At 39.9% G+C, this 70,542-nt stretch overlaps 5 protein-coding genes, 2 long non-coding RNA genes and 1 pseudogene across 10 annotated transcripts in view; 6 read left to right on the forward strand and 2 right to left on the reverse strand.

The window, feature by feature from the left end:
- Positions 1-663: 663 nt before the first annotated feature.
- LOC129351652 (uncharacterized) lies at positions 664-13,322 on the reverse strand. The gene is made up of 3 exons (XM_055020601.1): positions 13,130-13,322; positions 12,527-12,628; positions 664-4,325 (listed from the first exon to the last, which is right to left on the reverse strand). The coding sequence occupies exons 2-3, from the start codon at positions 12,618-12,620 to the stop codon at positions 664-666; spliced, it is 3,756 nt and encodes a 1,251-aa protein (XP_054876576.1). The 5' UTR covers positions 12,621-12,628; positions 13,130-13,322.
- A 2,951-nt stretch (positions 13,323-16,273) lies between these two features.
- LOC129351785 (uncharacterized) lies at positions 16,274-20,031 on the forward strand. The gene is made up of 4 exons (XR_008604781.1): positions 16,274-16,332; positions 16,405-16,463; positions 17,099-17,151; positions 19,945-20,031. It is a non-coding gene; the product is annotated as an uncharacterized LOC129351785 (long non-coding RNA).
- An 18-nt stretch (positions 20,032-20,049) lies between these two features.
- On the forward strand, positions 20,050-22,235 carry LOC129351774 (uncharacterized; annotated as a pseudogene).
- A 9,186-nt stretch (positions 22,236-31,421) lies between these two features.
- On the forward strand, positions 31,422-33,277 carry LOC129351782 (uncharacterized). The gene is made up of 3 exons (XR_008604778.1): positions 31,422-31,480; positions 31,711-31,769; positions 32,759-33,277. It is a non-coding gene; the product is annotated as an uncharacterized LOC129351782 (long non-coding RNA).
- Positions 33,278-36,812: 3,535 nt separating this feature from the next.
- Positions 36,813-39,794, forward strand: LOC129351653 (uncharacterized). Its single transcript, XM_055020602.1, has 2 exons — positions 36,813-37,291; positions 38,159-39,794. Exon 2 carries the CDS (start codon positions 38,187-38,189, stop codon positions 39,792-39,794), a length of 1,608 nt encoding a protein of 535 aa, XP_054876577.1. The 5' UTR covers positions 36,813-37,291; positions 38,159-38,186.
- A 15,069-nt stretch (positions 39,795-54,863) lies between these two features.
- On the reverse strand, positions 54,864-59,316 carry LOC129351746 (interleukin-20 receptor subunit beta-like). 2 transcript variants are annotated; one of them, XM_055020658.1, is made up of 6 exons: positions 59,195-59,316; positions 58,305-58,489; positions 57,919-58,043; positions 57,652-57,763; positions 56,738-56,907; positions 54,864-56,012 (listed from the first exon to the last, which is right to left on the reverse strand). In XM_055020658.1, exons 1-6 carry the CDS (start codon positions 59,284-59,286, stop codon positions 55,926-55,928), a joined length of 771 nt encoding a protein of 256 aa, XP_054876633.1. In that variant the 5' UTR covers positions 59,287-59,316; the 3' UTR covers positions 54,864-55,925. The 2 variants fall into 2 exon arrangements, with proteins under 2 accessions (XP_054876633.1, XP_054876634.1); XM_055020659.1 differs by having other exon boundaries at positions 57,618-57,763.
- A 4,489-nt stretch (positions 59,317-63,805) lies between these two features.
- Positions 63,806-67,195, forward strand: LOC129351749 (claudin-15-like). The gene is made up of 5 exons (XM_055020661.1): positions 63,806-64,260; positions 65,829-65,993; positions 66,392-66,473; positions 66,579-66,692; positions 66,792-67,195. Exons 1-5 carry the CDS (start codon positions 64,044-64,046, stop codon positions 66,862-66,864), a joined length of 651 nt encoding a protein of 216 aa, XP_054876636.1. The 5' UTR covers positions 63,806-64,043; the 3' UTR covers positions 66,865-67,195.
- Positions 67,196-68,541: 1,346 nt separating this feature from the next.
- Positions 68,542-70,542, forward strand: part of LOC129351726 (S-arrestin-like) — a 6,450-nt gene continuing 4,449 nt past the window's right edge. For 2 of the 3 annotated variants that reach the window (XM_055020644.1, XM_055020645.1), the window contains exons 1-4: positions 68,543-68,585; positions 69,359-69,432; positions 70,135-70,195; positions 70,291-70,335. In XM_055020644.1, coding sequence (XP_054876619.1) covers positions 69,385-69,432; positions 70,135-70,195; positions 70,291-70,335 — 154 coding nt within the window. In that variant the 5' untranslated portion in view covers positions 68,543-68,585; positions 69,359-69,384. Of the gene's footprint in view, positions 68,586-69,358; positions 69,433-70,134; positions 70,196-70,290; positions 70,336-70,542 lie in introns of all 3 variants that reach the window. The other variant, XM_055020643.1, reaches the window with a different exon arrangement.

Consider the following 70,542-nt stretch of genomic DNA (forward strand, 5'->3'; position numbering starts at 1 on the left):
AAATTATATTGCATTGCAGACTTTTATTTTCTTTTAAATAAAATGACACTCAAATTAAGCCAAAAATTAACAGCTGATGTATGCATTTTATACAACAGTTTAGCAACTTTTACCTAAATTTTATAGTAAACATCCAGATGCAGGTTGACAAGTGATCAGTACTAAATATTATGTTGTAGGTATTATAATAAAGAAGCTAATTACTGATTAAGAAAAAAAAGCATAACTGATCCCAAAATTATTGAAAAAAATCAAATTAAAAAGAGAACTTCAAACAAAAGCATCAAGCTAGATATAATCAGCCACCTGCAGACCCCATCAGCTTTAACACAATGACTTGCATAAACTACAGAAAGTAAGAAATTCATTACATTATTGGTTACAATTTCTGGATAATAGTGGATGTTTAAAATGTTTATTAGAATTACATTAACAATATTGTCATTTGTGTGTTTCAGGGATTGTTGATATAGACTCAGACTTTTTTCTCCCTCTTCATTTAATGATGTCAGAGTCAGAACCAACATCATATACTTAACATTTTGAGCACAATTTAAAAAGTGCAAAACAACAAAAAATGTACTTCTGTCTTGGGAACAATTGTACTTGAAACTATTTTCTGCTAAAATCTGTTCTAACAAATCCAGAGATCTGTTGACATTATTATGGAAATCCAAAGAAATTTAAAAATCTCTTCATTAAGCCTTTGTTTTCCTTCGTCTTTTGTCTGTCAACAGAAACGTTCCGTGGTGACATTTTAGACACGAGTAGGGCTTTTTCCTTCATTTCTTCCAAAGACTTGATTCGGGCCTTGTAACCATGTTTGGCCTCTGCTTTCTCTCCTTCAATCATCATATCGATGAAATCTGGAGCAGTCAGAGGGTTTGGCCTGAGGGCAATCTCTTGAAGACGAGTGATAGAGTTGGCTGACTGATCCATGAGAGAAAGCATTATTTCTTGCAGGTGAGCGATCTCTTCCTCTTGCCTCTCAATCAGTTGCTCAGTAGTCAGCTTTTGCTTTGCAGCATTTTCGTACTTGCTTTTCAGTTCTTGGACTGTTGTCTTCTCCTTTACTTGGATGTACTCCCACCTGTATTTTTGATTGAAATGCACATTCCAAATACATTTTCCAGGACATACAGTGCACTTTCCACTGTTATCCATTGCTGAACAGCCATGCTTCTCGTTGTCTTTTGCTATCATACATGGGTAGTGACATGTTGTTGAACACTTTGTACAGTTGGTAATGTACTCTCCCTTCTCTGTGATCACTTTTTGGATTGGCTTAATGACGTCCACTTCAATCTCAAAGTTTTCATTTGAACTTATGATGGCTTCATGCTCCTTTATCTTTTCCTTGGTTGTCTTAATTTCTTCAAGTTTGGCTAATCCAGCTTTGACTTGTGGTTGCAAACCTTCAATGGCTGTCTCAAGTTGCTTTCGCTCTTTTAAAACTTCCTTGGTCAAGAGCAGGCTTTTAGATGTCATTTTCCCCAAAGAAGTGAAGAACTTCTCCATGCTTTTGATCCCCATCTTCCAAAACATTTTGTCAAAACTCTCCTCCTCTTCATCAGAATTCTCATCATGAGGTGAGGTGCTGTTTTCTTGGCATTTATTATGTGCAAACAGTGCAGAGTTGTTGAACTTGAAATGAACTGGAAATCCTAAGTCATTTTTGGGACATGGTACCCCAGAGACATTTATTGCTTCAAGAACTGGTGGCTGCTTGCCATCTGCAAAAGTGACCAGCATGGTAATATTCTCTGCTACATCTTTGCCAAAGATGGAGAGAACTGAGTCAAACACATATTTCTGTGTTGCTGTTAAGCGTGCCAGAGAAGCCTGAGTAACAAAGCATATGGCATCAATCTCTGTGACGCCATCAGCAGAGGTAAAAATCCTTCGAATTTGCTCTGTGATCTCCTGGTCTCGTTTTATTCCCCTGGTGTCTCCAAAGCCTGGAGTATCAATAACAGTCAGAGAGTACGGGATTTTAAACCCATCCTGGTGGTTGATTTGATACACAGTGACTTCTGAAGTCTGACTTTGAGCTTGGGATCTTGATGAATCCTCGTTGATCAGTTTAAATCTGAAGTTGTCATTCCACTCAACACCAACAATAAAGTTGATCATTCCATTGATGAGAGTGGACTTTCCTGATCCGGTTGCTCCAAGGAGCATGATGGTACGGTTGGGTCTTAGACTTTCCTTACCAAGTATGTACCTTCGGCAGCCATCGATGTCCAGATCATCCTTTCTCAGTGGGAGTTCATAGACTGATTGGAAGCTTGAGTTTGTTTTCTTGCTAATGTTTTTTAGATATTCAGCAAGTCGTGCAAATTCTCGCTTTGTTGTACAAATTTGAACAATCTTGCTTTCCTTGCTCCTACCAGCCCCACCACAGTCACATGTGATCCTGAATGCATATTGTGTTTCTGACTGAAGTCCTGAAATGATGGCCGTTTCACCTTTTGACCTTGTGTGATCATCTTCTACCTTTGAATATTCCACAATGTAGCTCAGGATGTGAACATCTGGTCCGAGCTCTGCAGGTTTCTCCCAACTCACTGATATCTCAGAAGAGTTTGGTTCACCTTGCGGTTCTCCAGGAGGGCTGCAGGGTAAAGTTTTAATGGGATCATTGATGACATTGGCCGGTCCAACACCTGCTGAGGTCACTGCTCTGCATCTGAACATGTACTCTGTGTTTGGCTGCAGTTGGGTCACTGTGATTTCTGAAGATTTTGGTTCAGTCTGTTGTTTCCATTCATCTTGTCCACGGACACAGAACTCAACAGAGTAGGATGTGACGCTCTCTGCTCCAAAGCTGGGAGGAGAAACCTTCAGAGTCACACTGCTGTGGTTTATGTCAGCAGCTGTCACAGTTTCAGGCTTAGAAGGAGGCTCAAAGTTTTCACTGATGAGGAATCCGTCTTTATAAAGGTAGATGGTTGAACCTTCATGTTTCTCATCTGTTAGACCTACTGCCAGGAATGCTGAGCTCTTGGTCTCAGTGTTGGCCTCTGCGAAGTCTTTGAAGAGTTTTACTTTTGTTCTCATTTCATCTGCCAAGTTGTTTGAGAGATACCATTGTTCCTTCTCGATATCATAACTGTGTGAATCATCCGAGTTGGTTTTGCTTTTGAGGTAGTTCAGCAAAGCAGAGAGGAACGGTTCATCTCTTTCCAGTGAGCTGAAGACAAAACACACAGCATGCTCTGCATTGAGAACTTCTTCATTAAGGATAGTTTGAGATGGGATGATTTTGGTGTTCTTCATCATCCTGGTGTAGGATTTCAGGGTATGTATTTCTCTCTCTTTGCAGTCAATCCAGTCCTTGAGGTTTTTGCTGTTGAAAGGTGAGGATTGAATCTCCTTCAAGACATTTGCAAGCTCAGACTCTTCTTCTCCTCCTCCTCGGATTGATGGGAGTTTCTTTGCTAAAGTTTGTTGAAATTCAAGCCTGAACTCAGAACACAAACTTTTAAAATGATTAAGTTTTTTGATAATCTGTGGAAACTGCTGTGCTGTAGGGTTTTTCATTGCATCATTGCACCTTATTTCCAGGTCACTGAGCTCCTCCAGGACACTTTGTACTTCTTGAACTAACCTAATACTTACTTCACGGACAAGTTTAGCTGCAGAAGAATCTAAGTTGGTCAGAGGCAGCATCCAGACCTTGATTGGTACGGCATTTTCTCCACTGGCCCCCAGCAGCTTGGGCAGGCTTTGGTAAACTGCTACTGCATCCTGGAAGGTTGTTGGAGTTTTCTCAAGTAGGAAGTCTCCATAAAACTTACAGGAGAACTTCTGCATTAATTCCTTGTCCTTATCTTCCATGTGTAAGGAACCTTCACCTTCAATAGTTAGGGTTGGAATCTTGTCAATCAAAACTTTCAAGTTGCCATGAATGTCTTGGTGATTTTCTGTCTCAGATTTTTCTCGGTCAAAGACAAAAAATGCTTGAGCTCCATACAGAATGCCTGTGACCACATGTGTTGCTATTTTGTTCTCAAAAACATATGGATGCTTCATGTTTCCTCTTCCAAGATGATTCATTGATAATTCTTGGAACTTTGTGGTAGCTTTGTACTTCAGTGTTACTCTGGCTTGATTTTTGGACGTCATCTTGTCATTGAGGTATTTGGCTGATCCTTCAACTTTAACTAGGCCGCCTAAAAAACTTGCTTTCAAAGATGCTTCAACATCCAGGGCTGAAGATTTGTCCTCAATTGATTCAGAAGCAACTATCTCAAAGTCACTGTTTGGTTTTGTGGTTTCTCTTTTATCTTTTTCCAAGTCATCACGATCCCAGAGTGTCAATCCTGTAGAAACAGAGAGAAGACGTTTATGTGGGAATTTCAGAGGCAATTTTCAGAGTGGAAAAAATTTAACACCATTAATCAGTTCTACTCAAGTTTAAGATCATAGCTCAGATTTTATGTGATTTAGTGTTTAATACCAATAAGATCATTATAGTGAAGAGCTAAATCATTCATGTTGCCACTAAGGTTGATGGCCTAAATGTAGCCTCTAATGCTTTCTTAGACTGAATTATCTTTACTCAAAGAATTCACTCTTACATTTGTCATCATATTTTAGACTTTGTTCATACAGCATTAAATTGAAACAAACAGCAGTACTTCCCATAACCATGTGCTATCTGATCATTTTAGGAACCTTTGGCTTTTTGTTAATGGAGTTTTCCAAACGATCCTCATCAGACCATGCTGTTAAAACCTTTTCTCAGAATCACAAAGAATCACAGCAGAAGGCAACTGCTGGCAAGGCATCTGTAGCCTTTTTCAGATTGATGTTTTTTCATGGTGTTACTTGGTAATTGATTGTGGCATTACACAGTGTTGCCCCTTGAAAAGGAAAGTCATTATCTCTAGAAGGTTGGCTCCTCAGTTTAATTCAGAGCTGCAAACTTTACAGACAGGAATGAGACTTTAGAGAAGATGGTCCTCTACATATCTAGAGCAGTTCTACTTGGAAATACAGTCAACTGTTGTACAAAAATACAATTCACCAAGCTAGAACATCATACTTTTAATGAACTGACAAAAGTGGATATATACTGAGTATATAAAAAGTGTTAATATGCAGATGACATGGTGGCATTGGGCTTATGCTGTGATCACATTGATGAACTCACATTGTTCTTACACCATTCAAATGATTTGGTCAATGAAATCAAGGCTAAAGAACTATTAGTTGGTCGCCAAATGTTTCAATGGTTATTACCTGAAACATTGACAATGTTCAAGCTTTATTTGCCACTGTTAAGTTTGTGAGGTTTGTGTGTTGGGGATGTCTGTGTTCGTGTGCATCACAACAGAATACAGACGGCAATGTTAGCTAGCTTGGTTTGCTAGCAATGTTGTGAAAACTGGTATGAGGAGGTGAGATTTTCCAGGTTCACGCAGAAAACAGATCATAATGAGCCTGAGAGACTGAAGTAATCTTGCATACTGATTTAATGTTGATTATGCAAAGATATATTATGTCGAAGCATTAATGTAAATTCTGAAGTTGATTGTTGATGATTATATGAACAATCAACTAAATGACGAATCATAAGCTGATTAAAAATAATGAGTATTAAGAAGTTATGATTGAAGAAATGTATTAAAAAGTGATTGTGTTGATGAGTTATAAGTTTGCATAACATATAAAGGATTGAAATCAAACAATAAAAAGTATACGGACAGTCTTTGGGTGCAGAGGCAAGCCTGGACATGTCTTAAGGATGGGTGTGGACAGGCCTGGTTCGGACGCTAAAAAAGGAAATCTGGGCGATGAGACGGGGGGCCTGGTGCAAGCAAAAGGATGAAGTAATCAGAGGGCCTGGTGTAAGTAAGCAGGCCTGGTATGAAATAATCAAATACTTGGGAAATCATGTAAACTGTTCCCCATACACAACAGCAAGGGAAAAAGAGTACAAATAAGCGGAGAAACAGAGAGCTGGGGTTCTCCATCTTCAGCAAGTGGACCAGGCAACAGCAGGCCAAGAAATCAACGAGGAGCCTCGCCCCGGACCCAGAGGGAAGACAAGACTCAACTCCGCTGGAAGAAAGACGGGACCAACAACTCTGGCTCTGCACTCAACCCGAAAGATCTCAAGCATTGCTGCAACGGACTTGGGGATCGGACAAAGATCACAAAAGTGATGAAGATTTGGGACGATTGAAAGATAACTACCAGTCTGCTTTGTTCCTGTTTAAAGGAGGATTTGTCAGGCCAAGACAAGACTCTGTCCAAGGAGATTTATGCCTTGTGTTGCCGAGATCCTCTATCATCTGGGTATGAGTTGCCTGCACCCCCAAAAAAATGCCTTACTTAGTAAATTTATGGCACAGTTTAGGGTGTCAAGAAAATCCGAGATCATCCCACTTCCCCATGCTGGAGATTTTAGTTAACAGTAACAACAAATAAAGTTACCTTTAAAATAAATCACACCAATCACATCTAGATCCAACAGTAGACCCAGAGTCCAATAAAATAAACCTTGTTGTGTGTGTTGGTTTTGTCTCCTGCAAACTTAGCTTTAATTATACTTATTTTTCTATCTAATCATTAGAAATCATAGTTAGAGAGAGAAATGAGACAGGAAGAGCAGGTTTCCTGGAAAAAGAGGAAGTAAGTTTCCAGCTTGCAGATGTATAAAAATAGCTGAGACCAGTCCTTGTTTAAAAGCATAAAAGTTTTAAAGGATGAAATCTAAACATTTTGAGTAATTAGATAAGATTTAAAGTAAAGTACTTATATTAATATTGGTTTACCTATAACAATATTTACTTACACTTGTGGAAAAACGTACAAGTAAAACAAGTAACTGTAACTTTGGTATCAAATAATAAAAGAGTAATAAGTTGTGGTTATAAAATTATAAATTAATGCTAAATCAAAAGAAACTGAAAGGTTTATGATATTGAACTTGAAATGATGTAAACATGTAACTATTAAAGATCACTGATGATGTGCTGTAGTAGGTGATAGTAGGTGAAAGGTCAGGGGTCAAATGGGGACTAACAGGAGAGCAGAGATGACCAAGACCTTATTAGGACATAGATTGTTGAACAACTTAAACATGTCAGAGACACGGGAGGAACGTTGAGCAACCCTGAGACATTAGCCAAGACCTCAGGACAAAATGTCTCTAAGACAGTGATGGATATGAGTTCATCTGTCCAAACAGTTACCCAATAAAGCACAGCAACAGTGTTAGCCAATGAAAATGCACTGAAAGCGGGTATAACCCTATATAAGAGGAGAGCAAAGAGGAATCTTTGGTTGGATCCTCCAGGCAGCTTCGAGTCAAGACCAAGATGGACAAAGAACTCTGCAGCTGAAGAAGAGCCGGAGACACAGAGCCGAAGACTGTCCTGTTCACGGGGACAACCCATCAGCCCTGCAACATGTGGCTTCAAATCGCACTTCTCTCATCGGCTGGGTTCAGACCACAAAGACAAAGATAAAGACAAAGATGAAGATCAAGGCAAACTAATCTAGCGGTTAACAAGTGCTGGTTATTCTTAGAGAGGGGGCTACCGTTAACAGGAGTGGTTGTTGGGGTTATGCAGTTGCGAGGCCTACTCAACTGATTTCTTCGTAACTGAAAAGGGTCATAACTTCTGGATAGTAGGTAGTTAGAGCTAGACGAGTCTTTCTATGCCAGCTTGGACAGATTGTTCCTCTCAGTCCTGCTACAGGGTAATACCCAGGTTTTAGAGACTTTCCGGACCCGTTAGACAGAGAGCTGGTCACTCGTCAGCCCAGAGGAGTTGTGAGGTTTAGGGCGGGGCTGGCTATTGCGTAATAACTGACAACAAGTTTCAATAAATGTGCTCTTTCTAACGCGCCCTGCCCACACACTCACACACATAATGGACACTAATATTGTTTCAACATTGCTGTTGTCATTTTGTTTTCAAAATGTTCTACAATTTCTTCTAAAAATGCTTAAAGTGAAAAAAGTATTATTTCAAACGTGAAATAATACTTGTGTGAAATAAAACACATCAGAAAGGTTCATACTAAACATTATTTGGAATCAAAATGATTAAAGTAGCATAAAAACACATTGATTTAAACACAAGTCCAAAAAGACGCACTCATGGAAGATCGTTTAGTCAATATGTCATAAATCAGAGGGTTAAAATTGTGAGCAAAAAATACAAATGATCTGTTTTGTACAAAGCCCACATATGTGTGCGTCTTTGGGGGTGGACACATGTACGTCCTAAACCTGAATGTTATTGATTAGTTCACTTTTGTTTATTTGGCAGCTTGGCTTTCTTTCTGAGTTAAATGTGACAATGCCATGAAGCTTGTTAAAAATGAATAAACTGACTTTTAACCCTGACGCAGCTCTGAAAGGTCTTACACTGACCCCAACTGAGCTTTTGGTCCTGCATGTGCCTGGTCTATGTGCGCTGTTGAAAATTGGACTTATTTAACTGTGTGTATGTCACTTTAAGAGCTCAGGGAGCCATCTGAATAAGCTTCACTCTGATTGGTTCATTGTTGTTATCTCAAGCTACAGTTAGTTGTTGGAAAAGCACATGTTCAGTTTTCGTTGGAAAAGTAATGATTGGAAGCCGTCCAGAGCTGTTGTTTCAGAGATTGGGAGTGCGTAATGAATAAAAGTAAGTTGAATCATTATTTAATCAAGATTTGTTTATCTGTGCACCTTAAACATATACAGTATGTCAGTTTAAAGAGTTAGTTATGATAATGTGATTTGTAGTTTGTTGTCTTTTGCTGCCATCTACTGGACAAATTGGTAATAGCCGTTTGTGGTGAGCGAAAATAATAGCTTCTGTTTGTTTGTCCTTTTTTTTGTAGACCACTCTCATCTCTGTTAAAGGAAATCAAGACCTGAAAACGTTTTTATCATTCTTGACCGAATGTTCGTGGTGGCTGTCCCATTTAAAGAACATCAAGTAAAGGGAGCACAACGGCGCTTTTACAAATTAAGTTTTTCTGTGGTTTTGGAAACTGAACCACTGATGGGACACCCCATTGATTCTCCATTGACAGACATGACATCTTCCAAGCACTCCCTCAGCGTCATGCTAAACTGGGAGAGTTGAACACTTAAATCTCGTCAAAATGTCACAATTGGTAGAAAAGAAGCAAACATTGCTTTGACAACAAAGATGCCTGCAGCTCATAGTGATTGTCTGTTCTGTGTTCACAGCTGAGGGAGGAAGGCAGAGAGTACTGGCAGCAGAGGAGGTGGCATTCTGGGATGGTGGCACCTATGAGGGGGTGTCAGGATGGACTGTGGAGAGGTGGAGACCCCAAGTTCCCCTAGCCTGGAGCTCGGTGACCTCAGGTCTGCACTACAGGAGAGATGTTGGGCCTGTCCTGAAAGCGGCGCATTGTTGGATAATGTTTGGACAAAAAAAACAGTGCCATAAGGTCCAGCAGTGAACAAGCATTTATGTCTTATTTTGTGTGGAAACATTGAAAAAATTAAATGAAATAAAGAAAAAGAAAGTTCTGTGCCTCATTAATATTCCTCAAATATGAACATGTTGCATATATGCAATATCATTTGAAGGTATTTTAATGCAGTATATATTTTTATATAGATTTTAATACAGCATTAAAAATATTGATTGGGGCGGGGTTTATTTATAAAGACGTGTGGAGTCCAATGGGGACACATCAACCAACCAGTCACATGTTGGTGATAAATTGTGATGTCATTGATTTCATCTGATGTCTGAGAATCCACGTTGGTCTGCTGAAGCACCTTTGCATATGCTAGGCTATTCGTATGCTAAGTAGAGTTGTTAACAGTGTTGTATAAAGTACTGAAATCTCAGAGTCAAGTAAAAGTATAGGTACCACTCCAAAATATGACTTTGGTAAAAGTGAAAGTCACTGATTGAAATGTTACTTGAGTTAAAGTCTTAAAGTATCTGAAATGTCTTGTACTTAAGTATGGAAATTACTGTAACAATGGATGAACTCAAGTAATGTAATGAAAAGTACAAGTAAAAAGTAAAACAAATGCAGTTTGAATGACATTTTTTATATTTTGGTAAACTTGTTAAATACACTTAAAATAATGTACACAACCAAGTGCAGGCAAAATGAAACCTGCTAATAGATAAACCTGCAGCATCATTTAGTTAAGAACTTTAGGTACTTTACCTACTTAACCTGCTTTAGGTTAATTTAACCTGCTTTACAACTGAACCAGCTTTTTAGTAAACCCTCCAGGACAGAAATACAAAGTTTCTATAAGCCTCAAGTTTTCCCTTTCAGTAAGGTCAGTGCTGAAAATGAGAAAAATAAATAGTCAGTATAGAAAATGCGGCCAACATGAAGAGAAAAAGCCGTTAGGATTCCTCTACTTCACACACTATAGGTGCAACAACTGGTCATTATGCAAAAGAAAAAGAATTGGGAGGGAAATGCAGCTTATTGACATCTGAAGAGGAGAGCTTTTAGTTAACTTGGTGTTTAATGGGAGAAGGAAACAGACCTCAGTGAAGCTGAACCCCATCTACTCAAATAATCCAGCAAATACTCTGATTGGTTAGTGCTCCGTTTGTGCCGTTAAAATGTTCGTTTGTGCAGCTTTGGTTTCCGAGATATTAAAAATGATTTTTTTATGCCATCCAAAATATATACTTTTTAAGATTACAATTACTGTAAATTTTGAATTTTGTGTCAGTTGGTCACAAGGCAAGAAATCTATTTCCATTAGTTTCTCAGGAGAGTTTGGATGTAAAATTTGTTGACTCTCCCTGAGTGAAACTCTGACACCTTGAGGAAGGGGAGACCTAGAGACCGGCTGGCCCAAATTAGCGTTCATGAATCGGATCAACCTCGAGTTAGGCGCCGCTCACACCGGATATTGGAATAGCCAAAATCCAAATTGAAAACAACTTTGCTGCGTTTGTTTTAACGGCACAAACCTGCACAAACTGAGCACTAACCAATCAGACTGTTTGCTGGACTTTCTGACGTGGTGGGGAGGTGAAACCTGTGCATCCTATTGGTGGTGATGAACAAGCCCAGGCAAACAGGCTTTGTTGCAGTCGGTCAGTAGGTGGGATTAAAACAGTTGTGTTTCTCTCTCGCTTTTTTGTAACGAGTAACTAAACCACACATTGAAAACGTATCGGAGTAAAAGTATGTAATTAAGTTCGGAAATGTAGTGAAGTAAAAGTGAAAGTTATCAAAAATTTTAATACTCGAGGAAAGTATGAAGTACTCCAAAATATACTTAAGTAAAGTAGTGAAGTATTTTTACTTCATTACTATGCAACACTGGTCTTTAAAACCTCCATTCCCCTTTGTATGACTCTACAATGGACCTTAACAAGCTCCGCCCACAACCATCCTAGAAAATCCCACGTGGCTGCAAGTCTCACAAACACAGCTTCACATGGGGTCTTCCACTTGGACTGATGCCCCATCAGTGATGGGGCATTTCTGAGTCCATTATTGCTGGGTTTTAGGAACTAACAAGTTCATGGCATCTTTTTTGGATGACATCAAGGTGTTTGAGCCGCGATGCTTCCAGCATGCAAAGCAAAATGTTTTCGGTCGATGAGGAAAACATAACATCATTATAGCTGTGGACAAGATCACTGATGCCTTGCAGGGCTGGGTAAGTCGGGCTTCATCGTTTTGTAGGTTACTTTTGAAATCAGTGGGTGACTCTTGTTGTTTGTTGGCAAATGTTTGTGCGTTGTGTTAGCTGTGCTCAGTGCTAGCATGGATAACACAAGTAACAGTTTAGTCCAAAGCCTTTTCTGCTAAAATAAAATATTTACTGTATGTCAGATGCAGATATATTGGTCTGTTTAGCTAATATAAGGCTGTGTCACAGACAGATGTCAATGTGTAGAATTAGTAAACTTAAAATATGCTGTACTGAGCTAACAGGTGTTCATGATGGAGGTGTTTATTATTGATTTCCTATTTTTCAGACCAAAAGAAAGCAGATCAATAATATGTACACCAGCACACACTCCTTTGTTCTTGTTGATCCTATGAAGGTTGAGCTGCTCATGTGGTTTTGCACAAGCTTTGATCATATCAAGGCTTTCTGCTCATGATTTTGGAAATCTGTGAATTTTACTACCACAAATACGATCAGGATTCCTGACATCACCAGTACAGATTCCCTACTGGCAATAGAGAACCATTCAGTTTCCATTGCTGATGCGAAAACTTTCTGCCGATCTGCAATGTAGCCGGCAGAAAGTATAACACATGCTCTCTGCATGCATTAACACATGCATTTACTAATGCATGTACATTAGCTTGTGTTGATGAGACGTCTACACACAAGATGATAATGTGTATTATACATCTTAATTTATAAACCACTGAACATCTACAAGTTTGGATTGAATACAGTAGCAAAGTTTAAACTTCAGCTTCTATTAATTTTTAGCTGTTATTTGTTTATACAAGTCATTTTGTTTCTTTTTTTTGTAATGTCAATTTTCAATTATAAATCAAATTTGAAAAAATAAATATAAATCCTTACCAGGTATGACTTCGTCCTGGCGGCAGTCGTACAGCATCCCAAGGCTGAATGGCCTGCCAAGCGTCGCCACCTTGATCATCTTCTCAGACTCCATCTTGTTTTCTGAATCACAAACAGGATGGAGTAGTAACACTATTGTTCAGAAAAACCTGAAAACTCTGAGGACGATCTGACCAAAGGTTCTCCAAAATCTGACAACTATAAAACTCTTGAAAAGACATGAAAGGTGACACACGATCAAAACGATAGAAAAAGGACGACAGATTCAACATTATCCAAAACGAGATGAATAGTCTGATCAGTTACTGTGATGCTTGTGGAAATCCTGGCAGTAACATTGACAAAAACAGGCAAAATTAAGGACTGACTGCAGAAGAACAAAGCAAAGTAGAAAAATAAAATATTTAAAATGCCTCAAAAACTGGAGTTAAATTCAGTGAAAAAATTACATGTTTACACTATATGCACACTTTTTATGTTAAAAATGAGACATTTAAGCTCAATGAAAACAGATATTCTTAAAGAATTTTTAAAATCTTAAGGATTGTTGTTTTTATGTTTCTTCTGATTAAAGCAAAGCCCAAAGAGAAAAAGAATACTTACTGCAGAAATGTGCCTGTGTTGTCTTGAGTCACAAGCTTCCTTTTCAGCCTTTTATTCTCTGGGGTGGAGACACTCCCCTTAATGTTTATGCATTACTGAGAGGCAGAACTGGAGGGAAACAGGCTCATTTCCCAGAAATGGTGTGACCAGCCGCATAGACAGAATCCCTCCAGTGGAGCAACAGCAGCACTACATCTTGTTATTGGATATTTTCAAGTTATTTATCACATTTATTGTGCAGGACTGATATACATATGAGTTAACTGTATGAGAGATCTGGATAAACTAAACATCACATGTATAATCTATTATTTCATAAGAAAAGCCACCTGTTTTTTGTATCTGTCAGAAACGGCTCCACAAAGTTAAATATCTCGGGTTAATTTTCCATTAGATGATCAGTGGCACATTATAATAGGCAGGCAGCATGTAAAAAAACAAACAGCATATAGATAAGAAAAGGCAGTACCATTTAAATATACAGGCAACATTTTGTGGGTCACCTATGAATGTTTGAGTTACATTTATAAAATGTGTAATTATTTTATAATATGTAGAGCATGTTGAACTGCAATAACATTTCAAGTACAATATTTTTTATAACCTACCTTTGGCCTTCATCTATAAGATAATACAGAGCTTTGTCTTTCACTTTCAGGTTTACTGTGATGGAGTGTCGGTCTCTGATTCTGTGCCCTTTGTGCGGATGGGAGCGTCATCCTGAAATACATTTATCAGCCAGAATAGTTCTGTCAGTTTCACTTTGAGTAAACAGGCCCATTAAAACACAGACTGAACAAACTGCTCAATAATTCCCTTCAATTCAGAAGCAAAACTCTTACAGGGATCTTGACAAGTCTTAAAAGCCATAGAATTTTTCAATCTAAAAATAAGGCCTTAATTAGCCTTAAAATGTCTGAAATTAATTTAAGACATTCATTTATATGGACTCGTTTATATGACTGATCACTTTCTTTCATGGTTCAAAATTAGCCTGATCTTCAGTAGCAATTTAATCATCTTCATGCAGGACGATGCACCATCTCATGCTGCAAGGAATGCCTTTGTGTCACTGGCTGCTATGGGCATAAAGGGGAGAAACTCATGGTGTGTCACCAACCTCCTCTGACCTCTGACCCTATTGGGAACCTTTGGAGTTTCCTCCATCAGAAGATCTGAGGGTTTATCGCAGGTCATATCAAACAGCAGCTCTGGGAAGATTTTCTGACATCCTGCAGAGAAATTCATGAAGAAACTTTCCACAAACTCAAAAGTTCAATGGATCAAGAATTGTGCAGGTGAAACCAAAGAATGGCTCCAATGTTAGTTAGCATGTAACTCTGTCAAGATGCCTTTGATAAAAACAGCTTTTTATTTTAGTGCTTATGACCATTTAATGCTGCACATTCAAAGAATGACCATTTCCATTTCTTTTTAATCCATTAAATGTTTACAAAATCTCCTGTGCATAATAATAATAATAATAATTTGGAACATTGCATTTTGAGATTTTTATTTTTGAAACAAATACTGTTCTCATGTATTTTTGTACTTTGTTCAGTAAAATCTGGTTTATACTGTAATAATTCATGACTTGAAAATTATACTAACTATCATTTTCACTTTTTCTTCATCTTTGGAAAGTGCTTCAAAAATTAAAACTTTTACACTGGACCAAAACAGTATGATTTATTTATTTTTGTTGTTGTTTTTATTTTGTTAGTTTTTTTTTTGTTAAACCTTTGGGTAAAATTGTCAATATTTTATTTCTATTTGTGTGTTGTGAAGTTGGTCTTAAATTTAATTTCAGGTGGTTGTAAAAAAAAAAGGTCTTAAATCTTAAATTTAACTTGCCTTAAGCTGGAGTAGCCCTACAGCTAAGCAGAGTTTTAGGTTTTTGTGTTTTCCAAACTTGAGAACTGTCAGATAAATCTGTTAAAAAAATAAAACCTTTTCTACATAGTCACTATGTAGAAATAGTCATTTTTCTACATTACTATGTAAACGCTTTTATGGAGAGAGTAGATATATGTCCTTAAAGGTTACCTGAATCTTACTAAAATTAAAAAGTGAATCAAAACACATGTTGGTGAGAATTCTTACTTTTTGATGTATTTAATTCAAATCAGTTCAATTTCTTCATATACAGCAAATTTACAAAATGTCACCTTGGAGAACTTTACCAAAAAGTTAATTCAATCCAGTCATGCAGATAAATTCACAGGCAACTTAAAAACATTCTAAATTGATCCTGGTTATCCAACAGTGGGGTCAAGTTTGGTTTAGCATTTAAATTAAATCTTTTTCTATCAAATGAAAATGTATTTTTTGCTAGTTTCATGTTTTATTTTTATTTAGCTTATAGACATTGTGAGGAATAGGTTTACTGCATCCGTGTTTCCATTCTGATGATCTGCCAGAGATGGTTTTCTGCAGAAAATCCAACTGATTGCATTGAGTCACTGACTTTAAAGCATTCACTCTTCTTGAATCTTTGGTTTTGATCAACCAGGAAGACTGATCAATTCTGATTTCTGACTGATAAATTGGTACATTTTAATTCGTTACTCTAAAACAAATCAGACGTATAAAAACATTAGCAGGTAGGGCAGAAATTGGTCTTTCTCTTTCAGCTTTACTCAGGGGCCTCTCACTTAATATACTGTGCGATTTGTGAACCAGAATACAATGGATCTTTTCATATCAGTTTCATTTGAGTATCAGTTGTCCTTGCAAAGGACAATTGGTGCTGAGGGCAGGACCCGCGGCGCCGACGAAGGGTCTCGGGAGAGGCACAAAGAGGTGGGGACTCAGGAAAGGCACTAGGGGACAACAAAGGAAAAGGGGAGGCACTAGGAGACTGGGGAGGAAAAACTGGGAGGCGAGGACTTGGGGAAATTAAAAAATGTCTTTTTTTAAGCAACAACTTCAAATCTAAAATGTAAAAGATATGACAACAGTGCACTGGATGATTCCAGTTAATTTGCCAGTTATATTGTAACAATCCAACTTGAGCAAATGTACTTTAACCCAGAAACTGTCTAACTGGTAGTAGAGCTATAACAGGGTGTGTCTGCATTTTATCAGGACCTGGATGGTTTCAGTTTCATTTTGAGTGGGTCTAAGGATGTGCATAAAAGAAGAGAAAATCCAGCCAGTTCTTCCATTCCTCCCTCACTTTCTGCTGCACTTCGACCTGACAGGTATGTATCTTCACTGTGTTCAACATGTTTATAGTTTTCTGTTTCTAATGCTTTCTTTGTTGATATTTTTAGTCAATGAATAAAAGCAGCAGTGTTTAACTGCAGGACCAAGCAGAGAGAAGCCAACAAAGGTTTGTTCTACTTTCTCTGTCTTCCTCACTTTTGTTTGGAAAAAATATATTTCTAAATTATTAGCACTGTCTTTGGTGTGAAAACACCAGCATATATTTTTTTCTGTTACTGTCCTGGTGATGAAACATCTCTTATTTTAAAAGTATTAAAACTCATCCAGTTGTGATGTTCAGGTTTTTACAGCCTCCATCTTGGATTCTCTCTAATATAAAAAGATTTAAAATGATCTGACAACAAACCATTACTGACACAAACCCTCCAGCTAGATCTCACATCCCAATATGATGAACATCATTCAGATGTTGATTTTAATTGAATCTTTTTTAGTCTGAAAAGGGTTTTACTACCTCAGATGCTTTGTGATTTATGTTAAATATATAAATTTTAATGCTTAGTGAAAAACTGTTTTCTGCGCAGCTCTCATGCAACAGAAGCTGAGTGCAGTGAAACGCTGACCAACATTTTGATGTGTATTGATGAAACTTGACAGTGTAATGTTTACTGGTTTTCTGTGTGGTGTCTATTATGACTCTTTTCTTTATGATGTCAAGCACTTTGAACTGTCTATATTCTGAAATCTGCTGTACTAATAAACTTTATTTATTGATTATAACCTCCAAAAATTATTCTGCAGACTGTCACAATTGCCGGTTTGGGTTAAAACATTTGAAGGCATCCATCCTACAGGTAAGAAACAACATAAAACATTTTCACCATAATTAATTATGAGTAGAAATATGACAACTGCAAAATGTTATGTAATATGTAAGGAAGTATAAATGTGTGAGCTATTATACTTGTTCATTAGATGTGAATGACAGTTTTAAAACTCCTAATTGTTATCTTCTATGTGGGAGTTGTATGGTCACACAAAGTCTTTGCCAAATAAAACCAAATGCTTTAGCACATTTATTTAAGCTATAATGTTGCAGTTTTTGCAGCATTAAACTATCTAAACAATAAAAGCCAGAAAAGATCAACTTCTCCTCAGCTACTTTGACAAGAACTTTTCTGTTCTTGTCAAACGGATGTTCTTCACTGCTTCTGAGTTGGCCTGAATGCTAAACATTTCTGCCTGAGAAACCAGTAAAATGATCAGTGCTTTCACCAGTCAGAAGGAATGATGCAGAAAAGCTAAATGTTGCTATAAATGATCAGAGTGCTGATCTCGCTGAAATTCAGGGCTCCAGGCCTGCAAAACAAAATAAACCAGCCATATGGTAATTGCATAAATTTTTAATTTAATTATTTTTTTCTAAAAAGCATGTGGCGTACCAGGAAATGCTGGAACATTTTTATAATCAACAAACTTATCAGATCTTTTTTTATTTTCTTTTTATCATTTTTTTTCTCTGAAGAGTTTTTGCGGCGCTTGTGGCTCGTATTTTTGTCAGTAGGCAGACAAGAAAGAGGAGAAGACATGCAGCAAAATTCGCCAGGACCAGGAGTCGAACCCGCGATATTCACATGCGAATATCGTCGAGGACTAGGGCCTCCAAACGTGGGGCGTGCTGACCCCCTGTGCCACCACATCACGCCCCCAAAATTACCAGAATCTTGGCTGGAATTCATATAAAAGAAAATAAAATCATATCCCTATTATCTAGGGACAAGTATTGTGAAGAACAATGAATTTTGGCTATTAACTCCTGAAAAAATAAGTTTCACACAACAACTTTAAAAATCAACTTAATGGTTAAATGACTGAGTGACGCAGGCCACACCCATTTCCACCTACTTATATCTTTGCTGTGTTTCACCAAAGATAAAACCTAGTTTTGATTACTCCACCTGCATAAGCTGGAAAAACATGAAACTTGGTTTTTAAAATCTCTTGACTGAGACAATAAAGCAAAATGGAAAAAATCTGAACATTTTTGAAAATGATGTAATGAAGCAAGGTCAAACATTTCAGTGCTAGAAAGCTTTAGGGTTAACTGGGTTTATGTCCACCAAGTTTCATTACAACAGAAATTTAGATTCAGATCCTAATAAGGGATGAGATATTGTCGAGGTGTATTAACTTATTCATAGTTTTGGAGATGAGGTGCGTTACACAGGCCACAATGTTTGTCTGCCTAATGACTTGACAGATTTTCACCAAACTTTTCAGAGATGTTCAAACCCATCCTGAGGCCATATTTCTCACAAATTAGACATGCAAAATTGCGTTCCCTAAAATTGGTAAAAAGCCTCTACGTGGTGTTATAAGAAACACGTTTTAATGATTTTCTCCACAATTGCTAGATGTGGACTACATCACTATATCTATATACCAGCTATCAACCACTCACCATCACTGCCTGAAGAATATAATGTAAATGGCCCAAGCACTGTTTCAGTCACTTCTTAGTTTTCACCCAAGACAACATACAAACAACCCAGAAAGTCGCCACCCATCAGTTCTCTTTAAAGATCCAAGTTTCTTTCTTTTTTAAATAAAACGGGGGAAGTTGGGTGAGAGACAGCGGGGAGGGGCTGGAGGCTAGGAGGCTAGGAGGGGCTGGATGCTAGGAGGTAGCGAGACGTTATATGCCTGCGCTACATGCTGTAAGATTAACAACGGACCAAACCAAACCCGTGTTTTAAATCGAGCTTTAAGATAATGTATCAAACCTCAGGCGCAAAATGAAATGTACTACAAAAATATGAAAGCATTAAACTCACCTTTGGGTTAGCGTTCGCCTCCATCATCGCCAGCCTCCGTGAAGCTGGTATTTCTTCTATATGACGTGGCGTCTTGTGATTGGCTGGGTGTTGGAATCTGACGTCCATTGCGCATGTCTGTGACCTGAAGTAACCTTTCCATTTTTTAACAGCGAATTTTTAGACGTTGAATTTTGTACAGCGAATTTTTAGACGTTGAATTTGAGACAGCAAATTTTTTATCACTGAATTTTTTTACGTTGAAAATTCAGAGGCATTTTTTATTCAAATCCTGATGGCACATATTTACTTCCATAGGTTTGTTTCATTGATGGATTCAGTCATCTCTGCAATGTGCTGCGAGTAAAGTTGAAAATATCTGCGCATCTAGTAATCAGGATGTAATTTGTAATCTGTCAAAATAACGAATGACAGTTGTGGTGGTGGAGCAGGAGTTAAGCACAGCCCACATAAGGAGGCCTCAGTCCTCGACGCGGCTGTCGCAGGTTCGATTCCCGATGACCTTATCTTCCCCTCTTTCCTGTCTCAGTACTCAGACCTTTAAAAAACACATATGACTTTAGATTTTTCTGATAGTAAAAAATAAATAAAAATATTTTGTTACTCTGAATACTGTTTTTATTCTACTTTGTCATTCAGAATATTCTTGACCCAATGAAAATTGGAGATAAACTTGACTAGTACTTGTTAATCAGAGCAAATTTACCTTCCAATTAAAAGTGTCTTCAAAAGTAACATATCTTAGCAATAACCTGATATGAAAGACAGTTCTTAAACATTTTAATTGTGTACATTTCTGATTTCTTCTTACAGATTTGGCTGTGATTAAGGATCTGAAGCTCCTCGCTGCAGCGTCTATTTTTCTATCACCTGACTAAAAATTTTGTTTTCCAAAGATAACAAGTATGAATTTCTTTAAATCAAAGCCAAACAGACTTTCTGATGCTGTTAAAGCTAAGAGCACAAAGGTGCAGCCACAGATTGGACCACTTCCTGTTTATAAAGTTCCTCTGATGGAGGAGAAGATCAGAATAAATGGATGCAGGTTCTACAAGTTTGGAGAACTCAGCAAAGTTTCTGCCAAACAAAGTCGCACCATCATGGTTCTTGGAGCTACAGGTGCTGGGAAGTCAACTCTCATCAACGGGATGATAAATTACATTCTAGGTGTTCAATGGTCAGACTCGTATCGGTTCATCTTAGTGGACGATGGTCAAACAAAATCCCAAGCTCACAGTCAGACCTCTGAGGTCACTGTGTACAAACTCAACCACAGAGAGGGATTTCAGGTTCCCTTCTCTCTGACCATCATAGACACTCCAGGCTTTGGAGACACCAGAGGAATAGAGAGAGACAGGGAGATCACAGAGCAGCTCTGTAACCTCTTCACTAGTAAAGACGGGGTCAGTGAGATTGATGCTGTGTGTTTCGTAGCTCAGGCTGCTTTAGCTCGTCTCACACCAACACAGAAATATGTCTTTGATTCCATTCTCTCCATCTTTGGCAAAGATATAGCAGAAAACATCAGGATCCTGGTGACATTTGCAGATGGTCAGAAGCCTCCAGTTTCTAGAAGCCATCAACGCTTCAGGCGTACCAAGTCCGAAAGGGAAAGATGGTCTTCCAGTTCACTTCAAATTTAACAACTCTGCTCTGTTTGCTGACAATAAATCCTCTGCAGCAGACACTCAGAGTGATGATGACGATGGAAACTTTGATCAGATGTTTTGGAACATGGGAACAAAAAGCATGAAAAGGTTTTTTGCTGCTCTAAATCAGATAGAAACCAAAAGTTTGACTCTGACCAAAGAGGTCCTGAGAGAAAGACAACAGCTCGAGGTTTCAGTGGAAAATCTGCAGCATCAGGTTAAACTTGGTTTGGCCAAACTGGAGGAGATCAGAGAGACAAGAGAAAAAAATCAAAGAGAATGAAGCCGAGATCAGTAGAAATGAGAACTTTGAGTTTGAGGTCACTGTGAAAAGACCGATACAAGTTGATATCTCAGGTTCTGGGAACTACATTACCAACTGTCAGACATGCCACGTCACCTGTCATTACCCTTGTGCAATACCAAATGATGCTGATAAAAGAGGATGTGCGGCGATGGACAATGGATACTGCACTGTATGTCCAGGGAAATGTTTCTGGAACGTTCATTTCAACCAAAAGTACAGGTGGGAATATAAAGATGTTATAGAGAAACGGACAGCTGCAGACCTGAAAGCAAATTATGAAAAGGCCACAGGGCAGAAGATGACTGTAGAGGGACTAATGAGAGAACTACAGGCTGAATACAATATCATGCAGAAAGAGGTGAATAAATTAATAGATAAGTCAGCAAAGTGTCTGAACAGACTGAAGGAGATAGCACTGAAGCCCAATCCTCTCACCACTCCAGAGTACATTGATCTGCTGATTGAAGGAGAGAAACAGGAAGCAAAACCAGGCTGGAAACAACGGATTCAGTCACTGATGGAGATGAAACAAAAAGCAGAAGTCATGGCTAAAGTGGAGAAAGGAGAAAAACCTCTCCGACGACAAGAGTCGCTTGATCAGAGGTCTTAAATCTGCAGATTGTCCCAAAGTCTTCTAGATTTTAATCCTGCAGTAAAGGTTCTCTCTTAGCATTTGTTCAAAACAATTCATTCTGTCTGAAGCTGCCCTGATCCGTAACTATAATTTGGACACTTTTTGAAACACCAGGACACACAAAATGTAATATTTCTGAATTGTTTTCTGTATCCATAAAGTTTCAATCAGTTTATGATGAACAGTATCATAAACTGAATGAGAATATTGTTTAAGAAAGTCAAGCCATTGCCAGAGTGATTTCTAATCTCAGTTATATATTCTCATGTCAGAGTTGTGAAACCTCATTTTTATCAGACCTGCAGTAAGAATACAAGAGGCTGAAATACCTAGTGGACTTCCACCTTCAAGCTTCGTGGATGCCATTGTACAAAGTGTCTGAATGCTCAGCTCTTATTTGTTTCTTGTTCTATTTTTAATGTTTTGATGTAATATTTTAATTTCTATTATCATGTAAGCATTGCCTGCAAGTGGAAAATCTTAAGTATCACAAATAAAGGCTTTATAACCTCCATTTCTGTGTAATTAATATATATAATGTGTTTTGCTTAGTGAAATAAATGAGCTTTTCGGAAAGACTTTAATTTATTTAATAGGTCTGTATATGGAAATTACAATCTGCTGGAAACAGTAGAGGATGTGCATCACATCATGAATCATATTTAAAGAAAGCAGATAAAATGGGCACGAAATTTACAATTGAAAATAAGTGAAAGTTTTGTAGGTAAAATAGAGATAATTCAGTCAGCTAGTGTCAGTTTACCTAATTAGTTTAAGCATTATTAGTAATGTATATCAGTTATTTTACTTTCTTCCTGTTAGTTTCCTGTCACTGAACCTGTCCTGTTAGTGGCAGTAATGTACCTGCTATTTATCAGTGTTTGAACAGTTTGTTAAAGGGTAATTTTATCGATCTATTCTTCCACAACTAATCTTTTGAAGACAATAATGATAATACAGTCATGGCCAAAAGTATTGAGAATGACACAAATGTTAGATTTTCACATGATCTGCTGCCCTCTGGTTTTCATGTGTGTATGTCAGATGTTGTCATCACATACAGAAATACAATTGCAATCATATTATGAGTAACAAAAGCTTTTATTGACAGAATAAGTTAATGCAGCAAGTCAATATTTGCAGTGTTGACCCCTCTTCTTCAGGACCTCGGCAAAAGCGGCAAGAGAGCCGACCGGCGTGCGTGCTAGGCTACAAGCTAACCCTCACAGACCGGCCCTCCCCAGCCTCTTCCTCGCCAACGCCAGGTCCCTCGCCAACAAAATCGACGAGGTGCGACTCCGAATTATCTCTCGCCGGATGGACAGCTGTGTGACTGTTGCAACAGAGACCTGGCTGGATGAAAACATCCCAGACTCAGCGGTGGAGATAACGGGGCGCGCTCTGTTCCGGGCGGATAGGACGGCAGCTTCGGGTAAGAGTAGAGGCGGAGGTTTGGCATTGTATGTACACAATGCCTGGTGTACAGCCACACACTCTGTCGGCACATTCTGCTCTCCTGACTTGGAATATCTGGCGGTGAAATGCAGACCCTTCAAGTTGGTGAGAGAACTCTCGTCCATTGTGATCGTGGCCGTCTACATACCACCGCGGGCTAATGCTAAGTTAGCATTAGAGGAGCTATACTGCCTGATCAGCGGGCAGATGAACTCCAACCCGGAGGCGGCCATGATTGTGGCGGGGGACTTTAACCACGTGGAACTGAAGGCTGTGTTTCCCAAATTCCACAAGTTCATAAACTTTCCCACCAGAGACAATAACATTTTGGATCAGAGCCAGTCAGGCCGCAGTCAGACGGTCAGGTCGAGCGTTTCAATGCCACCCTCCAGAAGATCCTGGCCACTACAGCAGCACGTTGTCATTGGGATTGGGATCTGATGATCCCTTACGCTGTTATGGCGTACCGGTCAACCAAACATAGTGTTACAGGTTTCTCTCCAAACTTTATGATGTTGGGCCGAGAAGTAAGTGAACCAGTGGACCTCGTTGCAGGTTTGCCCCCTGATTCGGAACACCAACCCACCGCTCCAGAGTATGTGCAGCAGATGCGGGAACGGTTGGAGCTGGCCCACCAAATCGCGAGAGAAGCCCTGGGGGACTCAGTCACACGTGCAAAGAGACAGTACGACAAAAACTGCTACCACACACAGTATAAAGTTGGAGACCCTGTGTGGTATCTAATTAAAGGAACACAAAATGTCAAGAATAAAGTCAAAAAGTTTCTTCCATCATATGAGGGCCCATTCTTTGTTCTAGGCCAATTGGATGACCTAGTTTACCGGATACAGAAGAACCCAAAGTCCAAGGTGAAAGTGGTCCACCATGACCAGCTAAAGCATTACCGCAGCCGGGAGCCTCTGAACAACGCATGGGTCCTGGACAAAAGTCAACACTGGGAACCTACCGAGGTTCCAACACCAACCTTAGAGGAGGACTCTGCAGACTGTGACCTGGATTTGCAGGGTTTGTTCTCTGATGCAACCAGTGCGGGCACTGGCTGTTCCCTGCTGCTTACCTCAACTGAAAAAGATCCCAATCCAGGTGTGTTTGTCCCATCCTCCCCTTCCTATCTCAACCATGAGGATGGTGGGGTTGCGGTGGGATATTCACTCCCTCCGGGTCCGCCGGTTCGACGATCTAGGCGCCGGCGTAGAGCACCAGATCGGTACGGCACATGGATAGTTCCAAGTGGGGACATGGACTGAGTTTAAGGTTCCAGAAGTTATTTAAACTGTTCAACAGTTGTTCAAACTGCAAAGTAAATTTAACGGTGGAACAAATGGTTTGTCTGTAAGGACATGCTTTGATTTATGTTTTTTTTTAGACCTGATGGAGTTCAGTTAGTGTCCCGACCAGTCGTCATAGATACCACTAATTTCTTTCCTCCTGTATTCCATGTAAGGCTTAATTTTGCACATGAGGTACACCTTAAATGAGCTAATTATATCACCAGGATATGTGGTTTTATGTTATGCCGCACCTCTATGTAGGAATGATTGACACAGTTATCTCTTGTTAGCAATAGGGATTGTGAATCAGTTTCATGCATTGTAATGCTGGAGTGGAATTATTGCTCAATTGCCATCCAGAGTGGGGGTAGTGTTGTGGAAAGTGCCTCCACTGTAAGTGATAACAGCTCAGTGAGTGATGTGTGTGAGCCGTCCTCCGGTCAGCAGAGGGGGGCGCTGCGTGCTGAAAGAACCTGCATGTTGTTGGGAGGAGCGAGAGAGAGAGACATGAGTGAGAGTGGAGACGACGACGGGAGCAGCGGCTAACAAAACTCTGTGCAGCTTTCAATTGTTAACTGGCGCTATTAAAGTTGACTTCCAAGTACCCCTGTGCCACCTTGTGGTTCATGTTCGAGGCGTATGAGGGAGTTAACCCCGAAGTAACTTTGCTTCGGCCCTGGAGGAAAATCTCCCCTGTGTCTTCCGACTACGGTCAGCAGTCTGAGCAGGAACGGTTAACACAGCATTAGACGATCCCAACACATCAAGAGTGTTAACGCTGTCAGTCACGATGCTTTTCATCTTCTTGAACTCTGTCACAACAAATCTCTCAGTTGCTGTGATTGTCACCCTTTGCTTAAATTGGCTGGACATCATCACGCTGTCTGATGCATTCACATATGCAAGGAGCCTCTCAGAGTTGGTCATCTCTGTATTAGACGATCCTAAAATATCAAGCATGGTGACATTGACAGTCACAGTGCTTTTTATCTTCTCAAGCTCCCTCACATCTACTCTCTTGGTAGTTGTGTCTGTAATGTTTAGTTTGCATTGGTTGGACATCGTTACACTGCCAGCTTATGTCCCATCAGCATTAGACAATCCTAAAGTATCAAGAGCAATCGCAGCGACTATTGCAGCGTTTCTCACTCTGTCGAACCCACTGATAATTGTGTTGGCTGCTTTTAATTTTGTACTTTGGTTTGATTGGCTGGAAATCTCCACACTGACTGAAATGTTCACGCTGTGTTCAGAATTATTCATGTCATTCATTAATGAATGTAATGATGCAAACACCTGCACTGATTCAAAGTCAGAAGGAAAGGACCTGAGAAGTAAAGGTGTGACGTTTGAGGATGTCAGGGAGGGAATGCGAGTCAAACTTGGTTTACCGAAGCGTAACATCAGCAGGAAGACGACACAAGTTAAAGTTAGCTTAGTCAAGACTGACATCAGGGAGGAGATGCGTGTTAAACTTGGCTTCACCAAGCTTCAAATCAGGGAGACAGTTGAAGACAAGAAGGATGAATAACTCAGACCATGCAGCAGAGATCAGAAAGAATAAAAACTTTGGTTTCATGTCCTCATGGAAAAAAGCAGGTTTATGTTTGTCACGCTGTGTATTTCACCACCAACTGAATGCAGTGAATCAAATCAAATCAAATTTTATTTGTGTTGCACATTTCAGCAGCAAGGCATTTCAAAGTTCTTTACATTATAAACACAAAAACATGAAGTCATGCAACATATAATAGACAATATATTGTTACATATTACATTTCAAATTTTTTAGTTTTTAGTCGAGATTTAAAGGAAGTCAGTGTTTCTGCTGTTTTACAGTTTTCTGGAAATTTGTTCCAAATTTTTGGTGCATAGATGCTGAAAGCTGCTTCTCCTCTCTTGGTTCTGGTTCTGGGGATGCAGAGCAGAACCAGAACCAGAACCTGAGAGTCTGGAAGGTTGATACAACAACAGCAGATCTTTGATGTATTGTGGTGCTAAACCGTTCAGTGATTTATAAACTAACAACAGTATTTTAAAGTCTATTCTTTGAGCTACAGGGAGCCAGTGGAGGGACTTTAAAACTGCTGTTATGTCTCTATCTTCCTGGTTCTAGTGAGAACAGGAGCAGCAGCTTCTGGATCAGCTGCAGCTGGAGGATTGATTTGTTGGACAGGCCTGTGAAGACGCTGTTTGCAATAATCAATGCGACTAAAGATAAACGCATGAATGAGTTTCTCTAGATCTGGCTGAGACATTAGTCCTCTAATCCTGGAGATGTTCTTCAGGTGATAGAAGGCCGACTTTGTAACTGTCTTTATGTGGCTCGCAAGGTTCAGGTCAGAGTCCATCACTACTCCCAGGTTTCGGGCCTGATCGCTAGTTTTTAGTTGTAATAACTGAAGCTGTGCATTGACTCTAGATCTATAACTCTAGATCTATAGCTCTAGATCTATAGCTCTAGAACTATAGCTCTAGATCTATAGATCTATACCTCTAGATCGTTCCTCTTTAGGTCCTAAAATAATGACTTCAGTTTTGTTTTTGTTCAGCTGGAGAAAGTTTTGGCACATCCACACATTTATCTGCTCTAAACATTTATTCAGTGATTGGATGGTCAAAGGTCACCTGGTGACATCGTAATGTAGAGCTGTGTGTCATCCGCATAGTTGTGGTAGCTAATATTATTTCCTGTTATGACCTGAGCTAGTGGGAGAATAAATATTTGAATAAGAGGGGTCCTAGGATTGAACCTTGGGGTACCCCACATGTGACCTTTGACCTCTTTGATGAGAAGTTTCCAATTGAAACAAAGAAATCCCTGTTCTTTATGTAGGATTCAAACCAGTCGAGCACCGAACCAGAGAGTCCGACCCAACTCTCCAGTCGATTCAGTAATATGTCAAAAGCTGCACTGAGGTCCAACAGAACCAGAACCAGCACTGTGGTTCTCCCACAGTCCGTATTTATATGGATGTCATTGAATACTTTGACTAGGCCAGTCTCCGTGCTGTGGTGAGCACGAAAACCAGACTGGAAAGAGTCAAAGCAGTTGGTCATCATGAGGAAACTATTTCATTGTTTACACAGTTTTTTCAATAACTTTGCTGATGAATGGGAGGTCAGAGGTCAGAGGTCAGAGGTCGGCCTGTAATTCTGCAATAGTGATTTGTCCAGATTGTTCTTTTTTAACAGTGGTTTAATAACTGCTGTTTTCAAAGCCTGGGGAAAAACGCCTGATGTAAGCGATGAGTTACTATTAGGATCAGATCAGTAGCAATAACAGGCAGGACTTTCTTAAAGAAATGTTCTAGAGTTATAGATCTAGAACATCCAGACAGCAGGAGCTTGAACTTAACTGACTTATAATTTCTTCTAGGGTTTTAGAATGAAGTAGTTGAAAATGGGTCATTTTTCCTGTATTTGTTCTGTTTGGGTTCAGCAATGGTTCTGGCTTTAGAGTTGATGTGCAGATTAATCCTCTGATTTTTTTAATTTTCTCTGAAAAGTAGCTGGAAAACTTGTTCCATCAGCATTAGATTGGATTCAGGTGGTAAAGTCATAGGAGGGTTTGTGAGCCTGTCAACTGTTGCAAATAAAGCTCCAGCATTGTTCATGTTTTTGTTTATGACATCTGCAAAGAAAGCCTCCCTTGCATGTTTTAGTGTTGAGTGATAGTTACATAGTCTTTCTTTATAGATGTCATTATGAACGTGAAGTTTGAGTTTTACTCCATTTTGGTTCTGCTCTGTGACAAACAGTTATGTACTCACAACTGTTTGTGCTTTTCTCCATGGAGATTTCTTTCTACCAGTCAAAACCTTTCGTTTAATTGGGCCAATAGAATCAATGATATATGAAACTTTAGCCTGAAAATCATCTACCAACTGATCTACATCATTACAGCTTAAGGGTGAGGAGGAAGAGTAGATTTGATTAAATGTTTCTGCTGTTTTTCTGTGAAAGAACGTTTTGTGACAGTAGCTGTTTGTCCAAGTGGGTCAAAGAATAAAGAACCTTCAAAGATAACAGCAAAGTGATCCGACAGGGCGACATCAGTTTACAGAGACATTGGAAATATTCACACCCTTACTGATAACCAGGTCCAGTGTGTGTCCTTGAGTGTGTGTTGCTTGTTTAATATGTTGTGTAAACCAAAATTTTCTAAAATATTAAAAGCTTTTTTGCCCCTCTGTCTTGGGGTTTGTCCACATGAATGTTGAAATCACCAACAATTATTAAACAATCATAATCAATGCATATGAGAGATAGATCATTCAAGTCAGTAAAGCAATTTTCCACATATGCTGGAGTTTTGTATAAAGTTAGTGTCAAAGTTCGTTTGAAGCCTTTAACCTGAATTCCAAGATACTCAAAAGATGTGAAATGACCCAAAGAGATTTTACTACAATTTATGGTTTTCTTAAATCTCGAAGCCACGCCTCCTCCTTTTTTATGTTTTCTATTCTCACTTAAAAAATTGTAGTCAAGAGGCGCTGATTCAATTAGTACAAGCTCTTAGTTTATTTGACTGACCTCTCGTTCACCAGATTTATTCTTAGGTCTTTTCAAAGTGAAACTGTTATTTTTAGCTCAATGGTTTTCATCAGTTCATGAACAAATTTAAGCAAATTTCCTAGAGTTTCCTCTCTAGATAATTTTAAATCCAGTCAATCCAAATGTCAGCATGATTTTGTTTTAAGGTTGAATTGGGCGTTTTCCCAAACTCAACCAGGTTTTTGTTTCCCACCTCAAATGTTTTGTTCACCTGGAGAATCATGTAGTTTTGGTTTGACTTCATAGGACAATAGATTCAAAATGCACCATATCTGTTATATTTTGCTTTTCTTTCAGTTGTAATTCGTTTTATGGTTTGTCATTGTTGTGAATTAAAATGCTTTATTTCGCTCAGATTTACATCTTTTCTGTATTTGTGGTTCCTGATGTTTCTTGGTACTGAGTTTGGGGGAAAAATCTTTAAAAATGTTATATATGCTTTAAAACATCAGATTTGTTTCTTGTTGGATTCTTCCCAGGGTTTTGCTGTAACTCCATGTTTCATGTCCTGTTTTTATTGCTGAACTTTTCTCATTAAAAAACTTATAAAACGTATCATTTGAGTCTGTGCCTTGACTTTGACCACATTGACAGATATAAAAACATCACAGGATGTTGTAATAATTCAAAGTAGAAAAAGGAAAATAAAATCCTTGCCATGCAGATTTTAGAGTGAAGTAATAGTATTATGACTCCTGTAAGATCAGACTTATTGGTTTCGTCGAGAAAATATAATTAGCTTACAAAGAAGAGCAAAAACCCGTTGGACAGAAATATGTTGCTTACTGCCAAGAGATTAGTTGTCAGTTTGTCCTTTATTCTTGGACAGACCTGGAGATGACGGCTGAGACTCGCTCACAGACGGAGAGAAAAATGGCCGGAGGATTATTCTCCCAGTTTGTAGCAAACTGGTTTTGTTGGTCTGTAAGGCCAGAGTTTCCAGAGATTTAAGGAGGGAATATTCAGGATTGATCATCTTCCAGCTCTAAAACAATACACTGATAGATCCATAATCACAATATCAATTCATTTTGTGGAGATCATCTCCCCTGCTCTAAGGAGTCTTCGTCATGGCCAGGAAATCTGGCTGATTCCTAGAAACATGTTCCTTCCTGATTCTCCCATCAATTCCAATTCATCCGTCCTGATCAATTCTGTTCCTTTATTTCTGAATTAGAAATAATGGTTTTGACATTTCAGTGACATTTTACACTGAAATGTACAATGTCTTTTATCTTGGCGTGTATTTCAGCCAAATGATTTTAAAGTATAGTTTTTCTCAGAGTTGTTTGTGGTCGTTAATGTCTGCCTAGTAAATGCTCCAAACTTGTTGTGTTCCAAAGGACATCAGGTGGTAATATTTTTAAATTTGGTGAATATATTTAAATTAATGCTTCCAAAGATGTGTGACCTGTTTGTCTCTAAATGTTGATTGAAGATATGCAACAGGAATGGTAGACGGTAATAAAGATACATTTAGGAATTAGTGGAGAGAAAAATATCATATATCAGTAGAAACTGAAACGACTCCAGGAACATGAAAGCTTTTTCCCCAAACTCACTGAGCCACATGCCACAAATCTGGCATGAATCATTTTACCTCAACAGAAGTTTCCTGGTTGAACATTTGAAATGGGATCATTTAAATATATGGCCGTTTTTGTCCTCCCAGTGGAATAATGGACCAGATCTTGACTCTCACAGATCTGCTGATGATTCTCTGGTTTTCGTGTTTTATGGATCTTCATACCAACGTCTAACCCTGTGGCAATTTGTGGAGCTGAAACTATGACAGCTTGCAGTGACATTGGAAAGAGATTTGGCTTTGAATGGTAAAACCTGTAAAATCAAACTGGCCTTGAAAAGCAAAGCAGTGAGATGTAAGAGCTGATGAAACTTTCTGATGAGAAGTTTTCAATGGCATCATTTTGGTGTTGTTGGCTAAACAGCAAGTTCCTTCAATGCCTTTTCGGTATTTTGTCTTTCAGTGTGATTTTACAGTATTTTATTTTTGACGTCAGTGTAAATTTCCATTGGACTCTGCTGAAGACTCTACTGGTCACTGATAAAAAACGTGAAGATTTTCTCTTTCATACTATTTTATTTTTACTTCCTGTTGTTCAGAAAACTTCCTATTGCAAAGCAAAGATATTTTCTTCCTGCTACAGCAAGTGACACAAGGAAAAGTCAAAGATGAAGAGTTTTTAATCATTTGAAGGTGGAGCAGATTTGCTTTCTGATAATCTCCATACAAGGAAGTACAGAAAAATGTGACTTGCTTGGGGAAAGTAAAGGCTTCAGATGTTTCAAGTTGAATGTGAGCCAGAATGGATGTGATGGTTTTTGTTTCACTCTGAGTAAAACTAGGTGTGTTTCAGAAGTATTTGTATACAAGCAGGAGCAACACTGAAAGATCACAGATCTCACTCTCATCACCTCTAAAGAACAGCTGGAGGTAAGTCTGAACGATGCTGAATTCATTTAGTGAACTGCTCTGATGTGTTTCTGCCAGCAGAACCAATGATTGGGCCCCAGAACCTGAGTTCATACTGAGGAGGAAACCATTTCTAAATGTTTGTCCAGGGACACATCAGTGCTTTAGGTTCAACAGTCTTAGCTAATCTAGTTTCCTTAAACAAATCTCACTATGTCACTAATTCTCCATGTTTCTGTGAATTAACTCAGATTAGCAAAACTCAACACCTGCAGACCCTGAGCTACAGAGGACAGAACAGTCGGCAAAGGTTTGCATCATTTATTTTAATCTTTGACAGAAATGTGATTTAGTCCAACCCAACTGCTTTGATTTCCTCCCACAATCAAATTTTCATGGGTTTTGAAAACATGCATGACCATTTTTACATTTTTATTGAGTTGGAGACATTTGAGGAAATATTTACTCCATTCTTCTTTGAATGATCGTTTCTGTCTCTTCTGATGGAAACTGACTTTGCTATTCTCACTATTGTTGGCATTCAATGTTTTAGTTATCAGTTGTATTTATTTTGCTTGCAAACATTTACATAAATACGTCCAGTCATATAAAGTTTGTGTTGACATCAAACATCTGGAGTCTTTTTATCGACATGCAGTTGATGCTTGAGGTTCTGAACCTCTAATATTTATAAGTTTGTAACGTTCAGAAAAACCTTTTAGCTCCTTGAAAGGGTTTTCTCTCTGCAGCAGAACTACATCAATAAACAGTTTTTCATTCACACAATTTTACTGATATTCATAAATATTTTATTGTTTTTCATCAGAACAAGAAAATGTAAATATGTTCTGTGTTTATTTCAGGAATTTGTCAGACTGGAAATCTAAACACTTTGAGATCTTCTGAATTAAAAAAATAAAAAACTCCCATTAATTTCAGACATGATTCTGAAAAATGTGTGTAAACCTGCCTGTCAGAAATATACATGATTTTCACCCAAACGTGTGAATCTTTCAAAGACATCCGCCTTTCATCAGAGTTTCATTTTCATTAACAGAAACTATTAAAACAAATGATTTAATCTGATCACATTATTCTGACAACAAAATGCCACATTAGGAAATATAAGAGATTTACGATAAAAGTTAGTTGTGATCTTTTTAACAGATGTTTTCCAAGAAACCCCATAATTATGTTGGAAGTTTCATTTTCTGTGAGGAATAATTTTGATTTTCCTGCTTTAATAGCTCGTGTTAATTAGATATTAAATCCAGTATTTTCTCTGTCTTCTGATTGCAGGCAGATCGACACCAATCGTGACGATCATGATGGGCCTGTTGTTCACCCTTCGCCTCCTCATTGCTGGAGTCGTGTTGGTTTTGTTGCTTTTATTACTCTGGCAGAAAATCATCACTGACAGACTTAGTCCACGTAGGAAAGCAAGTTTCAGATGTAGTAATGCCAGCGTTAAAAGATCCAGCGATATCATTTACTGTTTCGCTAAAGGTTAGCTCTTGAGAAACTGGATGCTGAGCGCAGCAGCTCAGTGGAAACATGTGGAGGAAACATAAAGACGAAACATTGGCTTGCTTGTTACAAGAGGACAAACTTCCAGTCACCCAAACTGTAGTAACTTTATTAAACGTTTGAATGTATTTTATTTCTTATTTTCATGCTTCTTTTTTTCAGTTTCTGAAATTTAATTTGTAGTGTTTTTATGTTTAATTTTACTTCCATGCAGATATTAATATTTCAACTTACTGTGTTGGGGTGTCAACAAAAGGTTTAATGCAGTAATAAAATGTTTTTTATTTCAGACATCACATTGTTTTTGCTCTGCTCTACAGTCCTATCGGTGGCTGTTTCCCAAATCAAAAGTAGTTTTGCTTAAATTATGGATTCATTGAGTAAAACAGACGCTGTCACTTTGGGTGTTGATTATTGCTGTTAAGGTGTTGCCATATAGGTTCATTCCTGTTTAGTTTCATAGTTTATTTTTGTTTTTTGTATTTGTTGTGTCGACCATTTTGTTCATCTTTATATTTGTCTTTGACAAAGAAGGACTTACTGACCTTCTCACATTAAAATATTGCAACACAGTTAAATAATTAGCAACAACAAAATCTCAGTCAGATTATTTATATTTCTGTGTAATTTAGCAATAATAATTTGGTAATTTTATGTGACCTAAAACAAGTGACTCTTGGTCTGAGGAGAAAAGGTTTGTGTCTTTCCTGTGGCGTATGTAAACTTCTGGTTTTAGTTGTGGAGGCTCTGCTGCCCTCTGACCTTTGACCCGATCTGACCCTGGGCGTGTTGGAAAGGCTCCAGTCTGCATCTGAACTGGGCAGCAAATGAAGAAGTGAGAAGCTGCTTTCAGTTTCAGATTGACACGGGGGATTTTCCAAAAAGTTTGGCTTCTTTCAAAAGAGTCCGGACAGCAAGAGCAGATTTTATTCTGGCTTTTGTCTTAATATCAGCAAATGTCAGCGTAAGTCACCCTGTCCTGCTTTTCCTGCTTCATTACACATATTCTGCAGAAAAACATCTAAATTCATTCAAGCTGCATAAAAAGAAACAATTTATTTTTCCACTGTGACTAAACTTCCCTTATGTTGGTTGGGATCAACACAATTATATTCTTGTACCAAAAAAAGAGAAAAGTTTTTTTCATGACTTTCGTGATACATTTTGTTAGTATTGCCCATTTTAAACTGTAAGCTTTGGTTAAAAACATTAAAATAATATTTTTTTCTCATTCCTCCAAACAGAACTGGTGAAATTTGGCCAAATGTTGTGACTTTCCTTCAATAATCTAATAAAGAAACGTCTGTCAGTGTGGAAGTGGCTTGTTGAGGCTCCGCCCACTGACAGGACGCCGCAGCATCCTGTCCACATCAGATTCTCTCGTTAGGAGGGTTGAAAACCACAGACTCATTCACAGAAATGACAGAATCAGCAGGATATCAGAACACAGAGAGAAAAGCAGCAGAAGCATTGAAATAAACGTATTTCATGGGTGTGGGTGTTTGATTGTTGGCTGGAGGTTTATAATCCTGTGAGATTATAATTTCTAAGACAACCTTCCAGCCTCGGTACCTGCTGAGGTTCAGGTTCTGAAGATCAGAGTCTCTTTCAGATCGGAGCAGAACTGATTTCACTTCATGTTGATGCAGAGAAACTGAATTCGTCTCAAACGTCATTTTCAGGTTTTCCACAGAGCCTGAAGTTAGGAGAGTCATTTAATCATTAATGTTCAGTGACAACCAGCCTGGGAAAACATTTCTATGATGATTGGTTGATGCCATTTTATGAATTTATTCACATTTTTATTTTTAATACTTAGTACGAGGAAAGGGATGAATTTCTGTGTCTGTATTTGTTGATTATGTTCATAATATTAATTCTCAGGACCAACAACCATGCAAGCACTGAATCCTGTGTGGTTTAGGATTGATATTATATGTTAATTAACTAAAACCTGATTAACTCTGCACTGTTCGCCAAAGAGTTGGCATTTCTAAGAAATGGAAATGAAAGCCCATCATTTCTGAGAAATCCTTTAAAACTCGTCGACACATGCAGGTTTTTTCTCTCTGACAAAAAATGTCACAAGCTTTTTTACTTTGCTTTTGAAAGTGTGTGTGTGTGGGTGGGTGTGTGTGTGTGTGTGTGTGTGCGTGTGTGTGTGTGTGTGTGTGTGTGTGTGTGTGTGTGTGTGTTTTATCGGTTTCACTTCTGTTTTGAGCTGAATTGTGAGGTTATAATGCAGCTGCAGGAAATAAACGCAGAACTCTTCCTCCGGTTCTGACAAAATGCTGGTAAGTTTATAAATTCTCACATCTTCACTTTTTTTCTTCACATTTTTAAAGTTTTATGTTTAACTTGTTTTGCAGATTTTTTGTGACATGCAGTGAATAAATTGTTTGTGTCTTTTGTGAATAAATGCAGTTTATTAGCAGCAGAACAGAGATACAAAAGATTAGTTTCTATTTAACTTTTCTGAAGTAACATTTTTAAGCCAATATATAATCATGTATCCTTGGCAAAAATAAAACACACTATCAGTTTGATTGATTGAAACATAATCAGTTTGTTTATAAAACAAATATTAGTCCAATAGAAAAGTTAGAGAAAACAATTATGCCCCTAGAAATGTAGACAATAAATGGATTTAAAATGTGGCTAATGCTTTAACTTACTGCAACTTAATGCTCATTAATATTAAGAATGGATGTTTTGAAAATATGGCACAAAAAAGCATAACTAATAAGTTCATGTGAAACTCCTATTTGATTCTCTCTTTTCTGTTTGAGGTAATAAAAGCTCTTTATCAATCAGTTCTTCATCAATAAATCAATAAAGTGATCAGGTCCCACAAATAAATAACAGAATTAAAAGAAAATTAAACTAAACTGACACAAGATGAAAGCAGAAACAGACTGAAAGCTGCAGATCTTCAGAAGTGATTTGATCATTTCTCATGTTTTCACATGTAACATGTGAAACAGCTGCAGGGGGATGAAATGTCCCAACATGCAGCTCAGATCTGCTTCATTTTTTATGGCCCTGATTTGGGTGTTTTTGTCTTTTGCTCCATGTTGAACTTTTACAGTAATAAACTGACGAGTTCAGAATTTTTTCTTCCAGATTTTGTCTCAAAAGTTGAATTAAAGTTGTTTCTAAGTTTCTAAATTCTTTTCTGCATCAAGTCAAATAAACTTTTGACTAAAACAATTAAACCTGAATATGTGAGCTGTAAAGGGTTAAAGTGCAAACATTTGTTTTCAGTGCAGTTCTGCAGAGCCAAACTGTGTGTTTACTGCTTCATGTTAGTTTACAAATGATCAAACTCATTCAGTCAAACTGAATATGATGTTTTAAATTTATCAATTAACATTGAATCACAGAAATAACCATTATTAACTACAGGTTACTAAATGTTAATTATTCTGATAATTGTGTTAAATATGATGGTTAAATCTATTATGAAAGAGAAACTTCTGTGTTTTTCATGTTTCCATTTATAAATATTATTACATAATTTAGTCAGACCTGATAATTAATGTTCTTTTTATTGCATTTCAGGTTATTGAGAGATGCTGACTGGAAGCAGCTAAAGCAGGTTTGTTGTGACTCGTGTTTAACTGAAAATGATCCATGAGTGAAAGAGATGAACGATCTGCTCTACAAAATGATTAGTTTTGTAGAGGTTTCACATTCCAGGCTCACTTTTTTGTCTCACTGCTGAATAAATGATCTCAGATCCAGTTTTGCTGGTAGACATGATGTCTGTTCAAAACCTCAGACTAGTTCCTGCTTCTCTAATTGCTCTGTCACAACACCATATAGATCTGGATACATAACAAAATTCAGGCCATATTCACTGCTAAGGTGAGAATATTCAGTATGGGATTAATGGGAATATTCACATTATTGACAGAGGAAAGTTTATTTCTCCTTTCCTTCTTTGTCCTCCATCTCTTCTTCTTCTTCTTCTTCTTCTTTTTGAATCCACATCCCGTTCTGTTCCTATTAGACCAAGTCTGTTCCGGGTGTCTGGCAGAAGACACACAATCTGGGAAATCAAATGATTAAATCAGATTATTGGAGAAATGGTTGTAGAAGTCAGTCCTGCACTTGAGGTTGCCAGTTCGATCTCTGTTCTGTCCCCCTCTGTCGTTGTGTCTTTGAGCAAGACACTGCCCCCACATTTCCTGCTGGTGGTGGCCAGAGGGCCCAGCAGGGGGCGCCAGTCCACAGCAGCCTCACCTCTGTCAGAACGCCTCAGGGCAGCTTGGAATGGGACAACAGCAACATACAAAATCTGCAGTAGGTAACTTTTATAATATAAATGTCACAATAACATTACAGTGTAACATCTGTGAAAAAATGGGGTTCACAAGGATGATTGACAGCAGTATGACCGTCCTCCTGGCTCTGATTGGCTGTTCTGATGGAGCAGCAGTCTCTTTCTGCTGATGGCTGATGGTTTTTTTTAACAGATTATCGGTGTCGTAGTGAAAGTTTCAAAACATTTGTGAAATAGACAATTTTTTAAAAGCTGTTTTGTGCAACTTTAAAGTTAAATATAACAGTGAGTTGAGGTGAGTCAACATTAGTCAGCATGCGCGTGATAGCCACATACTGTTGACTACATTTTAGCTAACCTTAGCAATATAGCTAATTTTAGCTGATACACTATTGTTTTCATGCTGAATGGCGTGTTAGCTGATAGTCCACATGCTAATGATGGCAACAAAGCTAAAATGAGCATTTAGGTAATGGTAGCTTATGTAGGACTGCTTGCATACTGGATGGAAGATGTTACTGGAGGTCAACATGCTAGCAATAGCCTTCATGCTAATCATCATGTTAGCTAATTTTGCTATAAAGACTTCATGATGGAGAAAGCCAATGTTAGTCAACATGGTAGTGATAGCTCACATGACAAGACTAGCCTTGTGGCTAAAAATAGCATTTTAGTACTTTTTGATATAACAGCTTACCTTTAGATACTAAATAGACTAGGTCAGTGTTAGCATTAGTCATGCTAATATTTTAGGCTAGCATGTCGAATAACATCCTACCCTAAAGTATCTGCTGCTTAACTGATTAGATGGTGCAATAATAAAACATGTTACTGTTTCATAGGATGACATTTTATTTTTGCTGCTGTTTCCATTTGTTTGACTCCAGGCAGATTGACAACAAAGAAGAATCTACAATGGCTCTCAAGACGTGGCTGTTGCTGATCAGAACTCTGATCAGCGCTGTTGTTTTAATGGTGATACTCCACTGGCTGAACATCATCACACTGAGTGATGCATTCACTTCTGAAAGGAACCTATCAAAGTTGGTCATCGCAGCATTAAACGATCCTAAGATATCAGGGGCTTTAACACTAACAGTCACTGTGTTCTTCATCATGTCAAACTCCCTCACAACAACTCTCCTGGTATTTGTGTCTGCAATATTTAGCATGCATTGGTTGAACATGGTTCAACTGGCAGGTTTCCTCCCATCTGCATTAGATGATCCTAAAATATCAGGAGTAGTAACTGTGTCAATGATAGTGTCTCTCACTCTGTCAACCTCATTAACCACAATTATCTTGGCTACTCTGAATGTTGTACTTTGGTTTAATTGGCTGAACTTCATCACTCTAACTGACGTATTCACATCTGAGAAGACTTTCATAGAGTTAGTCTTCACAGCATTAGATGATCCTAAGTGTTGTGGAGTGTTAGCACTGACAGCCACTGTGTTTTTCATCAAGTCAAACTCCCGCAGAACAATTCTGTTGGTTGTTGTGTCTGCAGTATTTAGTCTGCATTGGTTGAATGTTGTTCCACTGCCAGGTTTCCTCCCAGCAGCATTAGATGATCCTAAGATTTCAGAAGCGATGACAATGATGATCACAGTGTTTTTCACTCTATCAAACCCAGTGACTACAACTGTCTTAGCTGCTGTGAATGTTGTTCTTTGGTTTAATTGGCTTGAATTCATCTCACTGAAGAATGTATTCACATCTGAGATCAGCCTTTCCGAGTTCGTCTTCACAGTATTAGAAGATCCCAAGATGTTGGGAGTGTTAACACCAGGAATCACTGTGTTTTTCATGTCCAACTTATGGGTAATAACACTCTCACTTACTGTGTATGCAATCTTGCATCGCTATAACATCATTACACTGACAGATTTCTTCCCATCATGGTTAAAGAATCCCAAAATATTAGGAGTGTTTATGGTGACAATCGCAGTGCTTCTCACCGTGTCAACCTCACTGATAACAGCTCTCTCAGTTGTTGTGAACATCATACTTTGGTCCAATTGGCTGAAAATCATCACTCTGATGGATGTTTCCTTATCTGGAAGGAACCTTTTAAAGTTGGTCATTCTGGCATTAGACGATCCAAAGATATCAGGAGTGTTAACCCTGACGATCTCCATCTTCTTCTTTATGTCAAACATGCTGGTAATAACTATCTCAGTTATTGTGTCTTTAGTATTTAGTTTGCATCGGTTTAACATCATTTCACTGACACGTATCTTCCCTTCAGGGTTTAAGAACCCTAAAATATTAGGAGTGTTAATTGTAACAGTCACTGTGTTCCTGACCTTTTCAACCTCTTTGATAACAACTCTCTCAGTTGCTGTGAATATCACCCTTTGGTTCAACTGGCTGGACATCATCACAGTGACAGACTTGGTCAAACTGGGTTCAGATGTATTCATATTGTCCAACAGTGGGTCAAGCTACTCAAACACCCGCACTGAGTCAAGCCCAGGAGAGAACGATTGGCTGATGTTGTCAAAGAGAAAAGCACTCTAATAATGTCACACACCAGCCGTACCCCGGTTTACAGACTAACTCTAGAAGAGAAACAGATCAACATTAAAGGTTGCAAGAGTTTCACTTTTGGAGAGAAATCCATAAATTGTAACAGAAACATCATGGTTCTTGGAGCTGCAGGTGCTGGAAAGTCCACTGTCATCAATGCGATGATAAACTACGTTCTAGGCGTTAGATGGGAAGACTCGTTTCGGTTTAAGTTAGTGGATGAAGGTCAGTCAGACTCACAGGTTCACAGTCAGACATCAGGAATCACGGTGTACAAACTTTACCACCAGGAGGGATTCAGGGTGAACTACTCCCTCACCATCATAGACACTCCAGGCTTTGGGGGAATCGGCAGCGTAGACAGAGACAAGGAGATCACAGAGCAGCTGCGAAACCTCTTTGCTAACCAAGAAGGTGTTGGTGAAATTGATACTGTGTGTTTCGTAGTTCAGGCAGGTCTAACTGAACTGACAGCAACACAAAGATATGTGTTTGATTCAGCACTCTCAATCTTTGGCAAAGATGTGGCAGAAAACATCAGGATCCTGGTGACGTTTGCAGATGAGCAGCAGCAACCAGTTATGGAGGCCATTAAAGTGTCCGGTGTCCCATGTCCTAAAGGTGCAGACGGGCTGCCGGTTCACTTCAAATTCAATAACTCAGTGCTGTTTGCTAACAACAAATCCTGGTTATTAAGACGCTTGATTTGGCCCTATAAAGACAAAACCTTTGAGTATTGGAACATGGGAACACAGAACATGGCTGGTTTCTTTGCTAGTCTAGCTAACATCAAAACCATAAGATTGACAATGACCAACGAGGTCCTGAAAGAAAGAAAGCACCTGGAAAGTACAGTGGAGGAGCTGCAGAAGCAGGTTAAACTTGGCCTAGCCAAGTTAGAGGATATCAGGGAGACAAATGACAAACTCAAAGAGCATGAAGCAGAGATCAGAAACAATGAGAACTTTGTGTTTCACATCATTGGGAGAAAGAACAGACAAATTGACATTTCTCACACTAGGCAATATATTACCAACTGCATGCAGTGCTGTGTTACCTGTCACTACCCTTGTGGGATACCGAATGACGATGGTAAGAAAGGATGTTCTGCAATGAACAAAGATGGATACTGTACAAGGTGTCCAGGAAATGTTTCTGGAATGTGCATTCCAACCAGAGCTTCAGGTGGGAATATCAGGAAATTCATGAGACGAGAACAGTGAAAGAGCTGAAAGAAAAATACGAGAAAGCCTTTGGACAGAAGTTAACCTTAGAGGAGCTGATGAGGAATCTGATGTCGGAGTATCGATCTATGCAGGTTGATGTGGTGAAACTGATTGCACAGGCTGCAAAGTGTCTGAACAGAATGAAAGAGATAGTCCTGAACCCAAATCCCCTCACCACTCCAGAGTACATTGACATGCTCATTAAAGGAGAGGAACAGGAGGCCAAGCCAGGCTGGAAGGAGAGAGTTCAGGCTCTGATGAAGATGAAGGGAAAGGCAGAGATCATAGCTAAAGTAGAGAAGGAAGTTTTGGGTCATTAGAAATCTGATGCCTTCACAGCAAATCTAAAAACAATCAGCCAGCGACCAACACTGGCTGGGATGTTTTCTGTTTCATTAATTTTTGCTTTTTTAAATAGCTTTGATAATAATTGTATTTTATTTTGTGGGTATTGCTGAGAATCCAAACAAGTTGTTTTACTTTGACATTTTAACTGGTTTCCACCAATATTTGCTGGGATGAGGGACCACAACTGCTAACAAACATAAAAACCTGAATATCTAAGATCCCACCCAAAAACTCAATTTTTACAGTTCAAACACTAAATATCCCTTAATATTCATTAATACATCCAGTGGGAACAGTTTTGGCGTTATCCACAGTCTTCCTTTTCATCGTTCCTCTGGGTTCAGCCAATCAGTGCCAGGGAAAATGAAAGGTGCTGCTGGATTGGTTGCTTTGCAAATATCAGCCAATCGTGTATCAAATGTTTCAAGTGGAATTACAGCAAAATATTTCAGATTTCTAAAGTGCATGTTTTAACAAATATTTTTGATTTTCTTTAAATACTTTGCAGTTATGTTCCCCATAAAAATCAGCAAATTGGTGAATCTGTGAACACTGAACCGTGATCAGACGGGCGTCTGCTGTGTGTCTTTGGGCTGTTAATGATTCTGTGTAACTGCTTTTCACTTTGGGTAGAAATTTAGATTTTTATTTTATTTTATTTTGCTGACTTCAAGGAAAAATCTGTCCTTTTTTTGTGCAGAGATTTTTTTCTCATTGCATTATTTTTATTGTTTGTTTTTTGCAAGGTTTCACAATAAGGATTTTTAAAGTTTGTGTGAATGTTGATTTCTGTTGGGAAAGATAAATGGTAATGGCAGCAAACAGAAGAGCCACTGACATAATGATCACCTCCACACAGAGCTTTGTCTGGCTCTGCTTCTGCTGGAGGTTTCTTCTTGTGAAATCACAGTTTTTTGTTTTGTTTTTCTATTTGAATGTTTAGTAGGAGAGATTCTTGTAAAGTTAACAACTCAGTATCAGATTTACTGTCAGGAGGAGCAAATGCTGTAAATCAACAAGTCAATGCAATCTGCTTGGCGAGGTAAAAACTAAAAGTTTTTAAACTAATTTAAATAAACTGAACTCAACTACACTGCTTTATAACTAGAATTGGGTTGGAATCCATGTAATCTGGATAATTAGTTTGAATTCACTTTTTTTGTAAAGTCCCTGAAACTATGTTGTTATGAACTGGCATTTTGTGAATAAACTGAATTTAATTGAGAGAATGAAATCAACGTTTTCTCCAAAAATACCATTGAATTTCTAAATAGAGTAATTTGAACCATTTGTGTATTTTTGATAATGTTGAAGCTGCTTTTCAGAAAATGATGTTACATGACTGCTGACAAAAGTTTTTTTGAAACGTGAGTTTCTCTGTTTGTGTCAAATTACTGACATAAATCAATGTAATTAAAATAGCAGAAGAAATTCTCATGTTTACTTGTAATAAACTCCAATAACAAACCATGTAGTTCAGCTCAGCTTTCATTCACAACACTGAGTTATGTTCAGTTCCTCTTTTGTCCACTAGGTGGCAGCACACCTTCAGTCATTGATCATGGTGCAGGAATCATAACATTCAGCTACATGATGTAATTCCAGTTGAAAACTAAACAAGTGTAGAAAATAAAATCTGATCGTTTTATGTATATTGAGTATTGAGAAGTGCTAAACCCTCAAAGTATTTCTACTGCAATGTTTTCAATATTTACAAAGTTAAGCTATCATCTGCATGGCACGTTGAATTTACAACTTTAATTATCAGAACAATATTTAGAAGATTTTACTAAATTTTGATTCCCATTCATTCTAAATTTTAAATGATCCAACAAGGTATAAGAACATTTAATTGTAAAGTATTGCAGGCATGTTAATCCAACAGAAAAACATGATGTTTATTAATCATTTGATAAAAACAACACTTTATATTTTACTTTGACGTAACGTCCCTTATTATCCACCAGGGGGCGGTGTTTCCTGCTCGGCATTTCCTCTTCCTCCAGAAGTCTGCACAGTAAAGCCCAAATTATTCATACTGGCAGATTTAGGTTTAAAGTGACCTTTTACACATTTCCTCTAATGTCAATCTGAGATTAGGGTGATGGTAAAGAGTCCTTCAGTCCTCATGGACTTGGAGTTGATCACTAAACATAAATTATCAAAATATCAGGAAAATACAAAACATACCATCGTTCTCATCGGGATGGGTAAAGTTTAGGTTTTACTATTGTCTCTACAACACAAACATGCTGTGGCTGTGACCTTTGACCTTCTCCCCCTTCATGCTGGTGTAACATAGTTGAAATGGTTCAGTTTAAATTCTGCTAGTATGGGTTTTATGGTTGTCCTGTGATGAGTGTTTTTTTTTTTGGCGCCCCCTACTGGTTGCCTATAAAAGGAGGAAGAACTGCAGATTCCACACAGTCTGTCAGGAACTCCACTGTGTACCCAGAGTTGGCGAACCAGTAGAGAGGCTTACTGTGTTTTTGTTATTGTTGACACTCATTACAGAAATTTACCCAACTGGTCTCCACTGTGTGCTGTGTATTGGGGAGGAAGTCACATTGGTGCCGTGACCCGTTCAGAACTACATCGGACCGGGCTTGTGACTTCTGATCCTCACGTCGCTGGAGCTCCACTGTACCATTTGGGTTTTCAACACTAGTCTAAGTAGTGCTTCTGTATGTGTCCATAAATCCTTGTGAAAGGATATTTCTTTTGAGTGCTCTTGGACTATTGTCAAAATGAATTTCAGTAATTTTGGACAATCAAACATGACTCCACCCTGCATGGGCAGAGGTAGAGGGTTCTTTAACACCCCTGTTCCATTTTCAATGGGTGACGAAGTATTGGGTGGAGCATTACTTGTTGTACCTGGTGTAAATGACTCATTTGTGACTAGAGAAGCTGTTACGCCCAGTAGTCAGACCTGTCCTAATGTTCAGCCTCCTCAGTGTTCTAGCACATCTATTCCAGATTCTCATTTTAATAATGCTGGGCTGGTTGATCAGATGAGCACTATTGTTCAACAAATTGGGCAACAGCTGGCTGATAGTGTCATGGCACATCTGAACTCAAGTAACCCAAGTGGAACTGCAACAAAGAAAACTCAAAATGAGAGCCATCAAGTCCCATGCAGCTCATTAGATCTTTCTCAGGTCCAGCTCGTCTCCAGAAGCCAGGTTAGAGAACCACCTATTTTTAAAGGGAGAGTTCTGATTCAGTTACAGTTGATGAATGGGAGGACTCAATGAGAAATTACATAAAAAAGAGTGGTGTACAGCAAGAACACCAGGCTGAGGAAATCCTCATCCATCTTAGAGGCAGAGCCAGGGATGTTGTGAAGTGTGGAATACGTAGCTGTGGAATTGATGTTCAGCACAATCCACAAGCCATCTACTCACTTCTGCGCAAACATTTTGGGTCTGATCAGTGCTCCCCCGTACCACTTGCTGATTTTTACTCCACCCAGCCAAAAGAGAATGAGGATCCATTCGAATATTGGCTAAGATTAAATGGTGCTGCTGATGTTGCTGTTAGCCGTCTTAAAGAACAGGGTAAGACCTTTGACAATCCAAGTGTGGAAGTTACTCGCATGTTCATCAGAAACTGTCCATGTAAAGATTTAGCTCCCACCTTCAGATCCAAGACCATAGAAAAATGGTCAGCGCAAGAAGTTCAAGAGGTGCTGGATGAGTATCATATGGAAAAAGGACTGCGGTCTGCACACAGGGACAGCAGAATCAGTGTGAACCGGGCAGAGGTAGACTGCACAGCGCCCACATCCGTTCATAAGCAAGAACTGCAACAATGTGTAGCCCCAGACAATTCTACTATGGATAGGCTAATTAACATGTTGGAGAAAGTGTTACTTCAAGCCCAATGCAACTTCCAGCCCAGCAGAAGACAATCTGTTGAAAGGCGTTTGCCGACTATTAAAGGACTGAACGACATACCATGTTCTGTGTGTAATGATAATTCTCACACTGCACGTACGCACTGCCGCCAGAATAATCTGTGCTTCTTCTGTCAACCTGGCCATTCAAGTCGAAACTGCCGTCAAAGAGAACAGCTGCCTTCCCACAACCAGCAGGGAAACTGAAAGATCTGCGTGAAGGGGAGGACAGCGCAGATCATCTCAGCGACACTCCCATCTTGGATTCTTCTAATGATGACTGTGAGACATTGTACATTAATTACAGCAGAAAAGTCCCACCACAGAAAACTTTGATTGTACAAGCCCCTCAGAGACTTTCTAAGACTGACAGTTTGTTCTACACAGATGTAACTGTTGGAAGCAAACACTCTCTCAAAGCCTTGGTTGATAGTGGATCAATGGCATGCACCATAAGTGAGGAGACTGAAGCAAAACTTTCAAGCTGTCTCACAAACCAAGATAAGAAACCAGCTGCTGATTTTGTTATTGTTGGATGTGGAGGTCATGCCATCACACCTTCTGCATTGTATGAACTCACTCTAACAGTTTTTGGCTTCAATGTCATAATCCCTGTGTTAGTGGTTCCGGGCCAAACTGATGAGATGATATTGGGCAGTAATGCTATCAAATGGCTGATTTCACAAATGAAAATCTCTTTTGATGAGACAACTGACTGTTCCTCTCAGAGAAGCGTTCACAAAGACAAATTGCCCTGTTTAATGTCTTTGCTGTCAGACTCAATGTCCTATGACCCAGACATGAAACCCATAAAGGTGGGCACAGCCAAACTCAAAAGGTCTGTTACTCTCCAGCCCCTGAGTGAACATTTAGTTTGGGCCAAACTGCCTACATCTGATGTTTCTTTAGTTGGATGTTCAGTCATCATTGAACCAACTCAGTCCAAGTGCAGACCCAGACAAATTCTAGTGGGGAGGGTTGTGGCGTCATTATATGGTGACGGGTGTGTTCCTGTCAAGATTGTAAATCCAACTGAAAAATCTCTCACTCTGCGAAGAAATGCAAAGGTAGCCGATGTTTACACTTGTGTTTCTGTACAAGCTTTCACCAAACCTGACTGCATCCATTCCAACACACAGTATGCCAAAGACCCTGTAAAGACGCCAGTAACTGATGAGGAGATGTCTCATAAACTGAGTGCCATTGGACTTCAGGACTTAGACATCTCATCTTGTGAAGTCTCCCTTGAATGGAAAAATAAGTTATTGGAAATCATTCAGCAGTATGAATACATATTTTCTCGGCATAAAATGGATTGTGGGGATGCTACAGATTTTGTGCACAGAATTCGTCTTGTGGATGACAAGCCCTTTAGACTACCATACAGGCGTGTTCCACCCTGCCATTATGAAAAACTGCGCACTGCTCTGAATGAAATGGAGGAGTTAGGAATTATTCGTAAATCACAAAGTGAATACTCTTCTCCCCTGGTTCTGGTTGTTAAGCCTAATGGAGATCTCCGCATATGCAATGATTTCAGATGGCTGAATGCACGAACTGTTAAAGATGCACATCCATTGCCTCATCAAACAGATGCCCTCGCTGCACTTGGTGGGAATGTATTCTTTTCCACCATGGACCTGACTTCAGGGTTCTATAATGTGAGGCTACATGAGGATGACAAAAGGTTTACTGCCTTTTCGTCTCCCTTTGGCCTACAAGAGTACAATAGGATGCCTCAAGGATTGACCAACAGTCCCGCAACTTTTATGAGAATGATGATGTCTATTTTTGGGGATCAAATTTCACTAGCTTGCTATGTTATTTGGATGACCTGATGGTCTTTGCCCCATCTGAACAGGTTGCGATTGATCGGCTCCAGATGGTTTTCTCTCGTCTGGCCGCAAATAACTTAAAACTGTCTCCAAAAAAGTGTCACTTCCTTCGCAGGTCAGTGAAATTTTTGGGTCATGTGATAAGTGAGGATGGTGTAAGCACTGATCCAAGTAAAGTTCAGGCTATCAGTGAGGTACAAGAAACTGATCTCATGGAGTCTGATGGTGAGACACCATGTGCCAGGAAAATTAGATCCTTTCTTGGGATGGTTCTTTATTATCATCACTTTATCGGGAAGTGCTCTGTCAAAGCTAAACCACTCTTTAGCCTTGTGGCTGAGCTTGGGGCAACAAAGAAAAAGGGCGCGGCAACAAACCCAGAATCAAAAAGGGTCAAGTTAAACTGTCCCCATCTGATTGGACTGATGAGTGCAAGGAGGCATTTAAAACTTTGAAAAATGATTTGATAAATAGTGTTACTTTGGCTCATCCGGATTTTAATGCTCCATTCATCCTTGCGGTTGATGCGTCTTTTGATGGCATTGGAGCTGTTTTGTCACAGCTTCCTCTTGGGGGGAAGGTGGCTAGACCAGTGGCTTTTGCCAGTAGGACTCTCTCACGCTCGCAGCTAAACTATCCAGCACATCGCTTGGAGTTCCTTGCTCTTAAATGGGCAATATGCGACAAGTTTAGCCACTGGTTAAAAGGACGTCATTTCACAGTCTGGACGGACAACAACCCATTAACATACATACTAACAAAGCCAAGGTTAGATGCATGTGAACAACGGTGGGTTTCCAGGCTTGCTGCCTATAATTTCGATCTGAACTATGTTCCTGGTAGCAAAAATGTTGTTGCTGATGCCTTAAGTAGGGAACCATTTGTTCAATCATGCATGAGCCATCGCATTGTAACTGAACCGTATACCGCGCTAATTAACCAGGTGAATGGTATGTGGACAAACGGTCCAAGATGCATTTCGTTTTACAACCAACTGTCAGCTAGTTGTGGAGTGCACAGATGGCAATGCCGAGGTGCCCTCACCGGCTCCCCAGACATTATTAACATCACAAGATGTGTCAGCTGTTCTTGAGGCACATGAGTCTGGAGGTTTCAGTCAGATGAGAGTCACTGATCCAGCTGTCTTGCAACTCAGTGACATTGATCAATCTGCCTTGATGCCAAAGAGTGAACTTGCTAATTTGCAAGGTCAGGATAGTGTGCTGGGCAGACTTTTCTATTATATGCAGCGACACAGGAGACCCACCAGACGTGAACGAGCTAGTGAGTCACCTGGTGTTTTAAACCTACTGAGACATTGGCCTAAACTTGTCATTAAAGATGGCCTGATGTATAGAGTTAAGAAAGACAAACAAATGAACATGACAACTCGACAGTTTAGTCCCTGACTCTTTAAAAGCTAAAGTCCTTCAAGGGGTGCATGATTCAGCCGGTCATCAGGGCCAGGCCCGCACACTGTCTCTCGCCAGACAGATTATTTTGGATTGGGATGGAACATGACATCATTAACCATGTAAACTGCTGTTTTTGATGTGTAGTTGGTAAAACTCCAGAACCTAAAGGCAGAACTCCCCTTGAAGCACCTCTGAGCCGATGGAACTGGTCTGTATTGACTTTTGGAGAGCTTAGCTCCCAGAAAAGCATTGTGTGGATGTTCTAGTTTTCCAAGATGGCACATGCGCTTCCATGGAAAAATCAGTCAGCCAAACAAGTTGCTCGTCGTCTGTGGGATGACTTCTTTTGCATATATGGCTTCCCTAAACGCATTCATTCAGATCAAGGAGCAAATTTCGAAAGTCTTCTCATCAAAGAACTTCTGGAAATGGCTGGCATACAGAAATCTCACACCACGCCGTACCACCCAATGGGGAATGGCATTGTTGAACGTTACAATAGAACATTAGGAAACATGATACGGGCACTTCCTCCCAGTCCAAGGCAAGATGGCCTCAGATGCTCAGAATGCTAACATTCTGTTACAATTGCACTGAGCATGAAACAACTGGATTTGCACCGTTTTTCCTTCTGTTTGGCAGGATCCCGCGTCTACCCATCGATGTGGTTTTCCAGCATGCTCTGTCAAATGGCCCTGTTGTAGACCATCATGAGTTTGTCTCCCGCCTCAAACATGATCTCTCTGTGGCTGCCCGCATTGCTCAACAAAACAGTTCATTAGGACAAGTCCACCAAGCAATGTACTACAACCGCAGAGCTAAAGGTTCTCCTCTTGATGTGGGTGACAGAGTTTTGGTTGCTAATCGTGGTGAGCGAGGGAAGAGAAAAATTGCAGACAAATGGGAATCAACAGTGTATGAAGTGGTGTCTGTGAAGCCTGATATAAATGTGTATTGCATCAGGGACCCTGTCACATCAAGGACAAAGGTTCTCCACAGAAATCTTCTCCTTCCTGTCAACTTTCTCACTGCTACTGCCATGTCTGATGATGCGGATCATTCCCTGTGCCCTTCCACAGCAGGAAGTGGACCCCCTGATCCTGTTGTGCCTGATGAAGTACAGAACAATGAAACTAAAACTGTGAACTGGCTTTTGCAGATGGACAACAATAGTTGTATGGATGAAGTTGTAAATCACCCTGACTGTGGTTCTGACATTCCAGTATGCGGTTCTTCAGTGGACATTTTGTTTCCTGTCTCAAGTGATGTGACCAAGGACTTACCTGAATCTGATCTCCCTGAATCTGCTGCACTGTCAAGTTCTTCTGAACCAGTTCCCAACCTTACAACTGCAGCTGTCCACTCTGAGCTTATTCAGCATGATCTTTCAGCCGAATATAGTGCTGACACGAATTTAGACTTGCCTGTAATTGATGTCGTTTGCACTCAGCCGTCTCAGCTATGCACTAAGTCGGGTAGGCTTGTTAAGCCTCCAGCCAGACTTATATGTGAAATGAATGAACAGGTTGTGGATGGTTAAATGTCAACTGTGGACTCTCTGTTTTCCTTTGTAAAGACCAAGATTGCAGGGTAAATTTGTGTTATTTAGATTTTTTTTTTTTCTCAGTGATTGTTTGTAGAGCAATGGTTGTACATCAAAAGATGTAAATGGCATCTTTTGGGTCTGTGTTGGTAAGCATGTTGGCCTCACTTTTGCTAACATTATTCCTTAAGGAAAGTTTAGAACTGATGTGACTATTATGTGCTCTCTTCATCATACTTTTACTTTAGTGTAGTATGTACTTCTTTGGTGATGTTTGGTATTGTTTTAGCAGAATTTAAGGGGGTGTATGTAACATAGTTGAAATGGTTCAGTTTAAATTCTGCTAGTATGGGTTTTATGGTTGTCCTGTGATGAGTGTTTTTTTTTTTGGCGCCCCCTACTGGTTGCCTATAAAAGGAGGAAGAACTGCAGATTCCACACAGTCTGTCAGGAACTCCACTGTGTACCCAGAGTTGGCGAACCAGTAGAGAGGCTTACTGTGTTTTTGTTATTGTTAACACTCATTACAGAAATTTACCCAACTGGTCTCCACTGGTGCTGTGTATTGGGGAGGAAGTCACACTGGTAAACCAGCCTCGTTTAAAACCAGAAGTCAGCAGAACCTCGAGGTCGACCTCCTTCGGTCAGCCGGACCCGGGAAACACGATGACATTTAACAATGAAATTCCCTGAAAATATTTCTAATGCATCAAAACTAAGTCTGTGATTTTCACTGCAAAACAATAAACAGTCAAAAACGGTGAATCTGGACATAAGCAAAAATAATGAAGAGATGAAAGCATCAGTGAACGCATCACCACAACACCCCACCTCTCCTGGTCCGACTCCACCTCCAATCAGAACCGGGTCAGAACCAGATCAGAACCGGTCAATAGCTGCAGTGCCTCCTCCACTACAGGGTGCACCTGTTCATTGGACATTTTCTTCACAGTTTCCTTTTCTGCTGACCAAACTGTCCAAGGCTGCGGCGGCCATCTTTACCGCAGTAAACATAGCGATGCGGCGGCCATCTTTACTGCAGTAAACATCGCGCTGCGGCGGCCATCTTTACCGCAGTAAACATAGCGATGCGGCGTCCATCTTTAACCGCAGTAAACATAGCGATGCGGCGGCCATCTTTACTGCAGTAAACATCGCGCTGCGGCGGCCATCTTTACCGCAGTAAACATAGCGCTGCGGCGGCCATCTTTACCGCAGTAAACATAGCGCTGCGGCGGCCATCTTTACCGCAGTAAACATAGCGCTGCGGCGGCCATCTTTACCGCAGTAAACATCGCGCTGCGGCGGCCATCTTTACCGCAGTAAACAGCGCTGCGGCGGCCATCTTTACCGCAGTAAACATAGCGCTGCGGCGGCCATCTTTACCGCAGTAAACATAGCGCTGCGGCGGCCATCTTTAATGTATCGGTTGAGAACTCTTACTGTTGTTCCTGTTGAACAGAAATCTGGTCCAGGCGGACATCTTGGAGCCACACTGCGCCCTGACCCGCAGGCTGTAGTCGGAGTCAGATCCCAGGTCAAAGGTCAGGTCGCAGCTGGTGAGGGGGATCCTCTGGCACTCAGTAGCGTTTATCCAGCTGCCGTTCCTGATCAGGAGCTCAAACTCCCTGAAAACAGAAAGAGGTGGAAACAAAGTGACTCAGAAACAGCCTGACTCTCCGACGTCCTGCGGTCTGGTTACAGTCACTGAAGTCTCCATCAGTTTGATTCTAAGAGAATCTCAGTGATCCTGGCTGCTCTTTCTGCTCTAATTGTTTTGGTCTCAGGTTCAGGATCAACGTTGCTCAACAGCCGTTGATCTGCATTCCCCCTGCAGGATGCTGCAGCTGTCAGTCAGGCATGCAAACGGCTGCCAGCCCAACGTTGATCCCTCTGGCCTCCTGTTCACTGTGACTCACCTGCCTCGTCCATCAGGTCGGGTCGGTTTGCTGGAATATGAAGCAAAACTAAAACATAAACAGAGTCAGGCTGCTGGTGCTCATAGACAACATGTTGTCTCTGCAGCTGGTCTAAATTTTACCCGGTAAATAAATCTGTGTTTTCATTGAGACATGAAGAAAACATGAGCAGAAGCTGCTGCTGGTTTCATTCACTGTTAGTTTATTAAAGTGTTTTACGCTATAAAAACATAATAAGATTCATTAATTATGAAACAAGAAACAAACGTATTTTGTTAAATTCCCTCCCAAAAATCATCAATGCACATCAAATACATTGATTAATGATCCAGTTCTGATCAATCCAAAGCAACTAACAGGTTTTAGCCTTGATTTAAAGGAACTCAGTGTTTCTGCAGCTTTTCAGTTTTCTAGACGTTTGTTCCAGATTTGTGGTGCATAGAAGCTGAAATCTGCTTCTACATATTGATTTCTGGTTCTGGATGAACGGATGAATTTCTCTATGTTTTGCTGCGACTTTAGTCGTCTAATCGTGGAGATGTTCTTCAGGTGACAGAAGGCCGACTTTATAACTGACTCTATGTGTCTGAAGGTTTAGTTGGCCTGATCTCTAAAAGCAGGCGGCTCACAGAAATCTGTCACTGGGACTTTAAATCTCTGTTCGGTTGTATTATTTAGCCTCGTTAATATTTTTCTAATAGAAATGATGATTTGCCAGAAGAGCTAAGATCTGTAAGCTAAAGCTTCGGTCTTCACTGTGTCTCAGGCTGAGTGTTAATTATGACCCAAATGCAGAGCCAGCTGTGTGATGAAGAGGAGTTTAACACTGAAAATCCAACAGAAGCAAATGAGGGACAGTAGAGGCAGAGTGCATGCTGGGAAACTGAGGGAGGAGACTAATGAATCCTTACAATAACACATATTGTAAGGATTAGAGTTTATTTAGGTTTCTGTGTGGGTTGAGTCTCTGTTGTCTCGTCTATCCCTGGATTGACCTCAGCTGTGTCTTGGTCCTCGATCCCTCTGTCTATTTAAGTCCAGCTGTGTCTCTTTGCCAGGTCCTCGTCTCATGTCTTTACTCTTGTCTTCTGTAGCCTGTTGCTTCCAGTTTTGAGCTCCTGGCCTTCTGCTCACCTGTGCTGCCTGGATTTTGTGTTTATTCTTCATTAAATCGTTTCAATCTACTAACCTGAGTTCACTGCGTCATCCTCACCATTCCACAACCGCAACACATGAAACATACTGAGAGCACTTTACAAATAAGTATATTATCATGATCTTTATTATTATTATTATGCTCATTTCAGTGAATCACTGACTTGGCTTCAGTCCAAAGTATCGCAGCCTGATCAATAACTCAAGCCTGATAAAAAATAAAAACGAACTGAGCAGAGATTCGGTGTTTGAGATGAAGGTTGGTAGTTGGAGGCAGAAAAACCATGAGGTTCCTGTTGGCCTCAGATATTTATTTTCAGGTTTGTTCCAGGTTAGACTTTGATAAACTTTATTTAGGTTCAGGTTGATCATGACATGATGACTCAGGCATGAAGGTGAACGTCTGAATGGTTTCCTGGGAATGCTGCATGACTGGCTCTGAGTTTAATGAGCGATTATGAAAACAAATCAGGAGAAAATGAGTTTCCAGAGAAGATGTCAGAAACTAATCCGACTTTATGCTTCACTGGTTTTCAGCTCTTTGCTCTCTGGATGTTTCTCCTGACTGGTTTGGTGTCAAATAACGTTAAGATGTTCAACAAAGTGTGTCGCTGATTTTTTTAATTTTAAAGTTTCTTTATTCTCATGATGCACTCAGATGAGATGAGATTAATAAATACAGAGTTTCAGCTAATAAAATCCTAAAACAGTTTTATAAATATGAACCTATAAAAAGTTGATAGTTTCTTTTGTTGTGATGAGAATGAAAGCTGCGGTCTGAGCCTTTACAGCGACGCTTGGTGAACGGAGGAACAGAGAACCGTCTGATTCACAGCAGCATGAGACACAGGTCCACAATGTTTCACACTAACTGGTCTGAAATCTGATCTCCTGTCTGTTGAGCCGCTGGCGGACATGATGGGTCCACAGCCAGGGACGCTCGTCCCCATGTCCCGGGACGGAGACGTTCGTCTCCATGTCCCGGGACGGAGACGTTCGTCCCTATGGTTCGTCCCCATGTCCCGGGACGGAGACGTTCGTCCCTATGGTTCGTCCCCATGGCTCGTCCCCATGTCCCGGGACGGAGACGTTTGTCCAACACAAAAATCAGTTTGAGAAAGAAACCGAAGAGAAAACCCTCAAAGTATTTCTACTGCAATGTTTTCAATATTTACAAAGTTAAACTATCATCTGCATGGCACGTTGAATTTACAACTTTAATTATCAGAACAATATTTAGAAGATTTTACTAAATTTTGATTCCCATTCATTCTAAATTTTAAATGATCCAACAAGGTATAAGAACATTTAATTGTAAAGTATTGCAGGCATGTTAATCCAACAGAAAAACATGATGTTTATCAATCATTTGATAAAAACAACACTTTATATTTTACTTTGACGTAACGTCCCTTATTATCCACCAGGGGGCGGTGTTTCCTGCTCGGCATTTCCTCTTCCTCCAGAAGTCTCTGCACAGTAAAGCCCAAAGTATTCATACTGGCAGATTTAGGTTTAAAGTGACCTTTTACACATTTCCTCTAATGTCAATCTGAGATTAGGGTGATGGTAAAGAGTCCTTCAGTCCTCATGGACTTGGAGTTGATCACTAAACATAAATTATCAAAATATCAGGAAAATACAAAACACATCTCCATCGTTTCTTCATGCAGTTTATTTAAAATCTTCATTTATTGACTGACATAGATCAGTGTTCTTGAGTTAATATGGACAAAATTATACTTCATTATAAAAACACATTTCAACATCCACAAAAACACATTTATTTTAAATTCAGTGCAGAAAACAACTTGAAGAAAAACGTCCTTTTACAAATTATTGTTTTAGTTTCACAGCGTTCCAACATCAAGCATCAGTTTTTCTAGGAAGTTTTACGTTTCTTCAATCAGATCGAGATGAAAAACATACATTTGTGATATTTTCAGAATCATTGTTGGTGAAAAATCTTTTACACCCTCAGAAAAGAAAGATTATAATTTATTCTGCATTTAAAGAAAGATTTTCTTTCCAACATGAATGTTTAACTCATTCATCTAAAGTCTAAATTTGATGGAACTGTTGATCAAATGGAAGCAGAAAATATTTTAGTCTGGACAGAAAGTTGGGGTAAAAAAAGATTTATAAAAAAATAACTGAAATAAAGACAAAAGAAAAGCATCCAAGACTGTCATGGCAACGGGGCAACAAATCACTTCCTGTTGCTGTTGCCATGGTAACTAGCTGCATCAGGAAACAAAACCCTAAAATGATTTTTTTATTTTCTTTAAATCTTTTCATGACAAAACAAGAAGCAGTTTATAAAACAATAATCTTTGAAATAAAAAGACGCAGAAGAACCGAACGTTAATAAAACAGTTTAAATTCTCCTTCATCAAAACGTCTCAGTTTGAACCCAAACCTGCTAAAGTGTTCATCTGACGTGAAACCATGAATATATTAATATAATTAACATAAACATCCTCGTTCTTCATCAGGTAAAGTTTAGGTTTTACATGTATATAAATATAACAGGAACTCTTATCTGATCTTTTTATGGTATTTTCTTTTTCTCAAATCTGCTGAGAACAACTGTAGCTGTGACCTTTGACCTCCTCTCCCCTCATGCAGCCTGGTTTTAAACCAGAAGTCAGCAGAACCTGGAGGTCGGCTTCCTTCGGTCCGCCGGACCGGGAAGCGGCTGTTTCCATGGGGATCGAAACGCACGCCTTCCAGCTCGTTTAGACCTGCAGGTCGAGCAGCGCCGAGTTGGGGTCACGCAGGGGTCACGTTGCCCCGCCCCTCAGCAGGTGGGGCGTTTCCTCACAGAGCTCCTCCTGAAGAATCACAATCCGGACGGCGACGTTTCCGTTCTGCACACAGACCAAAAAACCTGCTGCAAAACTTCAACATTATGAAATAAATTCAGATCTAAATCCAGACCTCCTGCTGTTTGCTGAATTTCTACACCAGTTTCACAAAGCAGGAAGCACCAAGACAAGCAGCAGTGACGCCGCTCATCCAACCGTTTCTGCATCACAGCATCATTTTCTCTGATTACAGAGAAAAACAGACAAAACTGTCTGAGCAGAGAAACATCAGAATCTAAAGTGGGAAAAGCATCATTCAGAGATAAACGGCAGCGGAGGATAGAAGAAATCTGGTGTTCAAAATTGAATCAATCCTGTTTCTCCATCAGTATAACAGAAAAATATATTTTTAAGTTGTTTTTGGTTGAGCCTTTAAGTGATTTTACTTTTGTTTTGCTTAAATCCTGGAAGGAACAAATTCCCCAACACTATTTATTTTATTTCACACATTACAAGAGTTTTTGTTCCTCTTTAGAACTAAAACTTTCTCTAGGAGAAAATTCCCCAAAATGTAACTATATGTCGGTTTTTAAAACTTAAAAATAAGAAAAATAAAATCTTGTCAGACTTAGAAAATTAGTCTTCAAAAATTTTGGCCTTTTTTCTTCATACAAATTTTCTCACATTTTGCACCCAGAACTATTTCTGTGAAAATCTCAGTTTTGTTGTCTGGTGAATAAAAACAGAATAAAAAGTGAAATCTGCAGGTGGAGGTTCTGAAGACCCACCAGCGACGGCGGCAGCGGCTCTTTCTGGAAATACTTCTGACAGGAGTCGGGTCGACAGGAGTCGGGTCGACAGTGGACGAGCGACCAGAACAAACCGATCAGGAGGCCCAACATGGCCACCACCGTCACCGTCACCACGGTGGGCTGCTTCCACGCCGGAGCGCCAGGACCTGCAGGAGAGCCAGGCACGGTTCTGATTAAAGCACAGCCAAATGGGAACTGATCCGTTTTCTAAGGAGATTTGCACCAGCGGTTCAGTCCGCTTCGCTCGGCGCAGTGTGAATGCTAATCGAACTCTGGTCCAAAACTCAGTTTGGGTTCAGTTGAAGTGAACTTCAGTTTGGTTTGAATTCTAACACCAAGCGGACCTGAGACCACTCCACAAATAAGGCATTCTGGGTAATTACAACCGAAACAAAGGTGCTAGCCTAGCGCTAGCAGGACAAATGTCCTGTGTTATTTTACCGAAGACTAGAGAGAAATCCTCCAACCGCTAAAATCTGACACATCCATTTTAGTTTTTGTGAAGAAGGATGTCGAGGTCAGCGTCTTCAGAGTTTTTCATGTTGTTTCATCCAGTGGTTCTTGGTGCAGCGCCCCCACAGGCGAGGAGGGGAACTGGTTGCTCAAATCGTTTGGTTGTTTGAGTCAAAGCAGAGAGAAGAAGAACCGCAGCAGCTGGAGCAAATGTTTCAGCTTTGGTCCCAATCAAACCAACTCTACTGGCCTATCAGGTGAAAACATCTGTACTGTAGAAACCATCAATGAATCTGTTACTACAAAATATATTCTTTGGATATAAAGACTTTTAACCCCAGAACAGATCTATTCTTGCAGCTGCTGTTTCACCTGGTTTTATGTTTCTGTAAAGTTTTCAAACCTGTGATGGAAACAGTGGCTGTCGGTGAACCCACTCTGCACGTCCTGATTCAGGACAACCTTCGCCTTGACGCAGTACACCGCTCCCTCCTGCAGGGCGGCGACCTGCAGCACCTCCTGGTCTGCTGGCATGGAGTAAACTTTAGTCTGAAAAACAGAAATGAAGAAGAAACGGTTCAGTTCATGCTGCCTGAAAACAGCTGCAGGCTGAGACTCCAAGATTATCCAACTTCTGCAGAAATAAACTGAGGGAGAAAAAGAAGAAATGAAGATAAAACGAGAATAAAGACGAATAAAACAACCTGATGCCCTTTGTCTTTCCTCCACATCGTGACCGTGGTAACGGCGGTGAGAGGAAACTTCCTGACGGAAACCAGCAGAACGGCGCCCGCTGCCGTCAACCTGAGCTCAGGGACCGGAGGCGTGACTGCAGAGAGACACGATCACACTGCCTGAACATACGACCTTTGACCTGCAGAGAAATCTTTACTGCAGCGGTAAAGATGGCTGCGGCGGCCATCTTTACCGCAGTAAACATAGCGCTGTGGCGGCCATCTTTACCGCAGTAAACATAGCGCTGTGGCGGCCATCTTTACCGCAGTAAACATAGCGCTGTGGCGGCCATCTTTACCGCAGTAAACATAGCGCTGCGGCGGCCATCTTTAATGTATCGGTTGAGAACTCTTACTGTTGTTCCTGTTGAACAGAAATCTGGTCCAGGCGGACATCTTGGAGCCACACTGTGCCCTGACCCGCAGGCTGTAGTCGGAGTCAGATCCCAGGTCAAAGGTCAGGTCGCAGCTGGTGAGGGGGATCCTCTGGCACTCAGTAGCGTTTATCCAGCTGCCGTTCCTGATCAGGAGCTCAAACTCCCTGAAAACAGAAAGAGGTGGAAACAAAGTGACTCAGAAACAGCCTGACTCTCCGACGTCCTGCGGTCTGGTTACAGTCACTGAAGTCTCCATCAGTTTGATTCTAAGAGAATCTCAGTGATCCTGGCTGCTCTTTCTGCTCTAATTGTTTTGGTCTCAGGTTCAGGATCAACGTTGCTCAACAGCCGTTGATCTGCATTCCCCCTGCAGGATGCTGCAGCTGTCAGTCAGGCATGCAAACGGCTGCCAGCCCAACGTTGATCCCTCTGGCCTCCTGTTCGCTGTGACTCACCTGCCTCGTCCATCAGGTCGGGTCGGTTTGCTGGAATATGAAGCAAAACTAAAACATAAACAGAGTCAGGCTGCTTGTCACTCGCTCACTCACTCATATGTATCCTGTCTTTGAGCAAATAGTAACTCAAACACCAAACTGCTCTGCAAACAGAGCAGCTGAAAAAAAGCTGGTTTCATTTATTGTGTCCAACATAGAAATTAGTTATTATTTTTGCATTATGGGTCAATAAGTTTGTATTTATGTATTATTAGAAAATAAATAAAGAGAGGAAAATGAAAGCTGGAGGCAGATTTGATCATTAATATTTATGATTCATTAATGACAGGAAACATTTTTCTGTTTTATGCAGATCTATTTGCTCTCTGCGTTTCTCTCTGTTCATCAGTTCAGAGGTTTGGTGACTTGACTCACCCCTGGTACTGAACGGAGTAAAGCACGGTGGAGTTGCATGATGCTCTGGGCTGCGTCCAGCGCAGGACGTGTCTCCTGCTGACCGTGTCCATGGAGACGGCCTGCGGAGCCGGCAGCGTCCCGACGCCTGCAGGGAGTTTCATCATGAGCCAAACTCAGTCGGGTCGACTCAGATCTTGTTGCTCTTTAAAAATATAAATTCTTCCTCACAAACATTTAGTAAAACATTTAATTCTGCTGAACAATAAGTTGAATGAAAAACTGTCAAATGTTTTGTGGTAAATTGAAGCCGATGGATGAAACATCTGCAGAACTGAATTCAGTTTAAATGATTCTGATTGTTCCAGCAGAACCAGAACAACACGACCAGAACCCACAGAACCAGTAACTAGTTACTTTTCTCAGCTCTTTGCTTTTGCTAAAGTTTATTCAAGTGAGACCTCTTGTGTTATAGACCAGCTTTGTTATTCTAATATTAAATATTACATGATTTCATAATTATTCTTTAGTTTTTTTACAGTAGAAATCGAACTGATCTGTCGCTAAACTCAGATCATTTATTTTCTATTTTTAATTTCACTTTAGTAAAAACATGTTGAAGTCGTTTTGCTCTTCAATCAGAGCAGTTATGATTTCATGTTCACAGCCCAGTAATATCTCACTAATATGAAATCACAGTAATATCTCAATAATATGAAATCACAGTAATATCTCACTAATATGAAATCACAGTAATATCTCAATAATATGAAATCACAGTAATATCTCAATAATATGAAATCACAGTAATATTTAAGCTTCTGTGCAGATTATTTTTGTGGTATTAATAATGCTATGAAGAACTGCAGCAGGAGTAACCATGTATTGATGTTGATCTTCTGCTTTGCTCTGGTTTCTGCTCACCGTTGCTGAAACTCCAGCAGGACGACCATCATGAGCCTCCTCATCGCCATGGCAGCAGACGGCGTCCCACAGAGCGGACAGAAACGTGTCTGATGTCCAGCGGAGCGTCGCTCTAACCATCGTCTGCTCGGGTCCAGCCTGGGGGAGGCAGAGGAGTCGGCAGATCCGCTGAGATCCGCTGAGATCCGCTGAGATCTGCTGAGATCCGCTGAGGAAATGTGACCCGCCCAGATGCTGAGGACAGACGTAAAGACGGAGATCTGGTCCAACCGGCTGGAAAAGCCTTCAGGCTTCAGCTGCCGGTTCCGGTTCACATGGAGACACGCCTGAACGGATCAGAGGAAACGCTGCTGCTCTGCTCTCCCTCACTGACACCAAATGATCATTAAAAACATATTTCAAGTCTGATTCTGTCCTGATTTAGTTTCCCCGGTTTCCCTGACCTCTGACCTCTCCTGCAGCTGGAACAGATAAAGTTGTTTTTCTTTATTCTTGTTGTTTTCCTGCAGCAGTGACCTCTGACCTCTCCTGCAGCAGTAACCTCTGACCTCTCCTGCAGCAGTGACCTCTGACCTCTCCTGCAGCAGTGACCTCTGACCTCTCCTGCAGCAGTGACCTCTGACCTCTCCTGCAGCAATGACCTCTGACCTCTCCTGCAGCAGTAACCTCTGACCTCTCCTGCAGCAGTGAGCTCTGACCTCTCCTGCAGTGATGACCTCTGACCTCTTCTGCAGCAGTGACCTCTGACCTCTTTTGCAGCGATGACCTCTGACCTCTCCTGCAGCAGAAACCTCTGACCTCTTCTGCAGCAGTGAGCTCTGACCTCTCCTGCAGTGATGACCTCTGACCTCTTCTGCAGCAGTAACCTCTGACCTCTCTTGCAGCAGTGAGCTCAGGGCTCGGCGCGTCGTCGTGATGCGTTTCTTCTTGGTTTTGTTTCTCGACGCGTTTCTCGAGCGGCTCAGAGACTCATCAGTTTCTGCTCTGATCAGATCGGCTTCTGCTGAACCAGTGAAGTCAACATGATGGTTTTACTGGGAGGAAATGATTCCATTAAAACGTCTGATCTGACTGGATGGATTTCTTATCATGATTCCTCACAGAGAACAAATGAGATTATGATGTTCACACATTCTTAAGCGTCTCCACAGGAAGCAGAGACTCACTGTGACTCAGTGAAACAAACTGATTCATGTTTTCAGTTCTGATTTAAAGGAACCAAATGTTTCTCATGTTTTCATTTCTCTCATTTTCTCCTCAATTTTAGAGATTTTCTGTGACATTTTTGACTCAAACTTCTGACTTTATATTTTCCATGTTTGTATTTGAAAGGCTCTTGTTGGTCGTCTCTAAAAGTCAACGGCTTTTTACTTCCTGCGCAACTTTTTTATAAGCTGAGCATTAAAACATTAAAATCTGACCGACTGCTTTTATGAATTAAGGTTTTCTGCTTTGTCTGAAATAATTATTTCATTTTCGCACGAAACTATGGAAGCTTTTAATCCAAGAAAATTGTTTTATTTTATTTAGATTTTTTTTGTCATCAGACAAAATCCAAGTTTTTATCATAAATATGTGAAATGAATGTGTATAAATGTCTTCCTCTGGCCAGTTCTTCCTCATTGTTTCATTCTTTATATTTTAATTATTCCATTAACTAGGATGTTTCCATAGTTTATTGTTTATTTCCTCCTGTTTCTCACATCATTTATTTTATTGTTATTTTATTGTTTCAGTGTTAATATTTTGGCTGTCTTTTAATGGACGGTCTGGTTTGGACTCATTAGGTAAAAGTTGCGAAGTGATCCTCTGTCAGAATAGAACGTCTCTGTTTTTCATCCAGTCCTGCAGGTTTTCTCCTCTGACCTTCTGGTTTTTCCTCAGGCTTGATTTGCTGAAATCGACTCGTTTCTGAAAGACGGGAATTTGACTTGAGTGGAAATGAGAGAATGAAGTTAAAGTGAATTAAAAATCTGTTCATTCTGTGAAACTGGAAACTTTTCAGTTTTCAGACTCTTTCCTATCTCAGCATCACTTTATTATTCAGGCCTGTAAACATGTTTGCTTTGTAGCCTGAAGAAAAAACATGAAAAACACAAAAACGCTACAAAGAAAACATGAAAAACTTCCGAATATCCAGACGAAGTCAGAAATACTTTAATGAGGGAAATTAATCGTGTTATTGATTTTATGGAACAGTTTGTGTCAATCTCCTGATCAAACTAAAACATATTCAGATAATTATTTCTGTTATTAAGTACAAAATGAAACTGAAATGGAAACAGAGGAATTAAAGCTACTCTGTTTTCTAAAGGAGCTGAGTGACAGAAAGGTCAAGGGTCAATTCGTCAGGCTGCCCTGGTGTCCAGTAGAGGGTGCCGTGGTGCCACGCCCGTTTAGGAGGTGAAACCGACCAGAACCACCTGACCAGGCCAGAACCAAACTGGTCAGAATCAGAGAATCAGTAGCTTCCTCCGACTGCTGAGGAAGCTGAGTGACCCGACTGAAACCGGGTCACTCAGCTTCCTCAGCAGTCGGATCAGAACGCGTCAGACTTTGCACTCTGACGGTGAGCAAACATTAACCGCCAGCTGCCATAAAACCAGTAAACCCATAACAGCTGCTGACTGGGCTGCTGAGTTTCACCGAGACCAGAACCACCGGAGAACCCGAACCCAAACCCGCTCCGCTGCCTTTATCCTGCTGGAGACCATTTATTTAGTTTATCCTGAGGTTTTATGATGACATAATCAGTTTTATGTCTAAAGTTTTTCTGGGTTAGGAGAAACGTCACTGTTTCCAGGATAACATCTCACTTCTTCTTTCCTCAGTTGAATCTGTAAAGGTCCCTAAACCCTAAACCTAACTCCTGACCCCGAACCCTTAACCCCTAACCCCTAACCCCTAACCCCTAACCCCAAACCCCTAACCTCTAACCCTAACCCACATTTTCACTTATTCAATAAACACAAATGACAGGTCAGAGTGAAAACGGATAAATATCAATATTACTGATTTAATAAATACCAATAATGTTGATTTACATGTCATTTTTATGTCCAACTGAAAGAAAACCGTCTTGCCGCCATCTTGCCACCATCTTGCCACCATCTTGCCACCATCTTGCCACCATCTTGCCGCCATTTTGCCGCCGTCTTGCCACCATCTTGCCACCATTTTGCCGCCATCTTGCCGCCGTCTTGCCACCGTCTTGCCACCGTCTTGCCACCATTTTGCCGCCATTTTGCCGCCATCTTGCCGCCATCTTGCCGCCATCTTGCTGCCATCTTGCCACCATCTTGGTCAGCTTGGCTGTTTCTGGTTTCAGGTTTTGATGATTAAAACGCTGAACATGTTTCAGAAATATTTCTGAAGACTTCAGACGTTTTACTGGGAACCAGAGACCCTGAAATGTTTGTCCAGTCTGTCTGTGTCTCCGTAGCGGTGGCTGCCATGGCAACATGACTGACTTTGCAGTTTTTTTAGTTGTTTTGGGTGAAAACCTGTTTGAGTCACCATGACATCCAGTCTCTATAGGAGTATCTGAGGAGTGGCTGAAGACTCTCCATCATCATCATCATCATCATCATCATCATCATCATCATCATCATCATCATCATCATCATCATCATCATCATCATCATTATATTCATCATCGTCATTCCTGTGGCCGTATTAGAGATGAAGGGACCGACAGGGAGTGGCCCTGCGTTTTATGGCCCCTGGTTGAGACCAAAGTCCTGCTCATAGAGCCTCAGATTCAGATTAGCTGACGGAGGCATCAGTGACGCTCCAACTTCACCCACCAAAGGTTTCACCTCTCTGGACTTGCTGCTCTTACTTTCTGCCTTCAGGTTTCCAACAGAGGCTCCTTCAGATCGTCTTTAGTTCTTGGATTTCTTCTTGTTTTCTTCATTTTGAGAGGTTTTTCAAAAACGTTGCGACCATGTCGACAGCAGTGGAGGCAGTGGGGTTCGTCATGTGTATGATTGGTTTTCTGATCACCGGCTCGGCGTTGGCTAACGACTACTGGAAGATCTCCACGGTGTCCGGCAGTGTCATCGTCTCTCAGAGGCAGTTTGAGAACCTGTGGCACGCCTGCGCCGAGAACAGCGCCGGCATCGCCAACTGCCGCGACTTTGAGTCCATGCTGGCCCTCCCAGGTAAGATCAGCAATCAGCTAACTGTTTACTGTAGACACAAGTTTTAAAGTCTCTCAGCAAAAAACATAAAACATTGAAATTTGGCATTTTTATCATATTTCTACCATATTAGGTCATTTCATGGCTGATTATTTGCTGGCTTTATGTTGATGACCTGAAATGAGGAGCTGATGTAATTAGCTTGTTGGTAAATCTGTCCTCACATTTAAAATCTGTTGAGTTTATTGGTGGATTTCATTTCCTGAATAAACGATGAGCTGGCTGGATTTCTTTAAAAGCTTAACAGGAATTGGGTCAGTTCAGCCAAATGGCACCAGGTCGAGGGTCCAAAGGTCGGGGGATTTCAGAGTCTGAAGTTTCCCACCCAAAACAGAAAGATTAGAAACTGGATTGTCATTTTGTTTCAAATTAAATAGCAAATAATCTAAACAAAAGTTATACTTTTGAATAAAATGTTAAAATATGCTTTTATTTGTTCTTTCCATCCTGCTCTTGGATCGGTTTTCTTTTGGACGCCATTTTGAACGTCTTTCCCTGCTGGTTGTAAAATGGAGGGAAAACAAAAGTGAAGAAAAAAATAACTTGAATATTTAAAAAAATATTCAAAGGATTTAGGTTGTAAAACATATTAAATGTGTTAAAAATGTAAAACGTCATTAATTCTTGAAGTTATTCTGAGTTTTTATCAGAAAACATTAAATGAAGATCTTGGCTTCTGTTTCCACATTTAGCTTAAAACTCTTACGGTTTTGGGAAACTTTCATAAATTCACCTGATTATGTAGTTTAAATTTCAGAAATGTTTAGTGAAACCAACATTCAGGTTGTTGGAAACCAAATGCCAACATTTCTCTCCTGAAACTCTCGGCGAGTCGTAAAAAGGCGCGGCGGTTTTTATGATCAGCCAATCATTTTGTCAATAAATTACTGCTGTTAAGTTCGTCCTGCTTTAAAAGCAGATAAATTCTGATTCACAACAAATTAAAGACATTTCCTTAAAACTTTAAAACAACCTCCAATGTTGGAGCTTCTTAACATTTTACCTTTCAACCTCCTCTACTTGTATAAAAGTAGTAAATTTCTCACTGACTTTCACTTTTTATAGATTAAATTTGACACAAAAATATTATAAAAATTATATTTCATTATTAGTCTTGACTTGTTGATAAAACCTATACTTATGTAGTAAGCAGATATACATTTTTTTTTTATTTTTTTGAAAAAGAAACCAAAGTGATGATGCATAAATTGACCTTATTTTGAACATTGAAAGTGTAGAGTAACTTAAATTTATCTCAAACAGAAAATTTACCAAATTTGACTTATTTTTGTTTTATGATCAATTTCTGATAAACTAACATGAAACAACTCAGATTAATCAAATTTAGACATAAAGCCATTCATATATGTACTAAAAAGTTGATATTCACTTCAAACTGATTTTATATTTTCTTTCATAATTTTTTAGTTTCAGTTGTTTTTGGAAAAGGTTTTTGCCACATAATGATAGTTTATTGTGGAAAAGCATCCTCAATGTGTGTGTGTGTGTGTGTGTGTGTGTTCCTGCAGTTCACGTCCAGGCGTGTCGCGCTCTGATGATCATTTCTCTGCTGCTCGGCCTCGGCTGCATGATCGTCTCTCTGCTCGGACTCAAATGCATCAAGATCGGCTCGGCCACCATGGAGTCCAAGGCCAAGATGGCCGTCACTGGAGGGATCATGTGCATCCTGGGAGGTAAACACACACACGCACGAACACCCACACACACTCACATTCATTCCATTTTTAAAGCTGCAGTGAAACAGATGAATTTTACCTTTCTTTAGATGCATAAACAATTAGTTCAAATTCAATTAAGGTGACAATATATCACCATAATTTTAATGTTTTCACCAACTGTAGTTTTCAAACATTTAGGGTTGATTTAACATGGAAATCATGATGGAGATTAAAGCTGTAATTTGACTTAAAGATGAAATGAAATAGTCTTTAGTTCATCAAAGTAGCAAAAGGTAAAATATGAAACTGATTCTCAGCATGAAACAAACAACTGGGAATATCAGCTTTAAAATGATGTAACGAGTCCAAAATTATCCAAATATTTACCGTAAATCGACGGTGTTGTGCTGCAGGACTGTGCTGCATCATCGCCTGCTCCTGGTACGGGTACCAGGTGGTTCAGGAGTTCTACGACCCGCTGTATGGAGGAGCAAAGTGAGTTTCCTCCAGTTCACAGCAACCAAACTGGACCTGAACTGGGTCTGAACTGGGCCTGAACTGGGCCTGAACTGCACCTGAAGCCTGTTTCTGTTGCTGCAGGTTTGAACTCGGCGCTGGCCTCTACATGGGTTGGGCCGGAGGCTCACTCTGCATCCTGGGTGGAAGTCTCCTTTGTAGCGCCTGCAAGAGAGCGTCATCTGCTGGAAAGAAAGGGTAAATGAGCTATTTTATTTTTCTCAGATCATGTTTACATCATGATACTGCAGGTAAATTATTTATAAACCATTCTGAACGCTGCGTTTTGTTTTGCAGAGGTTACCCGGCGAAGAAGGTTTACACGGCCACGGCCCGGACCGATACAGAAACCACCAGAGCTTATGTCTAATCACGCATTTTCATCTAGACTGTTTCCACTTGTTTCTAGAAGGTTCTTCTCAGTTTCAAGCTGTGACATAAAAAAACAAAGTAACTTGAAGTTTTTCTCTGTCAATGTTTGTTTTTGGGTTCTGGATGAATCTCCTCAGATACACCATCTGAAAGTCACCTTCTACGCTGATGATGTTGTTGCTGTTGCTGTTTTCTGTCTTTTGTTTGAATTATTTTAAATCTTCGATGTTGGTTTTATTGAAAGTGAAGAACATATCTGATTGATGATGATTTTAGCAAAACTGTTTCACATTTATTTTTATCTGAATAAAGTTTGTTACCAAAACATTTCAACTGTTTAATTTCCTCAGAGACTCTGGACCAAAGAACTCTTAGGGTTAGGTTTGTAATGGTTAGGGTTATGATAAGGGTAAGGATATGGTTTAGGCTGTATAAATGAATGGAAGTCAATGGAAAGTCCCCACAAAGATAGTCATGCAAACATGTGTCTGTATGTGCATGTATATGTAGGTATACGCGCCTGTGTGTGTGTGTGTGTGTGTGTGTGTGTGCTGTAATCTGAAGTGTAATTTGGATGATTAATGCCCTGCAGCCTGTAATCCTGCTCCTCTCTACCTGCTGACAGGCAGGTCGGTGGATTAACGCCCCGCAGCATCACCCTCCAAAGCTGTGCACCAGCTCTGCAGACCGGATCAGAACCGGCGCTCAACCTTCAGAATGCTTTCTGCACACACTCCACATGTCAAAGGTCTGAGCAGCTCAGACTGTGGTGACATGTGATCATGTCAAATGTTCTGAGAAATGGTCAGGTTTATTCAGATTCATTTAACTACAACAAAAACAGAATGACGGTCGTTTATTTCTCTAGTAGTTCCTTTAACAGTTTTTAATCTTTTATCTTTTCATAACTCGGAATCTTTTTCATTTTGTTTTTTCAGTTTATTCTGTGCTTTTTATTTCAATCAAGTTTACATGTAGAACATTTCAGCAACAAGGCAGTTCAAAGTGTTTACATCATAAAAACACAAAAAGTCACAAAAACATCATGCAGTCGACAACTGAGAAACCAGAAGAAACATTTTAACGACCTCCGCCACCAAAATCATCAACATGTTGCTCAATGTTTCATTTCTTATTAATCAAACTCTACATTGCTGGTTTTTAGACGAGATTTAAAGGTTTTCAGTGTTTCGGCTGTTTCGCAATTTTGTTCCTCCAGAATCTGTAATTCTCACAACAAATGCATAAATGTTGTTTTCTGGAGCCAAAGAGTTTGTTAAGCTGTTGGACGTTGTTACTATTTTATGTTTCCATTTATTTATTTATAGTCGTTTTAACCAGGAAACATGAGACAAAACATTTACAGCTGAAGTTGTGTGAATCCTGTCAGATTAAAGGAGTTTATTTATGAATAAATGAGTTTATTTATGAATAAAGTCTCCAGCAGCTGCCGGATGAAGAACCTCAGGATGAGTAAAGTGAAACGCGGCGCTGCAGGCAGAGCTTCGTTCTAATCCGGCCCGATGTGCTGACGGAGGTGGAACCGCTCCAATCCTCTCAGGAAGTCTGGCTGTCTGCGGAGCAGCGAGGAGGAGGGCAAAGGTTACCGCAGACGGCCTCTGATTGGCTCAAGCAGCCCTGACAGACAGCAGGTGTTTACATATAGAGCCATTGGACCGGGCCGGTCTCCTCCTCTCATTCAGAACCTCTGCAGCACAGGTGAGTCACTCGGATCCGACCTGCAGGTTATCGTGTTTTATCTGTTTACTGTGGGAGGAGTCCGGATGGGAAACGGCCCGATTCAGGAGGAACCAGAACTCTCTCTGGAGCAGGACACACTAAACTAACGTTTATTATATTTCTACATGATTCAGAGGATGAGTGATGAAGAAAATGCTTTAATAATTATTATTATAAACCCAGAGAGAATCATGTTTGATGTTAGAAGCTCCAGTTGGAGCAGATCGGTTCTGGTTCTGTGAGCAGAAAGTTCTGGTCCAGATCAGTGGGAGGATTTTAACAGGATTAAGAGGCTCAGCAGCTGAAGTCTGTTTACATGTTTTCCTCTTCATCTTAATTTCATTAACTACAGTAAACAGTTTATTATTTTACTAAAAAGTTCAACTGAAAACAGAAGCAATGATGGAAATCTGTTAATGTTCATCTGATGTTATTCAGTTATAAAGTAGATTATTTGACTAATTCTATAACATATTGTTTTTAAGTTATTTATTTTTTATTTTTTAAAGAAATGTGTTTACAGTTTTTTTTAACCAGTTTGAAGCTGCAGTGCATCATTTTGGCCGCTAGAGGGAGATAAAACTAAACCTGAAGATACTCAACTTCATGCTGACATGCTAACATGTATTTGGACTCAAACTTTACCGAACTGATGCAAACTGAGAATCTGCTGGATGTAAATGAGACATTGAAGGTCAAACCTGCTCCAGCCTGAAGGTCATGACATTTCTTTCTGTCTGCTTGTTCCTCAGTTCAGCTTTTCTCCATCTCCACCATCATGAGTCCAAAAAATGTCATTTTTAAGAAAACCTGCAAAGACAAGTCGGTGAGTGAAACAAACTAAAACAGGATCCATTGGATCCACTTCCTGTTTAGTTACAGATGGTTTTATCTCAGTGAAGACAGAAATGAACTCAGAGCTTCAGTCCTGCTCCACAGTGACATCATCTCAGAAATTAAACCGTTTAACCCTGAAAACATTTCCTGCTTTCTGTGGTGAAACTCCTGGAGGAGATGAAGGTTTGCAGCTGAGCAGCAGCTGCTGCTTTCTGAGGAGTTTCTACAGGAACTGAGGCTCAGCAGGTTGTTTCATCTGAATGACATCAGAAAACGATGCGAGTTTCACTTCTGCACCAAAGAGTTTTAAACATGCAGAAGAACAAGCAGCTGTTTGGGAGTTTCCACTCATGAAGGGAGTTTTATACCTGCTGTCCCAGATGTAATATTTTACTGTTTGAAAGGATAATAAAACCAAATAAACTGTGATTCCTGTATTAAAGTTTATATTTATGACTTAAATCAAAAATTACATCCAGAACTTCCCTTTAAACATTTTATCTGCTTAAAATATGAGTAACTCAAATTATTGTTTGTTACTGTCTGAATTGAATTGTCTGATAATAAAGTGGAATTTATTAATAAATCTTTTTCTGCTGGTGACTCTTTAGACACCAGATTTAAATAGATTTATTTCCTTAAATGTGTGAGTCAAAGCGTCGCAGTGACAAACGGCTGCTGGATGTTTCAGGTGGGCGTTTTCATGGGGAAGAGAGACTTCGTGGACCGGATGGACTCTGTGGATCCAGTGGGTCAGTCTCACAGCCGGATCCATCCGGAACCAGAAGAATCAGGAAACATTTCAGAACCAGAACCGCTGACCTGCTTTTTCCTGTTCCACCAACAGATGGCGTCGTCCTCATCGACCCGGAGGCCCTGGCTGGGAGGAAAGGTCTGGGAATGTTTTCCTCTCCTGATGGCCAAGAAATGAAAACATGATGGGAATATTTTAGTTTAGAGCCAAAATTCATCAGGAAAATCATTCAGGCCAAAACTATTCATACACCTGGGAAATTTAGAAATGTTTTCATTTTAACACGTTTCTTCTGACTGGGAATAAATAAATCTGATAGAAAATCTGTGATGGAGCATTAGGGTG

The sequence above is a fragment of the Poeciliopsis prolifica genome, unplaced genomic scaffold (genome assembly GCF_027474105.1).
Source record: "Poeciliopsis prolifica strain line A6 unplaced genomic scaffold, Auburn_PproV2 SCAFFOLD069, whole genome shotgun sequence".
Taxonomy (NCBI): Eukaryota; Metazoa; Chordata; class Actinopteri; order Cyprinodontiformes; family Poeciliidae; genus Poeciliopsis; species Poeciliopsis prolifica.

Bases quoted from the DNA above. Each gene is read 5' to 3' on its own strand.
- LOC129351652 (XM_055020601.1), bottom strand. From the start codon at position 12,620: ATGGAGTCTGAGAAGATGATCAAGGTGGCGACGCTTGGCAGGCCATTC. The intron at 4,326-12,526 runs GTAAGGATTTAT...CTGTTTCTACAG, and splicing joins CCAGGACGAAGTCATACCTG to GATTGACACTCTGGGATCGT.
- LOC129351653 (XM_055020602.1), top strand. From the start codon at position 38,187: ATGGCTCTCAAGACGTGGCTGTTGCTGATCAGAACTCTGATCAGCGCT.
- LOC129351749 (XM_055020661.1), top strand. From the start codon at position 64,044: ATGTCGACAGCAGTGGAGGCAGTGGGGTTCGTCATGTGTATGATTGGT. The intron at 64,261-65,828 runs GTAAGATCAGCA...GTGTTCCTGCAG, and splicing joins GTCCATGCTGGCCCTCCCAG to TTCACGTCCAGGCGTGTCGC. The intron at 65,994-66,391 runs GTAAACACACAC...GTTGTGCTGCAG, and splicing joins GATCATGTGCATCCTGGGAG to GACTGTGCTGCATCATCGCC.
- LOC129351746 (XM_055020658.1), bottom strand. From the start codon at position 59,286: ATGGACACGGTCAGCAGGAGACACGTCCTGCGCTGGACGCAGCCCAGA. The intron at 57,764-57,918 runs GTTGTTTTATTC...TCTGTTTTTCAG, and splicing joins GGAAAGACAAAGGGCATCAG to ACTAAAGTTTACTCCATGCC. The intron at 56,013-56,737 runs GTGGGTCTTCAG...GTCTGTGTGCAG, and splicing joins AGCCGCTGCCGCCGTCGCTG to AACGGAAACGTCGCCGTCCG.